At 44.0% G+C, this 72,089-nt stretch overlaps 1 protein-coding gene across 1 annotated transcript; it reads left to right on the top strand.

Annotated features, from left to right (window-relative positions):
* The first annotated feature begins 43,940 nt into the window (after positions 1 to 43,940).
* On the top strand, positions 43,941 to 70,451 carry ADNP2 (ADNP homeobox 2). Its single transcript, XM_065890290.1, has 5 exons — positions 43,941 to 44,050; positions 52,089 to 52,209; positions 62,722 to 62,811; positions 66,465 to 67,839; positions 67,873 to 70,451. Exons 2-5 carry the CDS (start codon positions 52,102 to 52,104, stop codon positions 69,738 to 69,740), a joined length of 3,441 nt encoding a protein of 1,146 aa, XP_065746362.1. The 5' UTR covers positions 43,941 to 44,050; positions 52,089 to 52,101; the 3' UTR covers positions 69,741 to 70,451.
* The last annotated feature ends 1,638 nt before the right edge of the window (positions 70,452 to 72,089 follow it).

Genomic DNA, 72,089 nt, shown 5'->3' with positions numbered 1-72,089 from the left:
ATGTGCCTAGAGCCCATGCTCCGCAACAAGAGAAGACACTGCAATGCGAAGCCTGTGCACTGCAACCAAGAGTAGCCCCCACTCGCCTCAACTAGAGAAAGCCCACATGCAGCAACGAAGACCCAATGCAGCCAAAAGTAAATAAATTTTAAAACTTTAAAAAACTAGCCTTAAAAAAAAATAAAAAAGGGTTATACACCATAACCAAGTGGGATATATTCCTGGAATGCAAAGTTCAACACAGGAAAGTCAATGTTACATGCCACATCAACGAAATGATAGGAAAAACCACATGATCATCTCAAATCATGCAGAAAGAAGCGAGACGAAATTCAACAGCCTTTCATGAAAAAACAACAAAACAGGAATAGGAGGAGACCTTAATATTTATAATATCTGTATACGAGAAACCCACAGCGAACATAATAATGGTGAAAGACTGAAAGCTTTTCCTCTAAGGTCAGGAACAAGACAAAGATGTGTGCCTGCTTTCACCATTTCTATTCAACATAGTACTGAAAGTTCCAGCCAGAGCAAGTAGGTAAGAAAAAGAAAAGGCCTCAAATTAGAAGGGAAAAAGTAAACTCATCTGTTTGCAGATGAATGGTCTTATGTGTAGAATATCGTAAAGATACCACATACAAAAAGCTGTTAGATCTAACAAATGAATTCTACAAGGTAGCAGGATTAGAAGTCAACACACAAAGCAGTTGCATTTCTATACATGAGGAATGAATGATCTGAAAACATTACAGAGAATTCCCTGGCAGTCTAGTGGTTAGGACTCAGCGCTTTCTCTGCCAGGGCCTGGGTTCAATCCCTGGTTGGGGAATGAAGCTCCCACAAGCTGTGTGGTGCAGCCAAAAGAACAACCCCCCCCCACCATATTACAATAATAATTACATTTACAATAGCACCAAAAAGAATAGAACACTTAGGAAATAACCAAGAAGGAGAAAGACTTGTACAATGAAAACTACAAGACATTCTGAACGAAACTAAAGAAGAGAAATAAGTGGAAACCTCCTGTGTTCACTAATTGGAAGACTTACTATTAAAACACCAATATTACCCAAAAGTGTTCTGCAGGTTCAGTGCAATCCCGATCAAAATCCTGATGATTTTTCCTCAGAAATTGTAAAACTTACACTAAATTTCCTAAGGAATCGCAAGGGATCCTGATAGTCAACACAATCCTGCAAAAGAACAAAACTGGATGATTTTCGGTTCCCAGTTTCAAAACTTACTGCAAAAACTAGTCAAAACAGGGTGCTACTGGCTTAAAGACAGACACATAGACCAATGGGATAGAATAGAGAGCCCAGAAGTGAGCCCTCACGTATGTGGCCAGATGACTTTTGTTTTTTAATATTTTCCTTTTTATTTATTTATGGCTGCATTGAGTCTTCGTTGCGGCACACAAGCTTCTCTCTAGTTGTGGCTCGTGGGCTCAGTAGTTGTGGTGCACGGGATTAGTTGCCCTGTGGCATGTGGGATCTTAGTTCCCTGATCAGGGATCGAACCCATGTCCCATGCATTGGAAGGTGGATTCTTAACCACCGGACCACCAGGAAAGTCCCTGGCGAGATGATTTTTGACAAAGGTGCCAAGATCATTCAATGGGGAAAGGAGAGTCTTCTCAGTAAATGATGCTGGGAAAATTAGATATCCACATGCAGAACTATGAAGTTGGGCCTTTACCTAACACCAAATACAAAAATTGACTTAAAATGTATCAAAGACCTAAATGTAAGACTTAACAGTATAGGGAGTAACCTGGCAGTCCAGTGGTTAGGACTCCATGCTCTCACTGCTGAGGGCATAGATTCGACCCCTGGTTGGGGAACTAAGATCCCAGAAGCCGTGCAATGCAGCAAAACAAACAAAACCCACTATAAAACTCTTAAAAGAAAACATAGGACTAAAGCTTCAGAACATTGAATTTGGCAATGATTTTTTGGACGTGTCACAAAACGCACAGGCAACAAAAGAAAAAATAGGAACTTCCCTGGTGGTCCAGTGGCAGGGGTTAAGACTCCATGCTTCCAGGCTTCCCTGGTGGCGCAGTGGTTAAGAATCTGCCTGCCAATGCAGGGGACACGGGTTCGAGCTCTGGTCCAGGAGGAAGATCCCACATGCCGCGGAGCAACCAAGCCCGTGCACCACAACTACTGAGCCCACGAGCCACAACTACTGAGCTCACACGCCTAGAGCCCATGCTCTGCAACAAGAGAAGCCAACGCATTGAGAAGCCTGCACACCACAATGAAGAGTAGCCCCCGCTTGCCACAACTGGAGAAAGCCCGTGCATAGCAACGAAGACCCAATGCAGCCAAATAATAATAATGAAAAGAAATTCATGAATCCTGATTGGTTCATAGATTTAAAAAAAAGAAAAGGACTCCACGCTTCCACTGCAGGGGGTGCGGGTTCAGTCCCTGGTCGGGGAACTAGGATCCTGCATGCTGCATGGTGTGGCCAAAAAGAAAAAGAAAAATTAGACAAATTGGACTTCATGAAAATCTTAAAATTTTGTGCAGAGCCAGTATCAGTAAAATAAAAAGGCAGTCCACAGAATGGGAGATAATATTTGCAAATCATATATCTGATAAGGAATTAATATCTAGAATATATTAAAAATGACTACAACTCAATGACAAGGACAACAAAACAATTCAAAAACAGACAAAGGACTTGAATAGAAATCTCTCCGGAGAAGATGTACAAGTGACCAAAAACCATATGAAAAGATGCTCAATATCACTAATCATTAGGGAAATGCAAATCAAAACTACAAGATACCAACTCACAACCATTAGGATGGCTACTATTTTAAAAAATAACAGAAAATTACAAGTGTTCTCGGGAATGTGGAGAAATTTGAACCCTTGTGCACTGTTGCTGGGAATGTAGAATGGTATAGCCACTGGAAAACATTATGGCTGTTCCTCAAAAAATTAAAAATGGAACTGCCAAATGATACGGCAATTCCGCTCTTGGGTATACACCCCAAAGAATGGGTAAACAAAATGTGGTATGTCCATACAATGGAATATCATTCAGCCTTAAAAAGGAAGGAAACTTTGCAATATGCTACAACATTGATGAGCCTTGAGGACATTATGCTAAGTGAAATAAGCCAGTGACAAAAACCCAAATTACTGTATGATTCCACTTATGTGCAGTACTTAGAGTGCTCAAAAATCATAGAGACAGGCGTAGAGTAGTGGTTGCCGGGAGCTGAGGGGAGAGGGGATAGGCAGTTAGTTTTTAATTCTTACAGAATTTCAGCTTTACAAGATGAAAAGAGTGACGGAGATGGATGGCGGTGATGGTTGCACCCCAGTATGGATACTTCATACCACTGAACTGTACACTTAAAAATAGTTAGGATGGTATATTTTGTTTCGTATATTTTACCACAATAAAAAGTTTGGGAAAATGTGTGCAAATAGCTGACATACAAAGATTCAAGAAAGACAAAATTTTGTCTTATTTATACTAGTAACACCTGTGAAAAGTATCCATAGGCCTGTGATCCCTTATCTGAAATCCTTACGGCCGGAGGCAGCACACTGTGTCAAAAACATTAGTATTTAGGCAGTTAGGCATTTAAGTCTCCACACTAAGTAGCTTAAGTAGAGGAAGGCCCTTGGGAGAAAGGAGGTAACGGTAGTCGTAGCAGCTGCCATTCGCCACACGCTGACCGAGGGCAGTCTCGGGTGTTCCTTAACAGCAACCCGAGGATGCAGGTGCTGGCAACCCCACGTGACAGAGGAAGCTCTTTAGCTCTGGGCGCTCCAGTAACTCGTAGCAGTAACTGCTAGTAACTGGCAGGTCTGGACTGTCCACCAGTTTGACCGAAGCCCCACTGTTCCTGGTGGGCTTCTTGGGGTCGAAGCATCACAGCATGTGGGGGTAATGGGGTCCCCCCTCCTCCTTGCTAACCAAAATCCTACTGGGGCAGCATGTGTTCCCTGCTCTTTGTGCCAGCACTGGGTTTAGAAATGGACACTCGGCCGATGAGAAGTGGGGGCCAGAGGAGACCGCCCCTTTTTCTGCCTCTGGACGCCGTGGCTGAGGTGTGCTGGGCAGACGTAACGCAGCACAGAGAACCATGGCCTGGGCATCTCTGCCCCTTTCTCTCGTTAGTGAGATGAGGAGTATCTGTGCTGTTAAAGCACATTCACTTGTCCTGTCAATTGCATCCAGACGTACCCTGACAGATGTAATCCCTGAGAATTCCCCAGCTGAAATCCAGATGCTGCACGGAGGGGGACAGGCTAACTCACTACTGGCCACGAACACCTCAGTGGTGATGAGTTTACCAGACACAACCTACCGCGTTTGAGAGCAGAAGCCTATGGTGCCAAGGAGAGTAACAATAGAGCGCTTTCGGCATCCGCGGAGGCAGACTCCATTATCGCCTTTATTTATAGATGAGGGCACTGAGGCAGAGGCTACATGACCAGCCCAAGGCCACAGAGCCAGAGGCAGCCTGCCGTCCTGACCTCCACTGCGCACCCTCATCTGTGGGCGGGGAGAGGGCGCTCTGATGCCACCTTTAGTAGGGGAAGCGTGCATCCCTGGACACACCTAAGATGGGCAGGCTATTTTCTTGCTACCAAAGATATTGTCGCCTTCGTTTTGTCTCTGGGGTCCTTTCCAGCGTGTGACAGGACTGGTGTGTCCCGGGGCGGTGAGGCCGGCACACTGGAGAAATCCAGGGACGGGAAAAGGCAAAGTGGGGGTCGGTGTGGAGAGCGGGACAGACAGGCGCGGGCTTGCAAGCTCAGTCCTCATCTTACAAACAGGGAAACAGGTCCAGGCAGAGGTGAAATGCTGCGCTGGAGGAGCTGACCAGTGTCTGGATCAGAGCCGGGCTCCTACTAGCGAGTGCTTAGTGTCTCCAAAAGGGCAGCAGTGGGCACGTCTCCGAGATACTGTCCTAGATCTTGCTGTTCGCAGTGAACCCAGTTAGAGATGCAGAACCTCGCTCCCTGTCCTGCGAGACGGTCCACACCTGGGGGTTTCCCGAGCCCCCCGGATGCCTCAGTCCACAGTAAGCACGAGAGGCTGGGAAGTGCTGATCTAGTGAAGTCCTCAAACTAGCTTTGTGAGCACATCCGTGAGCCCATTCTCTGCAAACACCTCTCGCTGCGAAATGGCTGCTGAAACGCGAAACGAGTCTACGCGTTTCAGTCTGAGAAACTATTGTATCAGCGCCTGTTATTTTGTTAGATGGGTCAGCGGTTCTCAAGCTTCAGTGTACACCCCTGGGGCGCTGGTAAGATCAGACGCAGGCCAACCCTAGCCCTCCGGATTCGCAGGCCTGAGGCCCGAGCACCTGAACTTCTGTCGAGCTCCCTGGAGATACGCATGCTGCCGGCCCAGGAAGTACACTCTGCAAACCACCGAGGCATGTCCAGGAGAACTTCTCCCAGGAGGTAGCACCACTCGCCGTTCCCCGCCGCACCACGGGGGCTGCGCGCGGACCGGCTGCACGCGTGGACCGGAGCTCTCATGGGCAACACTGGCCGTCTCGGGGCCGCCAGCGCAGCGCGGGCCGCCGCGGAGTGACCGAGACACACCTGCGTCCGGACCCAGGCTCAGGGCTTGGAGACCCGGGCGAGCCTCTTCCCCTTGCGAACCTCCGTCTCTCGTCTGGGTCGGGGGACAAGGCCCCCAGCCTCCGGCCAGCGATACCGGCCCGGCAGAGGTAGCGGGTAGGAGTTGGCGCCGCGTCCGCGCCGCCCTGAACCGCAGCCCCGGCTCAGGACGGCCCCCTGAGCGCGCACAGGTGTATTATCTTTGGGCCTCATCCCCGGCCCCTCCCGCCGCCCCGCCCCTCCCGCCGCCCCGCCCCCAGCCCCTCCCTACCGCCCAGCCCCTGGTTATAGTCCGGGCCCCACCCCCACCCCCCGACCGCTTCCCGCACTTTTCCGTCCTTGGCTCCTGCGCCGAGAGCAGGCCCCGCGCCCCGCCCGCCCAGGCTGCGCCCATGCACGTGCGTGGGGCTTGCGCACCGAGGCTGCCCGCCTAGCTGCCCCGGCTCCGTGGCTCCGGCTCCGCCCGGCTCTCAGGAGGGTGGTCTTCCATCGGCCCGGCAGCCGTCCACCTCTCCCGCGCCCCGGGCCGGGGTCGCCTGCAGCGGTGGAAGGAAGGGCGGGAACCCTGAAGCCTCGCCTGCTCCGAGGTCTGAGGAGGAAACTACTCGAGCCGCCGAGCCAAGTGGACGACCTTCGCTCCGGGCCCCTCGTCCCGGCCCTTTTCACCTGCAGGCGGACCTGGGAGCTCGCGCAGGTGCGGCGCGGGGTGGGTCCGGGACACGGCGCGTGCGGGGCTCAGTGGCAGTGGCAGGGCGCTGCGGGCCGGCGCAGCCTTCCCCCAGGCCGAGCGGGAGCAGCTGCCGGCCCCGCCCGATGCCCCGGACACGTGGCGCCGGCGACCCCGGGCTGTCCCCCTCCCCTGACCGCGGGCGGGCAACTCCGAGGGCGACGTGCTCTGGCCGCGCGGGTGCCGGCGGAGACGCGGGTCTCCAGCTGTTGCAAGTACCGCCCACCTCCTTTGAGCCGGGGAGCGGACCTTCTCTTTAGTCTGGATTGGGGCGGGGGACGGCGGGGCGAGGGGCGGGGTCGGGAAGAGGAGTCTCAGACCCTGGGCCGTGGGGCAGCCGGCGGGGAGCCTGCTCCCAGAGTTTGCTGCCCGCGAGGTCGCAGATCCCGCCCAGACCGGTCGGCTTCGGCGGCTCTAGGTGGGAGAACCGCTAAATGTTCTTCGCAGGCTTGTAAAGCAGAACGTGGAAGCAAGGTCGAGGGGAAAAGACGTTAGTCCCTTGTTTAAAAGAAAATCTAGCAGATGGTTTTCTCCTGTGTTTTGTGAAAGTCAGCAGGTAAAGGGGGCGGGGACCGGACCACCTGCTAGAAACCCCTCAAGTGTGAAGCCCGGTCTCTGGTGCTCTCGCCAGATTCCTGAGCGACTTTGAAGGGACTGGATCATTCGTCCTGGGAAGGAATGCGCCAAAGGACGGGGTAGTGTGGTCTTTTCTGAGCCGACGATTATAAGCAAAACATCCATTTGCGTTTTCTTGGTCTGAGAGCCAAAACCCAGGAGCCCTCTGCTCAGCTGTCCTTGTGAATCCCACGAAATGGATTGCTGGATCTTATGGTAGTTCTATTTTTAATTTTTAAAAGAACTTCCAGAGAGGCTGCACCAATTTACATTCCCACCAGCAGTGCATGGGGGTTCCCCTTTCTCCACACCCTCACCAACATTTGTTATTTGTTGTCTTTTTGATAATAGCCATTCTTCTAACAGGTGTGAGGTGACATCTCGTAGTTTTAGTTTGCATTCCCCTGATGATTAGATGTTGAGCATCTTTTCACGTGTCTGTTGGCCATCTGTATGTCTTCTTTGGAAAAATGTCTATTCAGGTCCTCTGCCCGTTTTTTAATTGGGTGGCTTGTTGTTTTGGTGGGGGGAGACCGGGGGGGGCCCTGCTGAGCGTCTGTCTTGGACTAGAAAGGGGCGCGGGAGGCCCAGGGACTCCTGTTGGCAGCGGCTGTGCCTCCCCGTTCTGAGTCTGAGGGACTTTGGGAGGCTGGGGCCCTGGAGGCCCCTCTAAAGGCTGGAAGCAGGCGCTGTCGCAGGACATCAAAACAGGACTGCACTGCCCTCTGGTCCTCACCCTCCCGCAGCTGCCGCTGGGGGCGCAGCTGTCCCCCAGGACGGCCAAGAGCTGGTGCAAACCCAGTCTGCAGGGCAGACGATGTAGGTTCCTCTCTATGATTTTTTTTTTTTTCCTCTCTATGATTTTTGAGCATTAGCAGTGTAGCAGGGCAAAGCCAGACGCAAATTTTACTTCTAATTTTATAATTGGAGTTAGATAAAGGACAGTAAAACCCCAAAGGAGAAGGATAGGAGAAGATCACTAAGGAAGAAAAAACAAGTGAATAGACGACACATATAAAAGTTACACTACAGTTGTAGTTGACCAGACCAGCTTCTGTGTGACGTGCGACGCTGGAAACGGCGGAGACTGCTTTTTTCTTAAAGCCTAACTTTTAAGCTTTGTGCCTGTTTGAAGAATGGTGAGCATTCTGCTTTTATAGGAAAGGGAGTAAAATTTATTAAAACATGACAATTATGATAAAGGAGAAATTCTGAATTAGGTATCGTACTGTTTTGTTTTCTATATAAAATATATAGTTTGAATTTTTGTAAATGTCTACTTTTAAAGCTTCCTTCACCGCATTCCATTTCATCTGCTACCTGCCAGGGTGCTCTGCAGAGTAGGTGTGACTGTATGTATGTTGCCTGCAGAGCCATCCTCTTAGCTGAGTGAGTTCTCAAAGTGAGCCTCACTGACATTTTATTTTAAAATGCAGTCATAAAATTTTCCTCCAAACAATTCAGAAATTATTTTCCCCATGGCTTTTTGAAAGAAAGTGTGTTCTGGTATGTAAATGAACAAGAATCACCTCCATTTCCAGCTGGTTGGGACCAACGCTTCATGAAAGAAAAGAAAGGCGGTGACAAAGGCGGGAGTGGAGAGGTGTGTCCGGCAGTAAAAGCTGTTTCGATCACAATGGGGAGAACGCGGAGGAATGACTTGGCAGACAAGTCCCAGTGTCATTAAGTGGTGTCTCTGAACTTGAACAAAACCTAGAAAGTGAACCTAAATTAGATATGGAGGGAGAAGATGACCCAAAACGAGGTTTAGAAGACCTCAGTGTTCGGGTAGTTCTCTGCCCGACTCCCGCGCCTCGTGGGGGGTTTGCACTCCACCTGCCGTGCGGGCTCCGTTCCGGTGTCGGAGGTGATTGTGACACCTGTGGCAGTCGTGCAGGAAAATGGGAAGGACCAGGAGCGTGCGGTCCGGTGGCCTGTCTCTGCGCACAGCTGGGGGCGTGAATTCAGTTACCTCCTTCGTCTCTCTGAGTTGCGGTTGCCTCACCTGTAAAATGGGACAATAACATCTCTGTGATTTTTGAGAATTAAGTATTAATTCTCCTTTCCCTTTGCTACCTTTTATGATAACTGTGTGTTTGTTTTTTAGTTTGGGAATAAGTGTGTGTAAACCAGTTTTTAAACGATGACTTTTTCCCCCTAAAAATACTTGCATTCCTCTTCTTTTTTTTTTTTTGCGGTACGCGGGCCTCTCACCGCTGTGGCCTCTCCCGTTGCGGAGCACAGGCTCCGGACGCGCAGGCTCAGCGGCCACGGCTCACGGGCCCAGCCGCTCCGCGGCACGTGGGATCCTCCCGGACCGGGGCATGAACCCGCGTCCCCTGCATCGGCAGGCGGACTCTCGACCACTGCGCCACCAGGGAAGCCCTCCTCTTCTTTTTTAAGATTTTTTTATTTGGCTGTGCTGGGTCTTCATTGTGACATGCGGGCTCTCTAGTTTTGGCGCTCGGGCTTAGTTGCCCCGCAGCATGTGGGATCTTAGGTCCCTGACCAGGGATCGAACCCACATGCCCTACGTTGGAAGGCGGATTCTTAACCACTGGACCACCAGGGAAGTCCCACTTGCATCCCTCTTCTAATAAAAACTTAAAAATACCAGTGGGAGGCCAGAAGTTCCCAATGTTTTGCTATTTCTCCATTATGGCGGGATGAATCTGATTAAAACAGCGCGTGAGACTTAATTCTGGGGAACCTGAGAAGCAGAAGGAAATGACTGGAGGAAAGACTGGAAACAGGAGAGGAAATGGTGAAGCGAGGAGGGGCTCGGGATGCAGCCACTCTGCTCTGTTAACAGTCTGCTCTGTGGTGGGACGTTGTTGGCTGTGTTCTCTTCCGTCAAAGGGGCAGAGGGTCGTGCTCTGCAGAGCACCACAGGGGCACATACAGTTGATTCTTATGATCTGAGGTCCTTACGCACAAAAAGCCACTGTGAACCTGAAGCCTGGCTCCTCGGGAATTACCCGGGCAGCTTCCCCCAGGCCTCTGGTCACAGCATTCCCCTCACCCGACCAACAGAACCTTGCTTTATGTGTGCTTTTGCTTAAAGATGCCCTTCTTCTACATATTGTTGATGCATTAACATTGACCTTGTGGCCAGCAGCGCCTGATTCAGCCAGAATGCAGCTCATCTAACACTGCGTTTTCTCCTCCTGGGCTCAGGAACCCTGAAAACACAAAGAAAAGGCACCAAAATGCAAAAAAAAGTGTCACTAAATGGACCACAAAAGAATATGTGTACCTGTGAGCTGAAACAGGAAGGCGGAGTGTGGCCTGTGCCGCGTCAGCTAAGTCAGGGTGTCCAGGGCACGCGGCGGATACTCAGAAGTCGGCCTTGTAGTCAGAGGCTGCGAGGCTCCTGGGAGGAACCAGAGAGGGTGCCGCTCTCGAGATGCTGGCTGGGTGGCCCAGGAAGGATGTGCACTTCATACCTCACTGGTAGAAAGCTTGCTTAGTAACAGCAAGTTTTTACTTTTTTTTTTTGGCCGCGTCACGCGGCTTGTGGGATCTTAGTTCCCCAACCAGGGATTGAACCTGGGCCCTGGCAGTGAAAGCGCTGAGGCCTAACCACTGGACCGCCAGGGAATTCCCCTTTACTTTCTATTTGAAAGCAGAATAAACCCAGCAAAGTAAGGCTTCGAGGAGCGAGAGTGACTGCGTTCTTCTCTAAATTCGCTTCTCTTGACCTTGAGCCTGCCCTAGGCTTTCTAGGGCCTCTGCCCCACACCCTCCAGCGTATTTCAGCTCTGGTCTGTGATGTACGTGTGAGCTGCGGCCTCCACACCTCTGTGCTGTGAAGGTCCCCACTTAGCTTCTCCTATCTAAGCCATCACTGCTGTTTTCCGAAACACCAGACGGTTTTGGAAACTTTCTCCTCCTCCTCTTCTCTGAATGACGCTGCACTTCCTCTTTTTTTTTTTTTTTTAAATTGGAATATAGTTGATTTACAATGTTGTGTTAGTTTCAGGTGTACTGCAAAGTGAATCAGTTATACATATATCCACTTTTTGGTTTGTTTTATGGAATCTTTTCCCACATAGGCCATTACGGAGTATTGAGTAGATTTCACTGTGCTCTACAGTAGGTCCTTATCAGTTATCTATTTTTTTTAAAAAAATTATTTATTTATTTATTTATTTAATTTTGGGCTGTGTTGGGTTTTCGTTGCTGCATACGGGCTTCTTCTAGTTGCGCAAGCGCGGGCCACTCCTCGCCGCGGTGTGCGGGCTTCTCACCATGGTGGACTCCCCACCGTTGCGGAGCACGGGCTCCAGGCTCGCGGGCTTCAGTAGTTGCGGCATTCGGGTGCAGCAGCTGTGGCTCGCGGGCTCTAGAGCTCAGGCTCAGTAGTTGTGGCGCATGGGCCCAGTTGCTCCACAGCATGTGGGATCCTCCCGGACCAGGGCTCGAACCCGTGTCCCTGCATTGGCAGGGAGATTCCCAACCACTGCCCCACCAGGGAAGTCCTAGTTATATATTTTATACATAGTAGTGTATATATGTCAATGCCAATCTCCCAATTTATCCCCCTTACCTTATCCCCTGGTAACCATAAGTTTGTTTTCTACCTTTGTGACTCTATTTATGTTTTGTAAATAAGTTTATTGGTACAGTTTTTTAGATTCCACATAGAAGCAATATCATATGATATTTGTCTTTCTCTGACTTACTTCACTCAGTATGACAATCTCTAGGTCCATCCATGTTGCTGGAAATGGCATTATTTCATTCTTTTTTATGGCTGAGTAATACTCCATTGTATATGTGTACCACGCCTTCTTTATCCACTCCTCTGTTGATGAACATTTAAGTTGCTTCCATGTCTTGGCTATTGTAAATAATGCTGCAGTGTAAACTGGGGTGCATGTATCTTTTCAAATTATGGTTTTCTCAAGATATATGCCCAGGAATGGGATTGCTGTGTCATATGGTAGTTCTATATTTAGTTTTTAAAGGAACCTCCATACTGTTCTCCATAATGGTTTACATTCCCACCAACACTGTGGGAGGGTTCCCTTTTCTCCACACCCTCACCAGCATTTATTGTTTGTAGATTTTTTGATGATGCCCATTCTGACTGGTGTGAGGTGATACCTCACTGTAGTTTTGATTTGCATTTCTCTAATAATTTGTGATGTTGAGCATTTTTCATGTGATTTTTGGCCACCTGTATGTCTTTTTTGTCTACTTAGATCTTCCACGCATTTTTTGATTGGGTTGTTTGTTTATTTGTTTTTTGATATTGAGCTGCATGAGCTGTTTGTGCACTTTGGAGATTAATCCCTTGTTGGTCACTTCATTTGCAAATATTTTCTCCCATTCTGAGGGTTGTCTCTTCTTTTTATTTATGGTTTCCTCTGCTGTGCAAAAGCTTTTAAGTTTCATTAGGTCCCATTTGTTTATTTTTGTTTTTATTTTCATTACTCTAGGAGATGGATCAAAAAAGATATTGCTGCAATTTATGTCAGAGAGTGTTCTGCCTATGGTTTCCTCTAAGAGTTTTATAGTATACGGCCTTACATTTAGGTCTTTAATCCATTTTGAGTTTTTTTATGTGTATGGTGTTAGAGAGTGTTCTAATTTCATTCTTTTACATGTAGCTGTCCAGTTTTCCCAGCACCACTTATTGAAGAGACTGTCTTTTCTCCATTGTATATTCTTGCCTCCTTTGTCATAGATTAGGTGACCATAGTTGCATGCGTTTATCTCTGGACTTTCTGTCCTGTTCCATTGATCTATATTTCTGTTTTAGTGCCAGTACCATACTGTCTTGATTACTGTAGCTTTGTAGTATAGTCTGAAGTTTGGGAGCCTGATTCCTCCAGCTCCGTTTTGCTTTCTCAAGATTGCTTTGGCTATTCGGGGTCTTTTGTGTTTCCATACAAATTGTAAACATGTTTTTTTCTAATTCTGTGAAAATGCCATTGGTAATTTGATAGGTATTGCATTGACTCTGTAGATTGCTTTGGGTAGTATAGTCATTTTGACAATATTGATTCTTCCAATCCAAGAACATGATATATCTCTCTGAATCTGTTTGTGTCCTCTTTGATTTCTTTCATCAGCATCTTATAGTTTTCTGAGTACAGGTCTTTTGCCTCCTTAGGTAGGTTTATTCCTAGGTATTTTATTCTTTTCGATGCAATGGTAAATGGGATTGTTTCTTTAATTTCTCTTTCTGATCTTTCATTGTCAGTGTATAGAAATGCAACAGATTTCTGTGTATTAATTTTGTATCCTGGAACTTTCCCAAGTTCATTGAAGAGCTCTAGTAGTTTTCTGGTAGCATCTTTAGAACTTTCTATGTATAGTATCATGTCATCTGTAAACAGTGACAGTTTTACTTCTTCGTTTCCAGTTTGGATTCCTTTTATTTGTTTTTCTTCTCTGATTGCCTTGGCTAGGACTTCCAAAACTATGTTGAATAAGAGTGGCAAGAGTGGAAATCCTTGTCTTGTTCCTGATTTTAGAGGAAATGCTTTCAGTTTTTCACCATTAAGATAGATGTTAGTTGAGGGTTTGTTGTATATGGTCTTTATTATCTGAGGTAGGTTCCCTCTATGCCCACTTTCTGGAGAGTTTTTATCATAAGTGGGTGTTGAATTTTGTCAAAAGCTTTTCTGCATTTATTGAGACGACCATATGGTTTTTATTCTTCAGTTTGCTAATGTAGTGTATTACATTGATTGATTTGCATATATTGAAGAATCCTTGCATCCCTGGGATAAATCCCACTTGGTCATGGTGTATGATTCTTTTAATGTGTTGTTGGATTCTGTTGGCTAGTATTTTGTTGAGGATTTTTGTGTCTATGTTCATCATAGATATTGGCCTGTAATTTTCTTTCTTTCTTTTTTTGTGTGGTATCTTTGCCTGGTTTTGGTATCAGGGTGATGGTGGCCTCATAGAATGAGCTTGGGAGTGTTCCTTCCTCTGCAATTTTTTGGAATGGTTTCAGAAGGATAGGTGTTAGCTCTTCTCTAAATGTTTGATAGAATTCACCTGTGAAGCCATCTGCTTCTGGACTTTTGTTTGTTGGAAGTTTTTAAATTACAGTTTCAATTTCATTACTTGTGATTGGTCTGTTCATATTTTCTATTTCTTCCTGGTTCAGTCTTGGAAGGTTGTACCTTTCTAAGAATTTCTCTATTTCTCTACTTCCTCTTAAAAGGAGTTTGTTCACACAGGGCCACTTCATTTTACTACCTTGACTCCTAAAATGGTCAGACCTTTATTCTGGCTTTTGAAAGCACTAAATCAAACAAAACATGAACTGACAGCATTAAAAAGGTGTGTGTGTGTGTGTGTGTGTGTGTGTGCGTGTGTGTGTGTGTTTTAATTATGGAGCTTCTCTGAGCTTCTAAGAGAAACTCATTACAAATCTCTAAGAGAAGCCCGTGAGGATCCCCTCAAGGGTGAGGGGCCTTCAGGGTTGTCTCAGATAACTCTCAGGCAGGGTGGAGACAGAAAACAGTAATGAGGACGTAAATGAGGTGAAGGATCCAGAGAGGAGAGCTCAGAGCAAGAAACTTTCTCAGAGTAATAAAAGCAGGGCTTGTGGAAAGGGGCTAAAAGGAAATCAGGGAATACTGTGCGGGAACTGAGGTCTTGGATGTACTGATGGGAAAGGGGCTTGATGGGCTGGGCAGGGACTTCCTGCACACAGAGTCCCAAGGACACCAGGTTGGTTATATTTTCCTAAGCTGTTCTCATTTAGAATCAAAAGCAGGTGGACTGGGCCCCAAGCTGTGAAAGAGCCCACTTCTCTGTGTTTGACCCAAATCTTATCCTTCAGGTTTCTGAAGAACAACACAAGATGACGTCACACCTCTCCAGGCATTTTACCAAAAGTTAGGGCATTGACTGGGGAAGAGAGGAGCCCTCAGCAGTGGAATAGGGATCTTTGGGTGGATTCTGATGAGTATGAGAAGCTTGAACCTCCAAGTTCCTCTGTACCTCCTTCACTGCTAGAGTCCAGTGTCCTTCTCCCATCCGAGGAGACCAACCTCCCCTTGTGAAGACTTTGTAATGTTCTCAGCGAGACAGTTAGCTTTCAAGAGAATGCCATTCTCAAGACCCACCCACCACAGTCAGATCCCTGTGCATGGGGGATGCATACCAAGTCTGGCCCGGGGAGAGAGGTGTGCAAAAGGCTTGTTCTAGTTGTTATCAACGGATATCTGAGCATAACGTTTGAAAATGGATTCTATTGATATTATACGAGGAGGAAAACAATGTTGGGTTGAACAGAATCTATTGATATGGGGTACTTAGCAGATATTCTGGACTCAGCGTTAGCCTCAGCAGCTGGGAGTTGTTCTCACAATTTTCTTAGTTGGTTGACTGACAGCCAGAGTAATTGGTGGCCACATTAAATGAATTTGAGATCCATACTTTCTTGATTTAATGTATACAAAGGAATCTCCTGGCTTAAGGAGTTAAAAAATAATGGAATGGGCATGTCAAGTAAGACCCACTTACACATTTCCTCCCTAGGTTCTGGTAGGAAGGCACTGAGACACTCTTACCAAAGCCTGGGGAAATATATTAATTAAGAGAACACTGATGTGACCCACTTCTGCTTGACAATGGGATGCTGCTGCACGCGCACAATTTGACGCCTCTCTTGCCGCAGCCTGTGGGTGCTCCTGGGGTGGGTGTCTCTTATCCGGAAGCAGAGCCAAGCCTCGTTATTGCTTTCTCCTTGGGTAGCAGGAGCTCTGGAGAAGGTGCTCATTTTAGGTGCGGTCATAGGGTGGTAAGAGAAAAATTAGACTGTTCTGTGATACAGGACGACTCCTCGTGCAGCAACTAAGATCCAACACATCCAAAAATAAATAAATAAAAATAAATTAATTTTTAAAAAAGAACACTGTTGATTCAAAATTTAATGACCAACGTGCACTTAAGAATGTGTATTCTGCTGCTGTTGAGTGGAGTTTTCTGTATATGTCTGTTAGGTTTAATTGGTTTTTAACGTTGTTCAAGCCCTCTGTTTCCTTATTGATCTCCTGTTTAGATGTTCTATCCATTATTGAAAGTAGAGAATTGAAATCTCCAACTGTTCCGGTAGAACTGTCTATCTTCCCCTCCAATTCTGTCAATATTTGCTTCATATGTTTTGAGACTCCACCTTTTTAGTGCATTATATAATTATAACTGTTATATCTTTTTAAAAAATTACTGAAGTATAGTTGATTTACAATGTGTTAGTTTCTGCTGTACAGCAAAGTGACTCAGTTTTATATATATATATATGCACTCATATATTTCTGTATATATATATATATTTTCATATCTTTTCCATTATGGTTTATCATAGGATATTAAATATAGTTCCCTGTGCTATACAGTAAAACCTTGCTGTTTATCCATCCTATATATAATAGTATGTATTTGCTAATCCCAAACTCCCAATCCTTCCATCCCCCCACCCTTGTAAACCACCAGTCTGTTCTCTATGTCTGTGACTCTGTTTCTGTTTTATAGATATGTTCATTTGCGTCATATTTTAGATTCCACGTGTAAATGATATCATGTGGTATTTTTCTTTCTTTCTGACTTACATCACTAAGTATGATAATCTCTAGGTCCGTCCATGTTGCTGCAAATGGCATTATTTCATTTTTTTAAAAACATCTTTATTAGACTATAATTGCTTTATAATAGTGTGTTAGTTTCTGCTGTATAACAAAGTAAATCAGCTATACGTATACATATATCCCCATATCCCCTCCCTCTTGCATCTCCCTGCCCCTGCCTCCCTATCCCTCCCCTCTAGGTCGTCACAAAGCACCGAGCTGATCTGCCTGTGCTATGCAGCTGCTTCCCATTAGCTCTCTATTTTACATTTGGTAGTGTATATATGTCCATGCCACTCTCTCCCTTCGTCCCAGCTTACCCTTCCCCCTCCCCATGTCCTCAAGTCCGTTCTCTACATCTGCATCTTTATTCCTGTCCTGCCACTAGGTTCTCCAGAACCATTTATTTATTTATTTATTTAGATTCCATATATATATGTGTTAGTGTATGGTATTTGTCTTTCTCTTTCTGACTTATTTCACTCTGTATGACAGACTCTAGGTCCATCCACCTCACTACAAATAACTCAGTTTCATTTCTTTTTATGGTTGAGTAATATTCCATTTTATATATGTGCCACATCTTCTTTATCCATCCATCTGTCGATGGACACTTAGGTTGATTCCATGTCCTGGCTATTGTAAATAGAGCTGCAATGAACATTGTGGTACATGACCCTTTTTTTTTTATAATTTTAAAAAACTTACTTATTTGTTTGTTTATTTATTTATTTGGCTGCATTGGGTCTTTGTTGCTGCTCATGGGCTTTCTCTAATTGCGGCGAGCGTGGGCTACTGTTTGTTGCGGTGTGCAGGCTTCTCACTGCAGTGGCTTCTCTTGTTGCGGAGCATGGGCTCTAGGTGCGTGGGCTTCAGTAGTTGTGGCACACAGGCTCAGGAGTTGTGGCTTGTGGGCTCTAGAGCACAGACTCAGTAGTTGTGGCACACGGGCTTAGTTACTCCGCGGCATGTGGGATCTTCCCAGACAAGGGCTCGAACCTGTGTCCCCTGCATTGGCAGGCGGATTCTTAACCCCTGTGCCACCAGGGAAGTCCCCGTGACTCTTTTTGAATTATGGTTTTCTCCAGGCATATGCCCTGTAGTGGGATTGCTGGGTTGTATGGTAGATCTATTTTCAGTTTTCTAAGGAACCTCCATACTGTTCTCTATAGTGGCGGTATCAATTTACATTCCCACCAACAGTGCATGAGGGTTCCCTTTTCTCCACACCCTCTCCAGCATTTGTTGTTTGTAGATTTTTTGATGATGGCCATTCTGACCAGTGTGAGGTGATACCTCATTGCAGTTTTGATCTGCATTTCTCTAATGATTAGTGATGTTGAGCATCCTTTAATGTGTTTGCTGGCAATCTGTATATCTTCTTTGGAGAAATGTCTATTTAGGTCTTCTGCCCATTTTTGGATGGGGTTGTTTGTTTTTTTGATATTGATGTGCATGAGCTGCTTGTATATTTTGGAGATTAATCCTTTGTCAGTTGCTTCGTTTGCAAATATTTTCTCCCATTCTGAGCGTTGTCTTTTCGTCTTAAGGTTTCTTTTGCTGTGCAAAAGCTTTTAAGTTTCATTAGGTCCCATTTGTTTATTTTATTTCCCTTTCTCTAGGAAGTGGGTCGAAAAGGATCTTGCTGTGATTTATGTCATAGAGTGTTCTGCCTATGGTTTCCTCTAATAGTTTTATAGTGTCTGGCCTTACATTTAGGTCTTTAATCCATTTTGAGTTTATTTTTGTGTATCATGTTAGGGAGTGTTCTAATTTCACTCTTTTACATGTAGCTGTCCAGTCTTTCCAGCACCACTTATTGAAGAGGCTGTCTTTTCTCCATTGTATATTCTTACCTCCTTTATCAAAGATAAGGTGACCATATGTATGTGGATTTATCTCTGTGCTTTCTATCCTATTCCATTGATCTGTATTTCTGTTTTTGTGCCAGTACCATACTGTCTTGATTACTGTAGCTTTGTAGTATAGTCTGAAGTCCCAGAGCCTGATTCCTCCAGCTCCATTTTTCTTTCTCAAGATTGCTTTGGCTATTCGGGGTCTTTGGTGTTTCCATACAAATTGTGAAATTTTTTGTTCTAGTTCTGTGAAAAATGCCATTGGTAGTTTGACAGGGATTGCACTGAATCTGTATATTGCTTTGGGTAGTATAGTCATAGTCATTTTCACAATGTTGATTCTCCCAATCCAAGAACATGGTATATCTCTCCATCTGTTTGTATCATCTTTAGTTTCTTTCATCAGTGTCTTATAGTTTTCTGCATACTGGTTTTTTGTCTCTTTAGGTAGGTTTATTCCTAGGTATTTTATTCTTTTTGTTGCAATGGTAAATGGGAGTGTTTCCTTAATTTCTCTTTCAGATTTTTCCTCGTCAGTGTATAGGATTGCAAGAGATTGCTGTGCATTAATTTTGTATCCTGCTACTTTACCAAATTCATTGATTAGCTCTAGTATTTTTCTGGTAGCATCTTTAGGATTCTCTGTGTATACTATCAAGTCATCTGCAAACAGTGACAGTTTTACTTCTTCTTTTCTGATTTGGATTCCCTTTATTTCTTTTTCTTCTCTGATTGCTGTGGCTAAAACTTCCATAACTGTGTTGAATAATAGAGGTGAAAGTGGGCAACCTTGTCTTCTTCCTGATCTTGGTGGAAATGCTTTCAGGTTTTCACCATTGAGAACGATATTGGCTGTGGGTTTGTCATATATGGCCTTAATTATGTTGAGGTAAGTTCCCTCTGTGCTTACTTTATGGAGGGGTTTTGTCATAAATGGATGTTGAATTTTGTCAAAAGCTTTTCCTGCATCTATTGAGATGATCATATGGTTTTTCTCCTTCTGTTTGTTAATATGGTTTATCACATTGATTGATTTGCATATATTGAAGAATCCTTGCATTCCTGGGATAAACCCCACCGATCATGGTGTATGATCCTTTTAATGTTCTGTTGGATTCTGTTTGCTAGTATTTTGTTGAGGATTTTTGCATCTATGTTCATCAGTGATATTGGCCTGTAGTTTTCTTTGTTTGTGACATCGTTGTCTGGTTTTGGTATCTGGGTGATGGTGGCCTTGAAGAATGAGTTTGGGAATGTTCTTCCTCCTGCTATATTTTGGAAGAGTTTGAGAAGGATAGGTGTTACCTCTTCTCTAAATGTTTGATAGAATTCACCTGTGAAGCCATCTGGTCCTAGGCTTTTGTTTGTTGGAAGATTTTTAATCACAGTTTCAATTTCAGTGCTTGTGATTGGTTTGTTTATATTTTCTGTTTCTTCCTGGTTCAGTTTGGGAAGGCTGTGCTTTTCTAAGAATTTGTCCTTTTCTTCCAGGTTGACTATTTTATTGGCATATTGTTGCTTGTAGTAATCTCTCATTATCCTTTGTATTTCTGCACTGTCAGTTGTTACTTCTCCTTTTTTCATTTCTAATTATATTGATTTGAGTCTTTTCCCTTTTTTCTTTATGAGTCTGGCTAATGGTTTGTCAATATTGTTTATCTTCTGAAAGAACCAGCTTTTAGTTTTATTGATATTTGCTGTTGTTTCCTTCATTTCTTTTTCATTCGTTTCTGATCTGATCTTTATGATTTCTTTCCTTCTGCTAACTTTGGTGTTTTTGTGTTCTTCTTTCTCTAATTGCTTTCTTATTTGAGATTTTTCTTGTTTCCTGAGTTAGGATTGTATTGCTATAAACTTTCCTCTTAGAACTGCTTTTGCTGCATCCCATAGGTTTTGGGTCATCGTGTTTTTATTGTTATTTCTTTCTAGGTATTTTTTGATTTCCTCTTTGATTTCTTCAATGATCTCTTGGTTATTTAGTAGTATATTGTTTAGCCTCCATGTATTTGTATTTTTTATAGTTTTTTTTTCCCTGTAATTGGTATCTAGTCTTATAGCGTTGTGGTCGGAAAAGATACTTGACACAATTTCAGTTTTCTTAAATTTACCAAGGCTTGATTTGTGACCCAAGATATGATCTATCCTGAAGAATGTTCCATGAGCACTTGAGAAGAAAGTATATTCTGTTGTTTTTGGATGGAATGTCCTATAAATATCAGTGAAGTCCATCTTGTTTAATGTGTCACTTAAAGCTTGTGTTTCCTTATTTATTTCATTTTGGATGATCTGTCCATTGGTGAAAGTGGGGTGTTAAAGTCCCCTACTATTATTGTGTTACTGTCGATTTCCCCTTTTATGGCTGTTAGCATTTGCCTTATGTATTGAGGTGCTCCTCTGTTGGGTGCATAAATATTTACAACTGTTATATCTTCTTTTTTGTGTGTGTGGTACACGGGCCTCTCACTGTTGTGGCCTCTCCCACTGTGGAGCACAGGCTCTGGACACACAGGCTCAGTGGTCATGGCTCACAGGCCCAGCCACTCCACAGCATGTGGGATCTTCCCGGACTGGGGCACGAACCTGTTTCCCCTGCATCGGCAGGCAGACTCTCAACCACTGAGCCACCAGGGAAGCCCTGCTATCTTCTTCTTGGATTGGTCCCTTGATCATTATGTAGTGTCCTTGTTTGTCTCTTGTAATAGTCTTTATTTTAAAGTCCATTTTGTCTGATATAAGAATTGCTACTCCAGCTTTCTTCTGATTTCCATTTGCATGGAATATCTTTTTCCATCCCCTCACTTTCAGTCTGTATGTGTCCCTAGGTCTGAAATGGGTGTCTTGTAGACAGCATATATATGGATCTTGTTTGTGTATCCATTCAGCCAGTCTGTGTCTTTTGGTTGGAGCATTTAATCCATTTACATTTAAGGTAATTATCGATATGTATGTTCCTATTACCATTTTTTAAATTGTTTTGAGTTTGTTATTGTAGGTCTTTTCCTTCTCTTGTCTTTCCTGCCTAGAGAAGTTCCTTTAGCATTTGTTGTAAAGCTGGTTTGGTGGTGCTGAATTCTCTTTTGCTTGTCTGTAAGGGTTTTAATTTCTCCGTCAAATCTGAATGAGATCCTTGCTGGGTAGAGTGATCTTGGTTGTAGGTTTTTCCCTTTCATCACTTTAAATATTTCTTGCCACATCCTTCTGGCTTGCAGAGTTTCTGCTGAAAGATCAGCTGTTAACCTTATGGGGATTCCTTTTATGTTTTTTGTTGCTTTTCCCTTGTCGCTTTTAATATTTTTTCTTTGTATTTAATTTTTGATAGTTTGATTAGCCTGTATCTTGGCATGTTTCTCCTTGGATTTATCCTGTATGGGACTCTCTGTGCTTCCTGGACTTGATTGACTATTTCCTTTCCCATAGTAGGGAAGTTTTCAACTATAATCTCTTCAAATATTTTCTCAGTCCCTTTCTTTTTCTCTTCTTCTTCTGGGACCCCTATAATTCGAATGTTGGTGTGTTTAATGTTGTCCCAGAGGTCTCTGAGACTGTCCTCAATTCTTTTCATTCTTTTTTCTTTATTCTGCTCTGTGGTAGTTATTTCCACTATTTTGTCTTCCAGGTCACTTATCTGTTCTTCTGCCTCAGTTATTCTGGTATTGATTCCTTCTAAAGAATTCGTAATTTCATTTATTGTGTTGTTCATCATTGTTTGTTTGCTCTGTTAAGCGTTTCTTGTATTTTCTCCATTCTATTTCCAAGATTTTGGATCATCTTTACTGTCATTACTCTGAATTCTTTTTCAGGTAGACTGCCTATTTCCTCTTCATTTGTTTGGTCTGGTGGGTTTTTACCTGCTCTTTCATCTGCTGTGTGTTTCTCTGTCTTCTCATTTTGCTTAACTTACTGTGTTTGGGGTCTCCTTTTTGCAGGCTGCATGTTCGTAGTTCCCATTGTTTTTGGTGTCTGCCCCCAATGGGCAAGGTTGGTTCAATGGGTTATGTAGGCTTCCTGGTGGAGGGGACTGGTGCCTGTGTTCTGGCGGATGAGGCTGGATCTTGTCTTTCTGGTGGGCAGGATTGCATCTGTTGATGTGTTTGGGGGTGTTTGTGAACTTATTATGATTTTCGGCACCCTCTGTGCTAATGAGTGGGGTTGTGTTCCTGTCTTGCTAGTTGTTTGGCATGGGGTATCCAGCACTGTAGCTTGCTGGTCGTTGAGTGGAGCTGGGTACTAGTGTTGAGATGGAGATCTCTGGGAGACCTCTTGCTGATTGATATTATGAGGGAATGGGAAGTCTCTGGTGGATCAATGTCCTGAACTCAGCTCTCCCACCTCAAAGTCTCAGGCCTGACAACCGGCCAGAGCACCAAGACCCTGTAAGCCACGTGGCTCTCGGCCCTGGTTCTTGCGCTTTCCATCACTCTGCCAGCTCCTGCCTCTGTGCTTCCCTCACTTTCGGTTTGATATTTACTTCCCACGCCAGGTGGGGGGCAGAGGGCAGTGCAGAGAATGCCAGCAGGCAGCTGCCCCACCGCATCCTCGTCCGCACCACACACCAGGCTTGCCAGGTCCCTCCCAGTCATGGGGCAGTGTCCGCAAAGACAGCCTGACCGCTGACAGATCCACAGACCTGGCGAGGAGGGAGGGATTGGAGCAGGCATGGCCTACATGTCACCCACCGGCAGCAGCGCCAACCTATTTCATTCTCTTTAATGGCTGAATAGTATTCCGTTTTATATCTATATATATACCATATCTTCTATATCCATTCATCTGTCAATGGACATTTAGGTTGCTTCCATGTCTTGGCTATTGTAAATATTACTCTTATATCTTCTTGATGAATTGACTGTTTTATCAATACGTAATGCCCTTCTTTTTCTCTTGTAATAATTTTTGACTTAAATCTACTGTCTCATGTTAGTATAACCAGCCACCCTGGCTCTTTTGGTAACTATTTGTATAGAATATCTTTTCCCATCATTTCACTTTCAGCCTATTTTTCTCTTTGCATCTAAAGTGAGTCTCCTGTAGGCAGCACATAGTTGGATCATGTTTTAAAATCCATTCTGCCAATATCTGCCTTTTAATTGATGAGTTTAATCTATTTACATTTAAAGTGATTACTTACAATGATGGATTTACTTCTGCCAATTTGCTATTTGTTTTCTATATTTGTTATTATTTTTGTTCTTTAATTCCTCTGATACTGCCACCTTTTTTGGGGACTGATTTTGGTTCCCTTTTTTTTTCTGTATAATTTTTAGGTTTTTTCTTAGTGGTTACTATGGGGATTAGAGTGAAATTCTAAATTTCCATGACTCTAGACTGAATAAACACAGACTTAGCTTCAACAGCATATGTTGACTCTGCTCCAATCCAGCATCATCTCCCCTTTGTGTTTCTGTCATCACTAATTGCATCTATATATGTTGTGTACCCATTAACATAGATGTAGAATAATTGTTTTATGCATGTGTCTCCTAAATCATATAGGAAAAAAAGAAGAGGAGTTATAACCCAACAACACAATAATACTAACTTTTATATTTATGTATATATTTACCTTTCCCAGAGCTCTTTATTTCTTTGTATGACTTTGTGTTACCATCTAGGTTCCTTTAATTTCACCCTGAATTTCCTTTAGAATTTCTTGTAGGGGAGGTCTACCCATGATGAATTCTCTTAGCTTTAGTTTCTCTGAGAATTTCTTAATTTCTCCTTCTTGAAGGATAATTTTGCTGGACATAAAATTCTTAGTTGACAGTCTTTTTTCCCCCAGTAATTTAAATATATTTTCCCATTACCTACTGGCTTCAATGATTTCTGAAGAGAAATTGACTTATTGGCTTATTGAAGAGTGCTTGTACAAGTTGCTTCTCTCTTGCTGCTTTCAGGATTTTCTCTTTGTCTTTGTCTTTTGACAGTTTGATTGTAACATGTTTCAGTGATATCTCTTAGAGTTTATCCTGCTTGGAGTTCATGGAACTTGAGTGTGTAGATTCAAATTTGGGAAATTTCTGGCCATTATTTCTTCAAATATTTTCTGCTTCCTTTCTATCCTACTTCTTCTTCTGGGACTCCATAATGTGGATATTGATACACTTGATGTCTTGTAGGTCTTTTTTTCTTTCTGCTCCTCGGACTGGGTAATTTCAGTTGCCCTGTATTCAAGTTTGCTAATCCTTTCTTCTGCCTGCTCAAATCTGCTGCTAGATCTCTCTAGTGGATTTTTTTTTTTGATGTGGACCATTTTTAAAGTCTTTATTGAATTTGTTACAATATTGTTTCTATTTTATGTTTCTTTTTGGGCCACGAGGCATGTGGGATCTTAGCTCCCCAACCAGGGATCAAACCCGCACCCCCGTGCATTGGAAGGCAAAGTCTTAACCACTGGACCACCAGGGAAGTACCTCTAGTGAATTTTTAATTTCAGCTATTGTACTTTTCAGCTCCAGAATTTCCATTTGGTTCCTTTTTTATAATTTCTATCTCTTTATTGATATTTCCTACTGTTTATGCATTGTTCCCCTGATTGCCCTTAGTTCCTTGTGCATGTTTTTTTTCTGCTTCCTGAGTACATTTAAGACAGCTAAAGTCTTCATCTAGTAAATCCAGTGTCTTGGTTTCTTCAGAGATGTTTATGGCCAGTTGCTTTTTTCCCCCTGTGAATACACCATATTTTTCTGTTGCTTTGTATGCCATGTAACTTTTTTGTTGAGAACTGGATATTTTGAACATTGCTATGTGGTAATTCTGAAAATCAGCTTCTTCCCCTTCCACAGGGATTGGTGATGTTGCTTGTTGAGGGGTTCAGTCATCTGTACAGTGACTTTTCCAAGGATAGATCATATGTAAGGCATATAACAATTCTCAATAAATTTTAAAAGGTTGAAATCATACAAAGTATCTCTTCTGACTACAGTAGAATGAAGCTAGATATCAATAACAAAGGAACACTGGAAAATTCAAAACTATATGGAAATTAAACAACATACTCCTAAACAACCAATGGACCAAAGAAGAAATAGCTAAGCAAATTAGAAAATAATGTGAGATGAGTGAAACCAAAACCACAATATACCAAAACTCATGGCCTGCAGTGAAAATAGTGCTCACAGAGAAATTTATAGCTACAAATGCTTACATTATTAAAAAAAGAAAGATATCAACAGTCTAACTTATACACCTTAGGAATGAGGAAAAAGAGAGCAAGCCAAACCCAAAGCCAGCAGAAGGAAGAAAATAATGAAGATTAGAGCAGATTTAAATGAAACAGAGAATATAAACATGATAAAGTCAATGAAACCAAAAGTTGGTTCTTTGAAAAAACAAAACTGACAAACGTTTGCTAGATCAACAAAGGAAAAAACAGAGAAGATGCATATAACTAAAATTACAAATGAAGGGAGGTCATTATTACCTAACTTATAGAAATAAGAAGGATTAGAAGAGAATACTATGAAAAACTGTATGCCAACACATTAGATAATCTGGGGGAATTTGACAAATTCTTGGAAACAGACAAATTACCAATACTGACTCAAGAAGAAATAGAATATTTCAACAGACCTATAACAAGTAAAGATTGAATCAATAAACAAAAATCTCTCCCCAAAAGAAAAGCCCAGGGCTTCCCTGGTGGCACAGTGGTTATGAATTCGCCTGCCAACACAGGGGACAGGGGTTCAAGCCCTGGTCTGGGAAGATCCCACATGCCATAGAGCAACCAAGCCCGTGCACTACAACTACTGATCCTGTACTGTAGAGCCCATGAGCCACAACTACTGAACCCACACGCAACAACTACTGAAGCCCACGTGCCTAGAGCCCATGCTCCACAACAAGAGAAGTCACCGCAATGAGAAGCCCGCGCACCGCAACGAAGAGTAGCCCCCAGTTACCACAACTAGAGAACACCCACGTGCAGCAATGAAGACCCAACACAGCCAAAACTAAATTAATTAATTAATTAATTAGTTAGTTAGTTAAAAAAAAAAAGCCCAGAACCAGATGGCTTCACTGATGAATTGTACCAAACATTTAAATAAGACTTAAACACCAATCATACTTAAACTTTTCCAAAAAACAGAAGAGGGAACACTTCTTAACACATTTTCTGAGGCTACTATTACCTTGATTCCAAAGCCAGATGAATATACCACAAGAAATGAAAACTACAGACCAATGTCTCTTACGAATATAGTGTATTAGTTTCCTAGGGCTTCCATAACAAAGTACCACAACCTAAGTAGCTTAATACAACACAAATCATTGTCTCAAAGTTTGGGAAACTAGAAATCCAAAGTCAGTGTCAGCAGGGCCATGCTCCCTCCAAAACCTGTAGAGGAATCCTTCCTTCCTCTTCCTAGCCTCTTGTGGTTTGTCAGAAATCTTTGGTGTTCTTTGGTTTGCACTGCATAACTTCAGTCTCTGTCTTCATCTTTACATAGCATTCTCCCTCTGTGTCTCTGTCTTCACATGGCTGTGTTCTTATAAGGGCATCTGGGACATTGAATTAGAGGTTCATTCAACTCTAGTATGACCTCATTTTAACTAATTTCATCTGCAGTGAGCTCATTTCCAAATAAGGTCACATTCATAGGTATCTGGGATTAGTACTTCAACATACCTTTTCTTAAGGGGAACAGAATTCAATTCATAACCTAAAAATTGAGCAAATTGAGTCCAAGAGCACATTAAAGAATTATACCCCAAGACCAAGTGGGATTTATTCTAGGCATGTGAGGGTGGCTCAACATAAGAAAATCAATCAATGTAACCCACCATATTAATAGAATGAAGGAACCCCCCTCCCATATGATCACCTCAATAGATGCAGAGAAAACACTTGACAAAATTCAACACTCTTTCACGATCAAAATGCTCAGCAAACTAGAAATAGAAACTTCCTTGACATGATAGAGGACATTTATGAAAAATCCACAGCTACTAAAAACCAACATCCTACTCAATGATAAAGACTTTCTCCCAAAGATAAGAAACAAAACAAGGATAATCCCTTTCACTACTGCTATTCAACATTGTGCTGTATGTCCTAGCCAGAGCAATTACGCAAGAAAAATAAATAAAAGACATCCAAATTGGAAAGAAAGAAGTAAAACTATCTCGAATTGCAGCTGATTCTACATATAGAAAATCCCAAAGAATAATTTTAAAAAAGTAGAGCTAATAAATAAATTTAGCAAAATTGCTTGTAGATTAACATACAAAGAGCAGTTGTGTTTCTCTGCATCAACAATGAACAGTCTAAAAGAAAATTAAGAAACAATTCTATTTACAATAGCATCACTCCAAAATACCCAGGATCTGATTTACCCAAGGAGGTAAAAGACTTGTTTATTGAAAACTACAAAACATTAATGAAAGAAAGTAAAGAAGACCTAAATAAGTGGGAAAATATGCCATATTCTTGAATTGGAAGACAATACCGTTAAGATGACAATACTCCAGAAGCAAACTACATATTCAATGCAACCCCTATAAAAATTCCAATGGCTTTTTTTTTTTGCAGAAATGGAAAAGCCACTACTCAAATTCATTAGAATTCAAAAGAATTACGAGGGTTCCCAAATAACCAACAACAAATATAAAAAGAAAAACAAATTTGGGAGACTCATACTTCTGGTTTTAAACCTGATCACAAAGCTGCAGTAATCAAAACAGTATTGGTACTAGCATAGGGATAGACACATGTACTAATGGAATAGAAGAGTCCAGTAATAAACCTATATATTCATGGCCAATTGACAAGGGTGCTAAGATCCTTCAGTATGAGAAAGAAGAGTCTCTTCAATGAATAGTGATGCAGCAACTGGATGTGCACACAGGAAATAATAGAGTTGGATTCCTACCTCACTCCGTATACAAAAATTAACTCAAAATCAACAGCCAAAGTGTGAAAGCTAAAACCATACAACTCTTTGTAAAAAATATAGGGGTAAATCTCTTTGTCCTTGGATTTGGCAAAGGCATTCTTAGGTTTGACACCAAAACATGGGCAACATAAGAAATAATAACTGAACTTCATCAAAATTAAAACTTTTGTATATCAAAGGACATCATCAAACAAATAAAAAGTACAGAGTAGAGAAGATATTTGCAAATCATGTGTTGATAAGTTTAGTATTCATAACACATAAAGAATTCTAACAACTCAACAACAAAAGGCAAACAACCCAGTTTAAAAATGGGTAAAGACAGGCTTCCCTGGTCGTGCAGTGGTTAAGTATCCACCTGCCAATGCAGGGGGCACGGGTTCGAGCCCTGGTCCGGGAAGATCCCACATGCCGTGGAGCAACTAAGCCCGTGCGCCACAACTACTGAACCTGCGCTCTAGAGCCTGTGAGCCACAACTACTGAGCCTGAGTGCTACAACTACTGAAGCCCGTGCGCCTAGAGCCCATGCTCCACAACAAGAGAAGCCACTGCAAGGGAAAGCCTGCACACCACGACGAAGAGTAGCCCCTGCTTGCCACAACTAGAGAAAGCCTGTGCACAGCAACGGAGACCAAACACAGCCAAAAATAAATAAATAACATTTTAAAAAATGGGTCAAGAATCTTAGTAGACATTTCTCCAAAGAAGTATATAAATGGCCAACATGTACATGAAAAGATGTTCAACATCACTGGTCATTAATGAAATGCAAATCAAAACCATAATGAGATACAGCTTCACATCCATGAGGATGGTAACAACAACAAAAACAGCAACAGCAACGATAACAGCAATGAAAAATAGCAGGTATTGGCAGCATGTGAATAAATTGGAGCTTTCCTAAATTGTTGTAAAATGGTGAAACCACTATAGAAAAAGTGTTTGACAGTTCCTCAAAAAGGTAAACACAGAATTACCACGTGATCCAGCAATTTCACTCCTGTATTTATAACCAAAAGATATAAAAACATATATCCTCATAAAAACTTGCACATGAATGTTTATAACAGCATTACTCCTAATGGCCCAACATGGAAATACCTCTAACGTTCATCAGTGGATGAATGGATTGAAAGTGTGCATACATACAGTGGAATATTATTCAGCCATTAAAGGGAATGAATTACGATAGATGCTATAATTCGGACGAACCTCAAGAACATTATTCTAAACGTAAGTAGCCAGTTACAAAAGATCACATGTTGTCTGATTCCTTTTATGTGAGTGTCCAGAATAGCCAAATCCATAGACAGAAGAGACCAGTGGTTGTCAGGGGCTGGGGGTGGGGGAGGGGGAGTGACTACTTCATGGATACGAATGTGATCCTGGGGGGATGAACATGTTTTTAAACAAGAAAGAGGTAGTGGCTGCATGGCACTCTGAATGCACTAAGTGCTCCTGAATTGTGCCCTTTAAAATGATTCAGTGTACATTGTATAAATTTCACCACAGTGAAAGCAAACGTTAGTGATCCGTGGATCACCCTCTGCCTTCCTCTCATCATCTTCACTCAAAAATGACAATTTCTCTTAGATTTTTGACCCTACGTAAACACTGCCGTGACATATTGCTATGTATTAAAGCCCGCCCCCCCCATTCTCCCTTCTCCATCTACATAATCTTGTAAAATCAGGTAATAAAGTAAATTATTGGGACTCTTTTGCCATCTTCCAATCAGTAATGGACAATTACAACTTATCTTTGATGCTACCATTCTCTACAAGTAAGGCTGATAGCACTCAACGGACACAGATACACGTCTGCAAGCAGAGACAGGCCACCAGAGTGCTGGCTGGTTTCAGGCCCTGTGCCCAGATACTTAGACACGACATCTCATTCCACCTTCACACAAAATCCTGAGATAAATCTGATCGCCAACTCATAAATGTGGCGGTGGCAGTGGGGTCCTGCTGCGGTCACTGCCCAGAAGGGCGTCCAAGGTGGGGGACTGGACGCCCAGGGTGAGGCTGCCCATCCCCGGGCTGTTATTGCGCGGCTGCAGAGGGGCCTGGACGGCCCTAGGGGTCAGGAGGAACAGACCCTTTCTCAGGTGAGCAGGTCCCGACAGCCACCAGTCCACCGTCACAACTTCACTCCCTGCATCTTAAGGACTTTCTGGGGTTGAATCATAGACGCCTCAGGGGAGGCCAGGTTCCCCTGACTTACGCCCCTTTGTCTGCGCACAGGTCAGGTGAGCGCAAAGACCCCGAGCTTCAGCCCCGGCTCCAGGGCCTGAGAGAGGAGGTGGGACGTGGCCAGTGATGCAGCCTCCTGGTCTCTCACCCTGCTTCCAGCTCAGAGAAGGCCAAGCCTGAGACACGGGATGCCCTGCTTCAAGGAGCCACCTGCAGTGCCCTGGTCCCGGAGCCTCCTTGCAACACACAGAGGCTTCCCTTTGACCCACTCCGAGGCTCTCCCATGCCCCGCCAGCCTGTGACGGGGGCGGCTGACCCCTGGTCACAGCAGCTCTGATACCCAGCCTGTGCTTGCTCTCATTTCCAGTCTGTCCTGCCTGTCACCGCGGACCCCTGCCTCTGACCAGCTGTGGTCCCCACAGAAACCCTTGCGGGAGGTCCCACTCTCTTTGATGTGAGTTCCTAAGCGTTTACTGCGCTTGGTGCCCAGGTCTTGTTATTGGTTCCCATCTGTGCGGCATCCTTGCTGGAATCAGACCATTCCTTTCTATCCTTTTTTGCTGTCTTGGCGTTGCTGTTTTGCGCTGTGCTGACTAAAAGTAGTTTGGTTATAATTATAATCACAGAGTAGAACCTGGCATAGGTCCCATGAGCCTGTGGCTGGAGCTGGCCTCCCAGACCAGCGGTTTGTGATTCCTGTGGACCAGCGTCCTCTTGGGCAAACTCTGCTTGGGGTCGGCAGTGACATAGGATGAGATTGTTCTTTCATCTCAAGCTTGTGTCCTGAGAGCCTGGCTTTGGTCCAGAGACAGCGGTTCTCTCTGGTTTCCACCTGCTGGGGCCAACGGTCAGGGGGGAGCTAAAGGCACCATGTTCAAGAGCATCACATTCCTTCCGACCGTCAGCAGCTCTTGTGGCTCATCCAAGTCTACATCCCCCGCCCCACCCCGCTTCCAGGACAACCCCTGCTTCTTATATGTTCTCTCATCGTAACCCCAGTTCTTGCACCTGTCATTCTCAATGACATCACTTCACCAAGGACAACTTGGGCCTTCAGTGGCCCCTCTGGGGAACATCTGGCTTGAAAAGAAGTCCATTTGAGAGGTATGTAGAAGAGAAAGGGAGCCAGATTTCTCAGGCTCAAATGGCGCTGAGAAATCTCAGCACTGTTTGATTAGTAGAGGCCTCCCAATTAAATTCTGAATCCAAATTCTTTCGCTGGAAGTGTATTTGGCCAAAGCTAATGAACAACTTGACAAACTTCAGCTCCCACCATCTACTCACCTCCCTAGGAAGCCCCGTCCCGAGGGGTCTCCTGCACCCAGGTCTCCCTCCCCCACTCCTATCACTTCCCTTCCGCACCTGCATCCACTCTCCCTGCCTCTTCCCCCGTCCAGGCCCCCTGCCTTTCCCCAAAACTCTCCTAAAACCCCAAATTGGCAGGTACCTTTCATAAGCCAAATATGTAGGCAGCTGTAGAATGTAAACCATGGACTCAAGCCAAATTAAAAACTATAATTAAGGATTTCCCTGAACCCAGATAAAACCAGCAACTATTCATAGGATTTAAGTTCTTTCAGATTCAGGGGCCCCCCGGTGGCCCCGTGGTCCTTCTCCCAGTGCGGGGGGCCCGGGTTCATCCCTGGTCAGGGCACTGGATTCCGCATGTCGCAGCTAAATAAATAAATAAGTAAATATTTTAAAAATAAATAAATTCTTTTGGATTCATATGAGCCAGGGTTGCCTGACCTATATCAATAGAACCTCAGATTCTAAATCCTGGATGGCAAAAGCTGACTGGACTGACTTGGAGAGCGATCTACAGAATAAACCTGAGGGTGCAAAGAAGGCCAGATAAGTAGGTCAGAGTTTCCTAAAAGCCATACAGGAAACATTTGCTGTAAAAATTTACTGGACGAAATTCATCATGCAAACAAAGAAAGGTGAAACTATAGGAGATTTTGAGGACATTCTGGAGTTAAAGAAGATGCTGATGAAATAGCAGCTCTTTTGTCTCATCTGGTCTATGGAGTTAGACCTGAGATTGGAGGCCTAATTCAAGAACAGAAATCAGAACGGGAAATAGGCCTTCACCTGAACGACAGCACCTGGCTTTAGAACAAAAATGAGGCAGGAAAAAAAAAAAAAAAAAAAAAAATGAGGCAGGACCCAGAATAAACCTGGGACCCTGCAGATCAAAGAGCCAGCTGGCCCATCCCCCCAACCAACCATCTCCTGACGGAACGTGTGTAGGTACTGTACACAGAGGGACACTCGAACAAAGATCATCCCTTCTTGCAAAAGAAAGACCAAGACCAAGACAAAGCCTCGACTCAGATCACTGAGGGTGCTCCAGGGAGGGAGCAGTGCCCTGAAACACTCAAGGTGAAGTAACTCAGTTAAGATCACTGAGGTTATGGTCAACTTCATCAGTTCCTGGTCCATACGGGTGCTACCCTTCCTACATTAAACTCTGCTACCTTTTAGTCAACACATCACGACAGGTGGGAGGTATTTCTGATGACCCCCAGATTTTCCAGATCTCTCAGCCCTTAATTGTAATGTCTGAGCCATTGGCTGAGAAGCATTCCTTCCTGCTCTGTGGTACCACTCCAGCAAATGCAATAGGGAACGACTTATTCTGCTAATGGAATTGTAAGATGAAATGCACACCACAGGGACTATTTCTCGAGTCCCAGAAGACTCCTGTATTCATAATCAAGTTGTGTCTTCCCTGGATATACCTTTGCCTCCCCCATGATATTTATGCAGACCCCAGATAAAGGTCTTGATGCAGTACTTGACAAGGATAAACATACTTGGACCAGACCTGTAATAGTTCAACTAGATCCTACAAAACCATTCCTAAGCTTCCCCCATATTCCTTGAAGCAAGAAGCAAAGGAAGAGATCAAACCTCTGTGGAAGGCCTTACATCCACAGGCTTCTCATATCCTGCGCTAGCCTTCGCAACACTCTGTCCTGCAAGCAAAGGAACCAAATGAGTGAGGCTACTGCTTTGTTCAAGGGCCATCAGCAAACTTGTGATTTCTCATTTCCCAGTAGAGCCCAGATACCATCCCACGTCCAATTCCTCTGGAAGCCACTTGGCCACTGTGGTGAACCTCTGCCCCTTTCAGGCTGCCCCCCGGATCCTGAATCAAGACTTAAAGGATCTAAAGTTCTCTCATGATTTAGTTCTGGCACAACATGTACATGATTTCCTACTTTTCTCAGAGAACAAAGCCTGTGAAAAGGACTCCATTCACTTTCTCTCAGCTTTGGAAGAAAAGGGACTTAAGGTTCTGAAAGATAAGTTATCAAATTTTACCAAAACACAGTCCATTATTTAGGGTATGACCTATCTAAAGAGGAAGGCTCACTCCTGGTAGACTAAAGACGAGCCACACTTATCCCAGACCCCTCACCAGATGACACTGGGGAGGATTTCTAGGCTTAACTGGATGTTGCAGACAATGGGGGCCAAATTTTTCTAAGATTGTATCGTGTCTTTACGAAGTAAGTCCTCAGTGAGGGTCCTTTTCCTCTTGGAGCCAAACATCAACAGGCATTCAGAACCTGAAGAAAGCTCTTCACCAGCCTCCTTCCCTGCACATCCTGGCTACAAACTCCCCATTGTCTGTTTGTGGAGAAGCAGTCTGGACGAGCCCTTGGAATTTTAACTCGGCGTCCTGGGAACCAGCAAACCCATCACTCACTAGAGACCTGGGCAGAATTGCTCCACTGTAGAGGTCATCAGCTCACTCTGAATGTCTTTTCTGAATGGGCTGCTTCTAAGGAATCCCTGGATTTTGAGGTCCCTTTTGAAATAGTCTTCCAACTAGATGGAATTCTGGACTGCTTCTTTAGTTGTGAGTCACGAACCGAGTTGTGAAATGTGACTGGAGTTTAACTGCTGGGTTTTGTTGTTAACAGTAGATGGTAAGGGGCCTTTCAGTGAAACTTAGGAGCAGTTTTCTCAGATGTCTCTTCCAACAGACAAGACCCCTGAGCTGAAGACCATGAGGAGACTGTTCAGGATGATGTTGTGGGGAGGCGGCCTCAGCCGCTGATGATGGGACTGGCTGTAGTAGATGAGTCCTTTGCAATGTTTCGCCACGATCTGTGTGCAGGAAGGCAGAGTCTAGTGTTGGAGGCGAAACCCCTAAATGCATCGGCCTTCCCTGTTATCAGATCATAGGGTAACTGATGTATCCCTGGAGGAGTCAACCATATGCCCATAGGGCTATTGGAGCGCTCTTGGTCCAAGGAGCTCAGGGTTTCTGAAAACAGCTAACTTTTTGTTTTTTTATTTTAGTTTTTTTTTGCGGTACGCGGGCCTCTCACTGTTGTGGCCTCTCCCGTTGCGGAGCACAGGCTCCGGACGCGCAGGCTCAGCGGCCATGGCTCACGGGCCCAGCCGCTCCGCGGCATGTGGGATCTTCCCGGACCGGGGCACGAACCCGCGTCCCCTACATCGGCAGGCGGACTCTCAACCACTGCGCCACCAGGGAAGCCCTGTAACAATCTATTGATCAGATTCTAGGTAATTATAAATTTGAATTTAACAACCTTCATAGAGCAATGGGCCAAACACTTGCCACCTGAAAGAGACCAAAGCATATAACCAGCTGAGGTAAGGCCTTGTGTCCCAGGCAACTTCTCTTTAACTGGATCTCCATGGGCCCCTACTGGGTACTAGTTTTGGGGGACCAGGACCTTTGGTGCTGCTTGCCTCAGACCAACTCCTCATGAACTTTAGGAAGAGTATTCTCAGACTTGTCTATACACAGAGGCCCTAAATCTAGAAGTCACTAAGGCCAGAAATTCTAACTGAGACATGAACTCTGAAATGAGGCCACCTTGATTACTCAGGTGCTTTTCCTGGAGGAATCAGACTCGTTGTGATGCCAGCAACCAGAGCAGTGCTACCACATGTGGGGCCATACAAAGAGAAGGCTCTAAGAGAGTTACCAAGAACTCTGGGGAAGCTAGGACCCCCCACCCCCCCCCCCCCCGGGAGCTGCAGACTGCCAGGGCAGAGAGAGGTTACCACAGTGCTCTAGATTTCGGGTTGGCCAGTCATGTGTCACTGCTAATACTTGCTGTGCTTGGATCAATGCAACAGGCCAAGCAGAACACGCGATAAAGAAAAAGCGATTTGTCTCTTTAGGGTTAATCCTCATGGTCTACGGGACTTTCCTCTCGCCCTAGGTTGGGCAGTTAGTATTCCTAGTTCAAAGCAACCTACGGGGACTGCTGATGGCTCTTGTTTGGTTGTGGCCATGACATTCTATCCAGCCTCACAGGCTTCTGTGCAGCTGCTCCCTCATCAGCTCAGATGATTGCAATGACGGTACAACTAAAAGAAAAAAAAATCTCGCGATATGATTGTTGATGGAGACAGCTAGAGAATCCCCAAGCTGTGAAGACCTGGATCCCTCACCTTCCCCGAACTGATCAGCTTCCCACAGGTGAGACAGAGACCCAAGTGGGAAGGGGACCGGGAGACTAAATACACAAACGGACAAGGGTCAGACCATTTATGACAGTCTCTGACTCACAGCCTCTGCAGCGATCAGCCCGGAACGATCAGGACGTCGTCAGTGACTGCCAGCTTCCTTATTATTATTATTATTAATTTTTGCTTCCACTTCCAACTCAGGACCAGCCAGAAAAAGCCAAATGTGCTCCCTAGCCCGGTCTGCTCCACAAACATAAGGGGTCCCAACTCTAATTAGCCGCCTGCAGCTCCCCAGGGCACCTGCCTGAAGCCTTGCCTTTTCACTCCAAAGGTTTCTCACTCATCTGCCTGCCTCTGAGTCTCTACAAAACACAGGTGATGGCGGCTGACACGCTCGCTACAGCAAGACCCAGATAAATAGCCTCTGTTTGTTCTCATTTGGGGGATCTTCATTTATTTCCACGTGACAAACTGGACTTACGTAGATTGTGAAACTGTCTGAAAAAGAAGGATGCTAACAACTGAACCTGGAGTGACCTTTCCAAAGCCTGTGCTTATTTAGATCCCCGCCCCCGCCCTGCTTTAGAGCCTTTACTGGCTCCCCTGCCGCTGCTCTTCTAAGCTATCTTGGTTGGCTTCCAGCCTCTCTCCCTTACACTGGTAACCAAACTGACGTTTTATTTTCTGGAACGTGCCTTGCTTTCTTTTCCTTCCTGGCTTTGGGACAGGCAGCTTCTTCTACCTGGATTTCTCCCCTATTTCTCTCTTCAACTGGATGCATCCTCACTACCCCTCAGGTGTGTGCACGGACATCACTTTGGCCAGCTCGCCTCCGTGCCGGCCTGTGTTAATTGCTCCTCCTCCTGTTACCATAACAGACCATTTTCCCACCGATTATTTGGTTGTGTTCACCCTTCAACTCTAAGCTAAATTGTAGTGGTCGTATACCACGCCAAGCCTAATCCCATCAGCCCTCACGGTAGTTTTGCAATTCCTTATCTAGATAATCTGAATGAACATATCTGAAACGTTTCCCCTGAAGAAATTATTTCTAGAATTATTTTCTATCAGTATGGGATCTAATGCTTTGCTGATTACATAGTACCACCAACTGACTGTACAGTTCAACTTTTCCGTTATCTTATTTGTCATAGCTAACCTAGGAAGGCAGTTGTCTACAAAGTGTTTTGTATTTTAACTTTATTATTATATTAAAGTCATAGAATCTCAGGGTAGAAGTGACTTCAAGAACCAGTCCCATCTAGTACATTCCTTTGTGTTGGTTCACTCTTTACTCTCTCTCACCCATGTTCATGGCTTTGTAACTGAGCAGGACCCTATGGGGTCTTCTCGGGACAGACCCCTCCCCACATGCTCTGCTGTAGCTCCTCTCTGAAGTACCTGGATAATAGTATCTGATGCACGCTTCCTGAGTCGTTCTACAGATGCTAAAACCAACACCAAGTGGAAGAAATTAACTACCTGATGACCATGAGCATATAGCCCCCAGACCTCCTGGAGCCTAAGGGTTGAGCCTAAGGTGAACCCCTGTGACACCACCTTGGTACCCCATCACCAACCAGTCAGAGAGCTGTGCACGAGCTGATCACATACCCTGCGACCCCCACTCCCTCCCTCACCCGGCCTTTAAAAATGCTTTGCTGAAACCCTTCAGGGAGTTCGGGTTTTTTGAGCACTAGCCGGCCTGGACTCCTTGTACGGTGCCTGCGATAAACGCTGCCCTTTCCTTCACCGCAGCCCAGTGTCAGTGGATCGGCTTTGCTGTGCGTAGGCTGGCTGACCCAAGTTTGGTTCAGTAACAGCTTCAATTATTATCTGTATTATGGTGACTTTATATTTCTAACCCAGACCTGCATTCTTAGATCCAGACCTGTATTTCCAACTATTTGATTTTAGCATCTAGAGGTCTCAAGAGCATTCTTCAACATTGTCAAGACCAAACTTGTGATCCCTTCATGCTCTTTCCAGTGTTTCCACTATCTGTCCTCACTGCCCTCATTCTTGACACTTCACTCACAGCCCCGTCCACACTGTCAGGTCTGGTTCACTTCACTTCCTAAATACCTCTTGGAACTACCTGCTCTCCATCTCCAGGGCTACCCGCCAAATCCCGGTTCCAAATGGCCATCGTCTTCCCCCTGCACGTCTCCGGCACTCCCCTCTGATTCCCACACCTGCTCTCCTCCACACTAGAGCCAGATGTGCTCTCCAAAAGCAAATCGCATGCTGTCATCCCACTCACTGAAAACACTTCACTGGCTTCTCACTGGTCTTAAAAAAGACCCAAATGGTTTACTGATCTGGCTCCTAGCTTCCCCTCATAATGTACTTTCTTCCTGTGACCTGACCTGTAATTCAGTCCTTCTGGTTTCCTTGGTCAGCCTGTGCCACACCTGCCCCAAGCACCGGGCTTTGCGGGGCTGTTCCCACTGCCCGGAGTCATCTCCCCTCACCACCTCTCTCTGCCTTGATCAACTCATGCCTCCTTGCCCTTCTGACCTCAGGTTGCCACTGCATCAGGATTGCTCAGCCGGATCAGGTCTCTGGGCTATAGATACCTGGAGAGCCTACCTTCTTCAGGAGCGTTTACTCAGTTGGTAATTAAACTTTCACTGTGTACTTATTTCACTAATGACAATCTCCCTCACTGTTCTCTAAGCTCTGTGAAAGCAGGGATTGAGCTTCTTTTGTTTTCTGCTCATCGCCGTCTCCTTGGCGTCTAGTAGACACACAAATAAACGTGAAACCAAGGTGAGAAAGGGAAGATCCCATGTCGGGTTCACAAGGAATATCATCTCCCCTTCTATAGACATTTCAGCGGTTTTGGATTAAGCGTAGCAATTAATTTTATTGTAGGTGAGCACGTGGACAGTTGTCTCTGTGTGTTGCCAGATGCAGTTGCAGAGGGTTGCTAGCCCAGCTCTGCCCAGAGGAAGGGACACTCCTTTCTCTTTCTTTCTTTGTCTGGAAGCTGGGTGGGGCCCTCAGGGCAGCACACGCCCAAGGGCTCCCTCTGTGGGCCAACGTGTCAGGCTCTGGGGCCAGTTTAAGATTTCTCTCGGTTCTGTGGTCACCCAGATTTTGCTCTTTTTACGGTGGACAGTGAGTTTTGCAAAAGCTGATGCTGATTTTATAGAAGGAACCAGATGAGAGAGTAGGAAAAGCCCAGCACATCTGTAGACTCAACTGAAGCTAAAATCAAAGCATCTGTACTCGCACTGACACCAAGTAGGTTGAGAAGAAGCAGAACAAACTTGTTTGTGCTACGACGTGCCCAGCATATAAGTCCTCAGGTCTAACTTCTGATTTTGAATGATTTGATGGCTGAGTCCCTCTGGGTCATATTGCCCATTCCTCTGTCATGGGGAGGGACAGTCCTTTCAACATCAAAGCCGTTGCTTGTAGTTTTAAATGTCATTTGTTACCTATCCATGCATACTCAAGTGTTTAGCGACATAGTAGACCAATGTCTGGAATTTCCTTTGAATGCATCCAAAAAACAACAAAAAAAGATGGAACAAGAGATGAATAGTTGATTCACATCAGCCAAAACATGGAAACAACCTAAATGTCCATCAACAGATGAATGGATAAAGAAGATGTGGTATATATATACAGTGGAATATTACTCAGCTATTAAAAAGGGTGAAATAATGCCATTTGCAGCAACATGGATGGACCTAGAGATCATCACACTAAGTGAAGTAAGTCAGAAAGAGAAAGACAAATACCATATGATATCACTTATATGTGGAATCTGAAATATACCACAAATGAACCTATCTATGAAACAGAAACACACTCACAGACATGGAGAACAGACTCGGGGTTGCCAAGGGGGAGGGAGGTGAGGGAGGGAAGGACTGGGAATTTGGGATTAGCAGATGCAAACTGTTGTATACAGGTTGGGTAAACAACAAGGTCCTCCTGTAGAGCACAGGAAACTATATTCAATACCCTGTGATAAACCATCATGGAAAAGTATATAAAAAAAGAACGTCTGTGTGTGTAGAACTGAGTCACTTTGCTGTACAGCAGAGATTGGCACAGCATTGTAAATCAACTGTACTTCAATAAAAAAAAGAATTGAAAGAGATGAATAGTTAGATAGCTGGGTGATAAAGCAAATAGAGTAAAATTGTTCATTATAAGATCCAGGTGATGATGGGCTTCCCTGATGGCGCAGTGGATAAGAATCCGCCTGCCAATGCAGGGCACACGGGTTCGAGCCCTGGTCCAGGAAGATCCCACACGCCGCAGAGCAACTAAGCCCGTGTGCCACAGCTCAAGCTCTGAGCCCAGGCTCTGGAGCCCATTGAGCGACAACTAATGAGCCTGTGTGCCACAACTACTGAAGCCCACGCACCTAGAGCCCGTGCTCCACAACAAGAGAAGCCACCGCGCTGAGAAGCCCGCGCGCTGCAACAAAGAGTAGCCCCCGCTCGCTGCAACTAGAGAAAGCCCACGCACAGCAACGAAGACCCAACACAGGCAAAAAATAAATTAATTAATTGAAAAAAGAAAAGAATACTGGATACTCTTAAAAATAATTGTTAAAAAAAGGATCTAGGTGATGGTGTTCACTGTGCATTTATTTCAACGTTTCAGTATGTTCAAAGTTTTGCATAAGATGTTGGGAGAAAATTCAACATTTATTAAAACCTTGTGATATTTATTAAAATATTTATAAATATAAATTTTATTAAAGTAACCTAGGCATCAGGGATACAGTGACGATCAGAAGGCATGGCTCCTGTTGGTACAGCACTCCCTGAGAGAGACAGACACGTTAGCAGGTGATGATCAAACAGCATGGTGAGTGAAGTGATAGATACACACAGACTTCTCTGGGCGTGTCAAGAAGAACCCACCACATTTCGCCATGTGTATTTGTGCGGTGGTGGTGGTCAGGGAGATCTTCCTGGAAGAGAAGCCACCAGAACTCAGCCTCGAATGGCAATGGGATAGAGATCAGGTCAGGTAGTAGGGAAGGAAGGAATTCCATGAACAAACCCTGTATAGTGTTTGCAGCAGCGGGAGATGGGCTGGACTGGTCAGCTCTGGGGAGCTTGTGTTCCAAGCTGGCCAGCTGGGCTTGCTCCTTGGTGGGGGGGGGGGGGAGGTGGAATGGCTGAAGGTGAGAATGGAAACGGCAGGGTCAGATTCGCTTTTTGCTGCGTCTCTACCTAGCTGACTGCAGAGCATCCCTGAGACACCAAAGCTGGAGGTCACGTCGGTGCCTGACTGTGCAGGTGTTCCTGTCAGGAGATGCACACATGGTAAGAGGGTTGTAGGTGGGGGAACAGATTTGAGGAGCATTAGGATGTAAAATTAGAAAACTGGAAATGGGAAAGATGAAGGGTGGTAAGCAGCATGCTTACGGTTAGAGGGGCTGTTGAGGAGGGATGATGGGCTCAGTCTTGAACTGAGAGGGGCACCTCTCAGTTAGAGGGGCACCCAAGTGGAGCTGCCAAGTTGGCAGCCAGAAAACAAAGCTGAAACTTAGGGAAGAGGTGGATACACTTCATTACTGGACAAAGCTGAAACTTAGGGAAAGGTGGATACACTTCATTACTGGAATCGAAATAATGAAGTTTGAATCTGCAGTTGAGACTAACAAGGGAGAGTATGGAGAGTGATAAATGAAAGGGATGGGGTTTCCAATACCTGGAACAGTGCCTGGCACATACGACGTGGTGATGAATATGAACAAAAGTGGGAAGAATTCTGGAACAAACATTCAAGGATGGGCTGAGAAAGGGAAGCTGGTAAAGGTGTAAGGACCGATCAAAGAGGGTGGAGAAGATTAAAGGTCATGTTTGGGAAGGAAGTGTTTCAGGACAGGGAGGAGGTTACAAATAAAAGATGAGGCTAAAATCTGTTCATGGGTGTAACAGTCGGGAGGTCACTGGTAGCCAAGGGATATCTGCAGAGTGCAGAGGGTGGGGACAAGAGAGCACAGGGTGAGGAGTGGAAGCAGCTGAGGCATCGGGAGAAATGTGACACAATTCCTCCATACTGGAGCGCCGTGGTCTAGATCAAGGGTGACTGGAAGGCTTTAACTTTTCATCACACCCATAATTACTTGAAAAAAGATATCTAGGGACGTCATACCCATTTACTGCTGTGATTTATTATCAAATAAAATCATGATTCATATATAACTATAAAGAGCAAATTCTCCTTCAATTATGGCCTGTATTCCTGTAGGAAAAAAGCAAATTGTGGCTAAGTAACATCATCAGCCCAGCATTCAACACACTTTTTAAAAATAAATTTTATGTATGTATGTATTTATTTTTGGCTGCTTTGGGTCTTCGTTGCTGCACGCGGGCTTTTCTCTAGTTGTGGCGAGCGGGGGCTACTCTTCTTTGCAGTGAGTGGGCTTCTCATTGCTGTGGCTTCTCTTGTTGCGGAGCACGGGCTCTAGGTGTGTGGGCTTCAGCAGTTGTGGCTCGCGGGCTCTAGAGCACAGGCTCGGTAGTTGTGGCGCACAGGCTCAGTTGCATGGGGGATGTGGGATGTGGGATCCCGCGGCATGTGGGATCTTACCGGACCAGGGCTCAAACCCGTGTCCCCTGCATTGGCAGGCGGATTCTTAACCACTGCGCCACCAGGGAAGCCCTCAACACCATTTTTAAATTAACTCAGACATTTATTTAGTGCCTGTCATGTTTTTAGTCACTGGGCTAAACTGAACAGAAGTTACCAGTAGAAAGAGAGAAGCTGGAATTACGGGAGAGGGAGGGCTGGACAATGAGGTGCTGGGCAGGGCAAACAGGCCAGGGGTGAAGGTGCTGGCCATGGGCGTGAGCAGACGCAGCCTCTGATCAGGACAGTTGCTCAGGAAACAGGCCTGTGCGTGGGGCCAGGAGCGGGTTCCAGGGAGACCAGGTCTGATGGTCTTGGTGTTCTGGAAGAAGGAGGAGACATGGTCTTCTGCTGAAAAGGAAGCTGAGGATTATCCCGGCAGCTTCAATGAAGTGAGAAAGGTCTGGAATAGTTATTGAGGAACGATAAATTAAAGTAGCTGTGTGCACACACACTAGGCCTCTCGTTAAACTGCAAGCTCTCTGAGGGCGATGTGGCCCTTTTCTTCCCCCTTGGGCGCTTGACTCCACGAAGGAAGAGACCCATAGGCATTTTGAAAGCCTCCTACTCCATGATTTCATTCATTTTGAAAAATAATTATTGCCTCACAATTTTTTAAAGAGTTGGGCATAAGTGAACTTCTAGGACGTTTAAGAGATTTAACAAATGTATGCAATTAACTTTTTTCCTACACAACATGTAGTAGCTCTAACTTAAAAATCAGAATTCTCAAGAAAAAAATGTGACATTAATTTTCTTAGAAAATAATTACTAAGTCAGGAGACCCTATCCAGTCAGTTCACCAAGATGTGTCAATCAAGGGCATACTTGTCAAAGTTCTGATAGTCCAAGTTCTATCCTCCAATGGCAGGGCAGGCTTCTCCTCACATCTGGTTTCCCATTGGCTCTGAGGTGTGGGCGGGGCCACCCATTCCTGCTGCTGCCACTAGCTCCACCCCACCCCATGCAAATGAAATCAAAGCTCTGGTGAACCCACGTGATTGGTCACGTGGTACGACACACTCGCCCCACCCCCTCAATTGACATCATCACCCTCTCAAACTCTCACGAGAGTTTGCACAGATGCTGGTGAGAGGCTGGCAGGCCAGTCCACTGTGGCAGGAGGGGGGTCAGGGGAGGGAGCTTCAATACAGACCCCCATTCCCACTGCTGAGTCTCCAGTCCAGCTTAAGACAGGGGCCCCTAGGGGCCTGTGGGGCAGTACCCAGGGGTCCCATGCAGACTCTTCCCCCATTGGCTGGCTGCTCCGGCATGCAAATGAGGGCGCGCGTCACTTCCGGAGGCCAATCGAGCGCCATTTTCTCTTTCTGGCCGAGCTGGGAGGAGGGGACGGGGTCGCGCGGGGTGGGCGCGCGCCGAGCCGGGGTCCCGCCGCGCGGGGCTGAGGCGGGCGGGCGCGGGGCCCCAGCGGGCGCGGCGAGAGCGGCGGGGGACGCGGCGGCGCTGCGGTCGCCCAGCGGTAGGTAACCCCGGCCCGCGCCGACGCCCCTGGCCCGGCCCGGCCCGCGAAGTCCCGGCGGCGGCCCCGCCCCATCCCGCCCACACCCCGCGGCCCGGGGCCGCCTCACGAATCCCGCGACGCTCTCCAGGCGCGGGGCTAGCCGCCAGAAGGGCGCCCGTCGTTCCTCCGCGTCACGTGGGGGGCCGGGGGTGGGGAGGGGGCGGGGATGGGGGTTCGGAGGGCGGGGCGGGGGGACGGGACCGGGGTGAGGGGGACGCGGGGACTGGGCGGCGGCAGGGGAGGGCCGGGCGTGCGGAGGGCGGCGGGACGGGGACCCGGGGAGCCGCCCGGAGCGAGTGCGGACGCGGGCCGAGCGGATGCGAGCTCACCCGGCCTGCGCTGTGGCGGCTGTCTCTCAGGAGGAGAGAACAGCCGGTAGCAAAGCCCAGTTCCTTCATCCCTGAGCGTTTGGTGTGAATATTGACCACATGCAGTTGTTGACATGAACGTTTTAACTTTTCATATGTCGTCGCTTCCTGCGTTGACGTACAGTCTGGGTGCAGAATTTCTCCTCTCACTTGGCTTTGGAACGTCCAAACCTGTAGCCACCAGTTCACCCTGTACACAGTTGCAAAATGATAAGTAGTTAAATATTTAAAGTATTTTCTTTGAATTTGAATGGGAGGCTTACCTGAATTCTCTTAAAACTCGTTCTAATTGAATGGAATGGGTAATGGCAGCCTCTTGAGACCTGAAGGACTCTTGTGTGTGGTGATTTACAATGCAGATGGGCAAGTGCGGGCAGACAGCGGCGGGTACCCGGGTCTCGCCAGATACGTGGGGCGGGGAGTCAAGGTTGTGGGGAGCGTCTTGGGGAGAGGACCGCGTGAAAAGTGCGGCTTGTGGGAAGTGCGTGTTCATCTTTGGAAGTGAAGTAATGCGTGCGTGACTTATTTAGAGCTGAACGAACTTTGATACTCCGGTTGGAGATGCAGCTGTGTTGAGCCAATGGTCTTCAGGCGTGGAAGTGACAGACCTGTGTGCAGGAAGGGAACTGGTGCTGGCCTGGAGGGTGGACCGGAGTGGGGCGGAGATGCTCACCCGTCCATCTGAGCAGTGGTGAGGACGTGAGAGCTGGATTTAGGGTTAGGAATTGAAGGTCGGTGACGGGAGGTGAAGGTGGAGTTGTTAAAAGATTTTTAGCTGCAGAGATCTGGGACCCCTTTTTAACTTGAACCCAGGTTTGCGATGTGCTTTTGGTGAATTTGTGGTTGAAGTCCCTTTGAGGGGTCACGCCCCAGCTTTCTGCCGTGGCCGCCACTCTGGATGTCACACACCTGTTAGGGCAGTGTTTGACAAGTGCGGAGACTGACTGAAAGATGATGACTTGCTGAAGGCCACAAGTCTGAGAAGGGGTATTCCTGTGTTTGAACCCAGACCTTTGAATCTTGCTTTCATGCATTGTACAAATACTGGTTTTTTTTTTTTTTAAATTAATTAATTAATTTATGGCTGCGTTGGGTCTTCGTTGCTGCGCGCGGGCTTTCTCTAGTTGCGGCGAGCCGGGGCTTCTCTTCCTTGCGGTGTGTGGGCTGCTTCTTGCAGTGGCTTCTCTTGTTGTGGGTCACGGGCTCTAGGCGTGCGGGCTTCAGTAGTTGTGTCTCCCGGGCTTCAGTAGTTGTGGCACACAGGCTTAGTTGCTCCGCGGCATGTGGGATCTTCCCGGACCAGGGCTCGAACCCGTGTCCCCTGCATTGGCAGGCGGATTCTTATCCACTGCGCCACCAGGGAAATCCCTGAATATTATGTGTTTTTAAAGTTACTTAAAAACAAAAAAACAACAAACCTGTATTCCAATAGTTGGGACATTTCATGTAGATTTTTTGGAGTTAGATAATGGCAACTCACAGCCTTATGTTCTAAGTGCTTTTCTTGTATGAAACTGTTCTTTCTCAGAAGTGCTTCTCAGAGTAGGCTGTGCAGAAGGAACTGAGGCCCCAGGATTCAGTGACTTGTCGACGACCACAGCCGGTCAGCTGTGGAGCTGATTTGAGCCCAGGCAGTGCAGCTCCAGAAGCTTTTGCTCGTGAGATGACTGTGTGGGGTTGCTTCTGAAGTGAAATCTTTTTAGAACTTAGATTTCACAGGAACTGAAAAGAAAGTTCTGTGGCTTTAAAAAGTCTTATATTACCTGAATGATTTTTTTTGCAGTGTATTTTTTCAATAATGGGATATTCTTAAATAATCACGATACTAAAAAGCAACAAAAGAAACCCTTTAAGTGCCTCTTTGGGAAGTAATATTTTCTTGTGCACATCAGCGCAATTTTTGGTAATTCCGTGTCTGCCACACGCTGTGGAATTAAAGGTAATTTACTATGAACAGAGGTGGATAGATTAGTGCAGCTGCATTAGCCTGCTGTTTTCTAATGGTGAAGGTACAGATTTAACTGAGTACTAAGAATGTAGAGAGAACAGCATCAATAAAGGATCTATAGGTATGGAAGCACTGAACAACTTCTTTCCTAGTTAATTAATCCACTGGGTCCTCTTTATGAAATCTTGCATCTCTGAGAATGGAGAAATAATGGTAAAAGTCACCTTCTGTTCCCCAAAGTGATTGGCAACAGTAGACCAAGGATTTTGAAAGAATTGTTTTAAGGTTATGAAACTTCTATGATTTACCTACGTTTTATTTTTTATTATCTTTACTTGGTTTCCCTAAAACAGCAAACTGCTGAAAAGAGGAAACTTTTTTTTTTTAATTAAGAATGGATCTGTGTACTTGTTTTGGGAGTGGGCGGGGAACCACAATAGCCATGATGAGGGAATGGGGGCACTTACAGTTGAGAATAAAAAGCTCCGATTCTCCAAATTGAAGAAGACAGACTTCCTTGACCCTCCTCCCAAGCCTTGAACAAGTAACTGCCGAGCCCTTTAAAACTTGCCCAGTCACTGGAAGTCTCTTTTCAGTGCCTTCCTCCTGAGGGTCGGCCTGTCAGTAGCAGCCTTGGGAACCATCCTGTGAAAATTGGCCAACCCCTAAACTGCTTCTGAGAGTGTACCAATCCCTGTACTCCTTGCTTCTCAAAACTGTGATAAGATCAGCACTTGCTTTGTAAGGCCAGATTTCTTTGCAAGCAAAAAATTTAGCTTTTTTGTTTTGGATATCTGTGGATGGTGGTCTTAACCTTGGACAATTCTGTTTACCCGCTTTGGGGAAAGAAGAACCCCAAAGGATAGAGAGGATAGTGGGACTTTAAGGAGGAAATAACGGCAAGTCTGATAAAGTGAGTGGGAAGCATAAAGAAGGATTTTTGAGGCATGCTCTGGCCAAGGAATCCAGTCTGGGCTTGAAAGTGACCTTGTGCTTAATATTTAGGAATGCCACCACGAGGGTCTTGACAGCTCCTCTGTTAAATTATGCTTTTGAAGGCTAGAACCCAATTCAGTGAATTTTATTGTTAATAATTTTATTATTAGGTTTTTTTTTTTTTTGCTGTACGCGGGCCTCTCACTGCTGTGGCCTCTCCCGTTGCGGAGCGCAGGCTCTGGACGCGCAGGCTCAGCGGCCATGGCTCACGGGCCCAGCCGCTCTGCGGCATGTGGGATCCTCCCGGACCAGGGCACGAACCCGTGTCCCCTGCATCGGCAGGCAGACTCTCAACCACTGCGCCACCAGGGAAGCCCTAATTTTATTATTTTTAACTTTACTTCCTATGATTTTTATTTCTCCCAGTTCTAAAATGCTAAATGATCCTTCAAGCTCACTTTCTGCTGAGCCTGAGATATACTTTTCACATAGATAACTTGTCTGAAAAGTGTGTCCATTCCAAATCAGCTTCTCAAACACTTCATGTTTCTTTATTACCCACGAAAAGGTTCTCCCACTGTTAACCCTCCCTGCCCCGCTCATCTCTCGTTTTATTCCAGTCTACCTTTTTGGTTTTACTTACCTTTTGCCCAGTATATTCAGACTTTTACTACCTTACTTCAGTCATTTTCTGATGCTGATCTATTCACTTGGAATATCTTGGACTCCAAGTTACCAGCCCTCCATAGCCTTTCCATTTTGAACCTCAGTGATAGGCCCAGATGTGCAAAGAAAACATGATTCCTGCCCTGAAGAAGTTCAGTCCAATAGGGAAAATAGGTGTAGAAGTAGATAATTACAACGTAGTGAGGTGAGTGCAAAGAAATAAGTATAAACTGGCCACTCTGGGAATTCCTCGGAGGGGCACCAAGCTTATCCTTGAGGGAGGAGGGGTTTGGTTATAAGAGGGTATAGAAGCGGAATTGCGGGCTTACAGAAATTGTTATTTAAGATCTTGGGAGGTACTGCCAGTTGTCCTGTAAACATGCAGAAAGTACAGTTTTTCTACTTATACTCATTACCAGTGGATATTATCAATCTTTAAGTTACTGTTTTGATAATAAAAAATTGGCATTCATTTTTTTACCTGGCATTTCTTTAACTCGAGTTTAACTGATTTTGTTTTATAGCTTGCACATTAAAACTTTTTTTGAAATAGTTTCGGATTTATAGAAAGTTGCAAGTACAGTACAAAGAACTTCTTCCCCTGAATCATTTGAAACTAAGTTGACAAAAATGATGCCACATTACCCCCAATATTGTCTGTTTCCTACAATAAGAACATTCTCATATATATGCAGAACACAACCATCAAAATCAGGAGATCAGTTTATTACCATCTAATCCTCAGACTCCATTGAAGTTTTGCCAGTTGTTCCAATATCATTTATAGTAAAGAATCTAGTTAGAATTGCGCATTGAATTTAGTTATCTTTAGTCTCTCTCAATCTGGAACAGTTCTTAGTTTTTCCTTCCATGATCTTTTTCTAAGTGTATAATTAGTTGATTTTTAGTAAATTTATAGAGTTGTGCAACCAACAACATAATCTAATATTAGAACATTTCCAGCACTCTCCCCAAAAACCTATCCATGTGCAGTTACTACCCGTTCCCACCTGCAGCTGACTGCTAATCTACCTTCTATCTCTGTAGATTTGTCTTTTCTGAACATTTCATGTAAATGGAATCAGACTTTTGCGTCTGGCTTCTTTCACTTAGAGTCATGTTTTCGAGATTCATTCATGTTGTAGCGTGCATCAGTACCTAGTTACTTTTATTGCCAGATACTATTTTGTGGTATGGGTATGCCATATTTTGTTCATCCAGTCAACATTTGGTGGACACTTGGGTTGTTTCCACATTTTGGCTATTAGGAATAGTGCGCCCTTGTATCATCTGGACACGTTTGAAGATTGCAGGTTAGGTATTTTGTACAGTGTCTCTTAACTGAATGTCTGCCAGACTTCTGTGAATTACACTTTCCCCTTTGGTTATGAACAAGTATTTTGTGGGGAGATGCTTGGAAACCATGTAAAATATCCCATTCCTGACTAAACTTTCAATTTATTAAATTGTTTATGTTACCATGGACTTAAGTTTATATTCTAGTGGGTTTTCTTTTGGTTACTATTTCTGAATACCAAACCACCCCAAAACTTTGTAGAATGAAACATTTTATTTAAAAAACTCAGTAATTCTTTGGGTCAGAAGTTCAGGTGGGAGCAGAAAAGATGGCTTGTTTATATTCCACAATGTCTGGGGCCTCATCTGGAAAGACTCAAAGGCTCAGGGTCACTGGACAGCTGCAGGCTCTAGAGCATCTTCACTCTTGTGTCTGCTAGTTGATGTGGAGCCTCTCCATGTGGGCTAGTTGAACTTCTTACAATAAGGAGTCTAGATTCCAAGAGTAATGGTACCCAGAGGGCAGGCAAAAGCATGTGGCATTTTTATGGTCTACCTTTGGAATTCACATGGCATTACTTCTGCCACACTTTATTGGTTGAGGTTGCCACAAAGTTCTGCCCAGGTTCAAAGGGTGGGAGCATAGATGCCCCTACTTTTTGGGAGGAGTGTCAAGGACATATTTTAAGGAAAGCATGTGGGATGGGAGATCCTGTTACGCTATCTTTGGAAAATTCAGTGCCACAGATTAATCTGTTATTGTCATTACTTATTTGGTACCCACATTGTCCCACATTTGGCTTGTGGGAACTTCTTCAAGCGCTTGACTTCTTTTGAGTCCTTTTGACATGTCTCACCATTCTTTGAGCAACTTCGTTATTTTCTGGCATAAGACATTCTAGGCTCATCTTGTCTTTTATGTGCTCCAGCCCTAGAATCAGCCGTTTTTTCCAAGGAGCCCTGTTTCCTTTTAATGGAAAGTGGTATTTAGAAAGTAAGATTTGAGGGACTTCGCAGGTGGCACAGTGGTTAAGAATCTGCCTGCCAATGCAGGGGACACGGGTTCAAGCCCTGGTCTGGGAAGATCCCACATGCTGTGGAGCAACTAAGCCCATGAGCCACAACTACTGAGCCTGCGCTCTAGAGCCTGTGAGCCACAACAACTGAGCCCGTGTGCCACAACTACTGAGCCCATGCCCTGCAACAAGAGCAGCTGCTGCAATGAGAAGCCCCCGTACTGCAATGAAGACTAGCCTCTTCTGTCCGCAACTAGAGAAAGCCTGGGCGCAGCAACAAAGACCCCATGCAGCCAAAAATAAGTAAATAAATAAATAAAATTAAAAAAAAAAAAGAAAAGTAAGATTTGGGCCCAAGGAGTGCTCGCTGCTACTGGGGTGTGTAACTGCTTCCAGGCTCTTGCAGTGGACAGAGCTATACAATATACACAGACAGATTAACAAATGTATTTATTTTTAATCTATGTATGTGTTAAAAATAATGAGGTCACAGCTATACCTCTTATCATGGTTAAGTACCACAGGATTTATTTTAATTTTATGCTTTTTCAGGTATTTTAAAAACAGCTTTATGGAGATGTAATTTACATACCATGCACTTCACCTTTTTAAAAAACAATTATTTATTTATTTGGCTCTGCCGGGTCTTAGTTGCGGCACGTGGGATCTTCATTGAGGCACATGGGATCTTTAGTTGCGGCATGCAGGATCTAGTTCCCTGACCAGGGATCCAGCCCAGGCTCCCGGGAGCGTGGGGCCTTAACCGCTGGACCACCAGGGAGGTCCCCAGCTCACCTATTTAAAGTGCACTTACTAAGTGGCTTTTAGTGCGTTCACAGAGTTGTGCATACATCGCCACAGTCGAGTTTAGAGTGCTGTCATTATTCCAAAAGGAAACCCTGTTCCGCATAGCCATCACCTTCCAGTCCACCTCAGCCTTAAGCAACCAGTATTCTCCTTTCTGTCTCTGTAGATTTGCCTGTTCTGGATACTTCATACACATTGAATCGTATAATATGTGGTCCTTGGTGTCTGGCTCCTTTCACATAGCATAATGTTCCCTCACACAGGATCTTCGTTGAGGCATGTGGGAGCTTTCGTTGAGGCACGAGGCTTCTCTTTAGTTGTGGCTCATGGGCTCAGTAGTTGTGGCCCACGAGCTTAGTTGCTCCGCGGCTTATGGGATCTTCCCAGACCAGGGATTGAACCCATGTCTGCTGCATTGGCAGGCAGATTGTTAACCACTGCGCCACCAGGGAAGTCCCCTTAGCCTATTTTTAAGTTGGGTTTTTATTTGCCTTTTAATTATTGTTATGTATTTTGGATATAAGTTTCTTATCAGAAGTAAGATTTACAAATATTTTCTCCCATTTTGTGGATTCTCTTTGCTTTTTTGATGGTTTCCTTCAAAGCAGGTAGGTCTTTAATTTTGATGAAGTCCAACTTATCTATTTTTTCTTTTGTTAGTGCTTTTTGGTGTCATATCTAAGAATCCATTGCCAAATCCAAGGTCATGAAGATTTATGCCTATGTTTTCTTCTGAGAGTTTTAAAATTTCACCTTGTGCGTGTGCATGTATGATCCATTTTGAGTTAATTTTTGTATATGGTATAAGGGAAGAGTCCGACTTCATTCTTTTGTATGTGGAAATCTAATTGTCCCAGAATAAAATTACTCTGCTTTACCAGCCCTGTTTTAAAAAATTTTATGTGTGTGTGTGTATGGGTATATGTACTTATTACAGTTTTGTTTTCTTCCCTTTTAAGGAAAATTTCAAAAATGTTTCAAATTCCCGTGGAGAATCTTGACAACATCAGGAAGGTACGGAAAAAGGTGAAAAGCATTCTTATGGATATTGGGCTTGACAGCTGCAAGGAGTTGCTGAAGGTAAGAAGGCATTAGTAACAGATTAAGAGAAGACAGTAATATTGGAGATACTGGGGGTGGTGAGATTCGAACTGGGAGGTTTTGGAGAATGGGTAAGATGCCTCAAGATGGAAATTGCCAACTCTTGAAATGAGGTGTGGGAATAGCATTCGTTTCTATTCATGTCTTTGACTTAAAGTGGGCTACTTTAGGCTCTTCCAGTTTTTAACGTTACTTTTAGGAGGGACTGTTCATAGTCATTAGTTGCAACATATTTTTGTTTTTGATCTTTGAGGGGAGTGTCTTGAATTACATAAATTATTTTATCAGAAGAAAACTAACTCAATTTTGTCAGAGTGATCGTCAAATGGGGATGCATGCTTGTATGATAGGGTTGTTTGTTTTCTTTTGTTTTTTTCTGATTTGTGAGTTTAATACATTCAGTCTTACAAAAGTTTAAAAATTAAGGTCACAGTCACACACTTTATTGATAAGTTATGTTCTCATATAATTTTATCTTTTCTTATAACTGGAGAATATATGGCCGGCATAAAGAAATAAAAATTGTTAAATAAAGCTTGCTCTGTAGCTTTATAGCCACTTATAATTCTATGCATGTTTAATTCATAGCTATTGAAATAGGGACCGTGTCTGCTTTGAATTTTTCAGACTTGTGAAGAATTCGATTCAAGGTGTTACTGGCCTGGGAAGAGTTCAGTTTCTTAATTTTCAAATCTCAGACTTTGAACCAGATTGACTTTTATTTATAAAAAGGTGTTCAGGTGTTCTGATGCTGAAAGACCAATACTTAACCAGGATTCTCATTAATGGTCAGAATTGATTTTTGCTCTAAAGTAAAATCTCTCAAAGGTAGACCTCAAATAGTTGTCTTCAAACATTACCACCCCAGAGAGATCTTCCCCCTAAAATGCTGCCCTTTTCACTTTGTTATCTTACCTGTTCTTTCTTCAGAGCTCCTGCAATACCTGATGTTATTTGTTTATCTGTATCCCTCACTTGAATGTAAGAAGGCATGCACCACATTGTTTGGTTATCCACTCTATTACCTGTACATGCTTAACATATATATATTTTTTAACAAATATTTTTCAAGTGAATGAATGAAAGTAAAACCCAAGTAGAGAAGTACTTTCAATAACAGACTGTGCCTGAAAGTTTATTTGGAAATAAAAGGTTGGAGGAGATACTGAATTGGAAGCTCTTAGACACTGTTGTTCAAGAACAGTCTTAAAGTGAGAGCACTGTCATTGTTCCTGCAGCTCTGTCTGTAAGTCATATTTTATGCATGAGGAAGAAAGCAGGATAATCTTTTGGAGACAGGTTTGAGAAGGTAGGTAGTGGACACATAGTCCATTAATAATAGATAAGTATGTGAGTTTAAGTAATATTTGCAGAGAATATAAAAATAACAGGCTAAGAGCACAATATATATAGACTGAGGAAATTTCAAATGATAATGTATGAGAAAATTTTTGGAATGGTGCCTGGCCTGCGGTAGATGCTCAAAAAATGTGCCCTGAAGGTATAGCAGTGCCTTCAGTAACAGACTGAAACTCTCTTTGGAATATTTGGGGGATGAAGGTGTGGCTTTCACTTTAGTCCTGGCTAGCAGCTAGTGGTGTGGCCTTGGGCACATCTGTGACTCTTTGGGCCTCAGTGTCCTTGTTCCAAGGAATGTAGAGAATTAGTCAGGATACTTACCCTTGAAGGGGGTTGACAGTCTAGCAGGAGCTGAGACAAACTTGAAACAGTCATAGTGAGAAACAGACGGATCACTTCTAGCTGAGGAGGCTAGAACAGCCTTTATGGAGGAGATGAGATTTGAACTGTTTTTTGTTTGTTTTTATTTGTGTATTTATTTATTTATTTTTGGCCGTGCCGCATGGCATGAGGGATATTAGTTCCCCAGCCAGGGATAGAACCTGTGCCCCCTGCGATAGAAGCACAGAGTCTTAACCACTGGACCGCCAGGGAAGTCCCCATGTTTTTAAAGATAGGGTAGGATTCTCCAGTGGAATTAGAAAGAATATTTCAGGAACATGGAATTTAGAATGACAACCCAGTTGATTAACCCCCATCACACTAGGCTAAGTGAATTCAGTTTTTTAAAAAACTGTTCTATTTGGAAATAATAATTCAAACTTACAGAATAGTTACAAGAATAAAAATAGTACAGGGAACACTCATTACCCTTTACCCAGACTTACCAGTTGTTAACATTTTCTCCCATTTGCTTTAATATTTGCACACTTTTGCCTGTGCTGTGTGTGTGTAGTATTTTTCCCTGAGCCACTTAAGTAGGTTGCTTATCTCATGACCCTTATTACCTAAATACTTAAAGTGTGTGTTTTCTAAGAATAAGATTAGTCTCTTATATTGCCACAGGATGGTTATGAACTTAGGTAAATTTAACATGGATATGACATTTTTGTCTAATCATTTATAGCATTATTCCCCCTGTCAGTGGTGGACCCAATTTAGGGTCAGGTATTGCCTTTGGTTGTCATCTCTCTTTAGTCTCCTTTAATGTGAATTTACTTTTTAAATGGAATTTTTACAGAATTAGTTTTATTTTTAGGTAGAATGCCAGAAACAACTAAAATTTTTCATCCTGGAGTCCTTTGTTTTTGACATGGCGTAAAACTGGACATTCCTCACTAACTTGCTTCCTCAGTCAGCCTAAGAATTGTTTACTCATCTGAATTTGTTCAGGACTGTTTACTTTTTCTTTCCAAGACTATAGTGACACAGAAACATACATACCTTACAAGAGAAAAGTAAGAGATTTGAATGGCATACCAGAATTGTTAATTAACTATTGGGTTAAATTTTACTATTTCTTTTGGGGGAAAACTTTTGTTTTATTAATTTGTAGTTGGTCCTATATTTTGCAAAATTTTTGAAAATTCAAGCAATGTAGAAGTTCATTATAGAAAAATTAGAAAATATACACAGACTTAGAGGAAAACTATGACTCAACTGTAAACCGTTACCCCAGAATCCCCATGGTAAACACTGTTATATCTTTCCAGATTTTTAGAAACAGGACATGATCTATCTATAAAATACTACACTAGTAGCTTTGTTCTTACTTTTCTCTGAATCTCATATGAAGAACTTCTTTCCACGTCAAATGCATTTATTCTTAATCCATTGTATTATTTAGAGTCTCTTGGTCTCAAGCAACGAAAACCAGTACTGACCAAGTTAAGTTAAGCGAGAAGCAATTTATCTGAAGTCTGTGGGTGCTTACAGAGAGTCAGCCCTGGGAACACCTGTCCATGTGGTCCTTTGCGTTTCCTTAGCCAGCGTTTCAGATTTCATAGTGAGAAATCACTCTGCCTTCTCTGATTTCCAAGGTATATACGACTCCACTTATCCTAAGAGTTAGGCCCTCAAGTCGTAGGCTGTACAGTTCTTGTCAAAAGCCTGGCTGAGAAAAGTGAATCTTAGGGGAAATAGGCTCTTCCAAGAACCTTATCTCCTTTTCTAAAAATAGATCTAAACCCTGCTACTCCTTAGAGTATCTTGAGGAGTTTTTTAAAAAGTTAACATTTGGGGGCTTCCCTGGTGGCCCAGTGGTTAAGAATCCGCCTGCCAAAGCAGGGGACATGGGTTCGAGCCCTGGTCCAGGAAGATCCCACATGCTGCGGAGCAACTTAACTTGTGCGCCACAACTCCTGAGCCTGCGCTCTAGAGCCCGTGAACCACAACTAACTGAGCCCTCGTGCCACAAGCCCGCATGCTAGACCCCGTGCTCCACCACAAGAGAAGCCACTGCAATGAGAAGCCTGCCCACCACAACGAAGAGTAGCCCCTGCTCACTGCAACTAGAGAAAGCCCACGCGCAGCAATGAAGACCCAATGCAGCCAAAAATAAATAAATAAAATAAAAATTTAAAAAATAAAATAGGGCTTCCCTGGTAGCGCAGTGGTTGAGAGTCCGCCTGCTGATGCAGGGGCCGCGGGTTCGTGCCCCGGTCCGGGAGGATCCCACATGCCGCAGAGCGGCTGGGCCCGTGAGCCGTGGCTGCTGAGCCTGCACGTCCGGAGCCTGTGCTCCGCAATGGGAGAGGCCACAGCAGTGAGAGGCCCGCGTACCGCAAAAAAAAAATAAATAAATAAAATAAAATAAATTAGATCAAGATATTAAAAAAAAAGTTAACATTTGATCAGTTAAATTAAAGGCTACCTACATAATTTGGAGGGCACTGTGCAAAATGAAAATGCAGGGCCATAGGCGCACTGTCCCAACCCACAGCAGATGGGTGACTCCCAAGAGATTGCAGCTTCTGTGCCAGGATGCTTCTGTTGCCTGGATCCAGGGTGGGCTCAAGGCCCCAAGTTATCTACCAAACACCTTGGTGCTGCCAGTCCAGGGCTGGGCTGGTTACCACCTTCCTCCTCCTCTCCCTGGGTCTGCCTGGCTCCCACCAGGGCGACTGGGGAATATGGACCTCTTGACAACTTGGTTATTGCCCCAGGTGGTGGACAAGAGTCTAGGAGTGGTTGCAGGGTGAGGGGAGTTTGGAGGGTTGTGGAGACTGAGAGCAGGGACAGAATCTGTCCCGGGACAGTGGAGGTAGGACCATGCGTGAGCTGACGCTTCAGGCCCCTGACACATGCTCCACGGTCCTATCAGACTTCACTTTATAAAACAAATTCAAAGATGAAATTATTAACACTTTCAAAATGCTGACAACAGGGATTACACCCCAGCACTGGCCTGTCTGAGCACAGGGCTCTGTGCAACTGTATTGGTCGTTTTGAAAACTTAACGATTTTTTAAATTTAGTTAAAAAAAAATTTAGTTATTTAACCTCATGTTGAAAATATTATTTCAGTATGTAGTCAGTATAAAATAATGAAATATTTTAACCTCTTTTTTCTCTTAAATCCTCCAAGTGTATTTATAGAATTTTTTTATTATGGTAAGATATATATAACATAAAATTTGCCATTTTAGCCTTTTTTTTGGGCCATGCTGCACGGCTTGTGGGATGTTAGTTCCCTGACCAGGGATCGAACCTGGGCCCCAGCAGTGAAAGCGCCGAGTCCTAACCACTGGACCACCAAGGACTTCTGCATTTTAGCTATTTTTAAGTGTACAATTCAGTAGCATTAATGATATTAACACTGTTTTGCAACTAGATTTTCATCATCTCAAAACAAACTCAGTAACCTTGAAGTAGTAACTCCCCATGCCCCACCCCAGCCTCTGATAAACTCTAATCTACTTTATGTCTCTATAGATTTGCCTATTAAAAATATTTCATGTGAGTGGAATCATGCAGTATTGGTCCTTTTGTGACTAGTTTATTTCACTAGCTTAATGTTTTCAAAGTTCATCTATGTGTGGCATGTGTCAAAATCTTAACTCCTTTTTATGGCTAAGTAATATTCCATTATGTAGACATATACCACATTTTATCAGGTCATCTGTGGATACACACAGGTTGATTCCATCTTTTGGCAGTTGTGAATAATGCTGCAGTGAACTTTGCCTCACAGGTATCTGTTTGAGTCCCTGTTTCAGTTTTAGGGTATATACCTCAGAGAAATGCTGGGTCATGTAATAATTGTTTAGCTTTTTGAGGAACCACCTAACTGTTTCCACAGTGGCTGCACCTTTTTCAGTTGCCACCAGCCATGCATGAGGGGTCCAGTATACCCACAGCCTTGTTAACATTTGTTCTCTCTTTCAGTCTCTCCCTCTTTCTCTCCCTTCCTCGCCATTGTGGCCACTAATGATGTTGAGCATCTTTTCATGTGCCTATTGTAGTTTTTTGCCCATTTTTAAATTGGATTGTTTGTCTTTTTGTTGTTGAGTTGTAGTTTTTTATGTATTCTGGATATTAAACCGTTATTAGATATGTTTTGTAGATATTTTCTCCCATTCTTTTTACTTTCTTGATAATACCTTGATGCACAAAAGTTTTAAATTTTGATGAGGCCCAATTTATTTGTTTATTTATTTATTTATTGTGGTACCTGGGCCTCTCACTGTTGCCTCTCCCATCGCGGAGCACAGGCTCCGGACGCGCAGGCTCAGCGTCCATGGCTCACGGGCCCAGCCGCTCCGCGGCATGTGGGATCTTCCCAGACCGGGGCACGAACCCGTGTCCCCTGCATCGGCAGGCGGACTCTCAACCACCGCGCCACCAGGGAAGCCCGGTCCAATTTATTTTTGTGTTTGCAATGCTTTCTATGTAGTATCTAAGAATCCATTGCCAAATTCAAGTCAAGAAGATTTTCTCCTTTGTTTTTTTCTAAGAGTTTTATGGTTGTAGTTCTTTTTGTTTAGGTTTTGATCCGTTTTGAATTAATTTTGTATATGGTGTGATATAGGGGTCTAACTTTATTCTTTTGCATGTGGAAATCCAGTTGTCCCAGTGCCATTTATTTGACTAATTTTTCCCACATTGAATGGACTTGGCGGCCTTGTAGAAAATGATTTGGCCATAGGTGCATGGATTTATTTCTGAACTCTCAATTCTAGTCCATTAATCTTTATGTCTATCCTTATGTTAGTATTACACTTTTGATTACCCTAGTTTTGTGATAAGTTTTGAAATTGGGAAGTGTGACCTCTCCAACTCTGTTCTTTTTTTTTTTTTTTAACATCTTTATTGGAGTATACTTGCTTTACAATGGTGTGTTAGTTTCTTCTGCACTTGCCTTTAGTGTGTTTTCGATTACCTTCATTATTTTACACAGGTTTCCCCATGTAAAACCCTAAAAGAAGTTTTTTTTCAGAACTCACGCTAGGAGAGTATGTGGCATGTCTTGAGTGTGCTGGACCCACATCAGGGATCGGTCCTGACCATCCTTTTCATTGCTTGGTCAGCCTCGTTAGGCAGGCCCATCCCTTGAAGCTCATTAAAGTGTAGAGGAAACTAGTACTGGGTTGCTTGATTTAAAAAAACAAAAAAACAAAAAAACACATGTAATCAGTGGGAAAGTGGAAGAGACATTGGATGTTCTTTCTGTGTATGATGTGTGTGTTGCTTAGAGGAGAGATTTCTAGTGTATGATGTGGACCCTTGAGGAATCATGAAGTTATTAGGGATACAATTTCTCTGGTGGCTGCAAATTCAAATGAAGCATTGTCTGAGAATTGAAAGTAATCTCTCCCATTAAATTACTGTTATATATCAAATGTTCATAGATACTGAGGTGATTAATATTATCCAAATTTATTTAAAAGTATTACTCTTCCTATCAGCTTTTGTCATCCTCTGTTTTCTCAATTAACAGCTATCAAAGATACAAATACTGTCTGATGGAGGCCAGGAACCTTTGAAGAAGCGGTAGGGAAAAAGGGGATTAAAAAAAGAAGGTCCCTACGTTAGAGTTTCAAAGTATCTATCAGATTTATTGAGGGAGTTTGAGATAGAAGGAATTAATGTTGACTGTCTAGTAGAAGTTTGGATCCATGATCATTTTCGCCTTTTTGTCACCTTGTGGGTTATTACCTTGTAAGCCTTTTTTTCCTACCAGTCTTGCCTTTGGTGCAAAAGCTTGACTACTCTAGCTCTTGCTTCTCACTGCACTGCACCACGTTCCTTTCTGTGCTGTTCTGCTCAGAGCTGCCATTTCTGAGGCAACTAGTGCACTTCTTTGCATCAAGTTACAGATTAGATGAGAACATTTCAACCAATGTTTACAAATTTGGGGTTGCTGCATCTAAATTAGGGAAGCTTAAACAAAAAGAGTGCACTGAACCCACCCCATGTCAATCTTCTGAGACCTATATATGTATAAACAGATTTTTAAAAATGTGTTAACCTATGTTTCTACATCTTATGTACAAAAATATATTGAAATATTCTTAATCCATTTATTTCCTAATAATTGTGGTTTTTTTCTTACTAGCTCTTTTTTTCCTGCATCTGACAATGGAAAGCACTCTTTCCTTTAAACCCTTCTCATCGCCTGTGATAGAACATTACTGCTTCCCTCTTCCTTTTCCAGTATTTTCTTATGAAAAATTTAAGCCTACAGAGATACTGAAAGGCTTGTACTGTGAAAACCCATGTACCTGCCATGTAAAGTCTACAAAATTAACATGAATATATATCTACACTCATCATTTTATCTTATTTTTTGATGCATTTCAAAGAACGTTGCAGGCATTGATAAATTTGCTGTTTTTGTATTTGAAGTGAGACTTTCGTAGACAGCATATAATTGGATTGTGGTTTTTAACCCAATCTGACATTCTCTACCTCTTATTTGAGTGTTTAGACCAGAGGTAGGCAAACTATGGCTCATGGGCCAAATCTGGCTTGCTGCCCATTTTGTAAATAAACTTTCTTGGAATACAGCCATGCTTATTAGTGTTTACATATTGTCTATGGCTGCTTTTGTGCACAATGGTGGGATTGAGTAGTTGTATCAAACAGAGACTGCATGGCTGTCAAAGCCTTAAATATTTATCATCTGACTCTTTACAGAAACAGTTTACCAGCCCCTGTTATTTAATGTGATTGTTGACATGATTGGGTTTAAATCTCCCATCTCACTGTTTGTTTTTACCTATCTCATCTGTTCTTTGTTCTTTTTATTCTTTTTCTGCTTTCGTTTGGATGAATATTTTTATGATTACATATTATCTCCATTTCTGGCTTATTAGCTATACTTTGTGGGTACCTTCCTCATATAATACTGCTTCACATATAGTATACAGCAGCATGCTTTCATTTCCCCTTCCAGCCTTTGTGCTATTGTTGTCATATATTTTACCTCTATATATGTTACAAACCTCACAATAAAAGCAGTGTTCTATCCAATTTTTTTTTTTTTTTTTTTTTTTTATTTATTTATTTACTTTTGGCTGTGTTGGGTCTTCGTTTCTGTGCAAGGGCTTTCTCTAGTTGCGGCGAGCGGGGGCCACTCTTCATCGCGGTGCGCGGGCCTCTCACTGTCGTGGCCTCTCCTGTTGCGGGGCACAGGCTCCAGACGCGCAGGCTCAGTAGTTGTGCCTCACGGGCCCAGTTGCTCTGCGGCATGTGGGATCCTCCCAGACCAGGGCTCGAACCCGTGTCCCCTGCATTGGCAGGCAGACTCTCAACCACTGCGCCACCAGGGAAGCCCCAATTTTTTTTTATTTTATTTTTTTTTTCGGTACGCGGGCCTCTCACCATTGTGGCCCCTCCCGTCGCGGAGCACAGGCTCCGGACACGCAGGCTCAGCGGCCATGGCTCACGGGCCCAGCTGCTCCACGGCATGTGGGATCTTCCCGGACTGGGGCACGAACCCGTGTCCCCTGCATTGGCAGGCGGACTCTCAACCACTGCGCCACCAGGGAAGCCCCATATCCAATTTAAGTCCTTGTAATAATTTGCACTTTTCTCTAGTTCTGAATTGACATGGTAGCAATGTATTAGCCTAGGTATAGTCCAAGGCAGATGTGATATTAATTGTCATTCTCTGGCTTAACTAGTTCTTTATTTTATATTAAAATAGTCTTTAATTATTAAAAAACCCCAGTAATATATACTGTGAAAGTTAGAAAGTACAGGTTATCATTTCTTTAGAAAATAGAAATATTAAATGCCACGTACCTACCATTCAGAGATTTAGCTTTCTCTTTATGTGTGTAAACATATAAATGTGTGTAGTATTTACCACAGTGAGCTCGTAGCAGTCACTCTTTTTTATTGCATGCTTTTTCAGTTACCTTCATCTTTCTGTGTCATTAAATGTTCATCCTATCTAATACCCAGTCCATACTCAGATTTCTCCAGTTGCCCCCAGATAGTTTTCACACTCTGTCTCTTTGAAGCGGAATTCAGTCTGAACCCTGCTGCATCTGGCTTTAGGGTCTCAGAGTCGCGTCCCTTTCCGTCCTGCCGTCCCTGTGGTGTTAGCCACACACTGAGCCCCTATGTCACTCCCCACCCTGACACTCTTCTCCGTGGTGCTCGCGCTGATGGAAGACAGTGTCTGCTCATGCAGTTTCTGTCTTTCAAAACTTACTTGTGGAAACCTCATCTGTTTATTTCTTATAAAACTGTAACTTTAAAAAAATATATATATATTTATATATATATTTGAATTTACGAAAGACTAAATACATGGAAAAAAATCCAGCACCCTAACAAGTACGGCCAGGAAGGAAATCAACTCTGTAATAGGATGGTTTAATGAACTGCAATCAAGAAAGGATGGGAAAGGAAGAAAAAAATGTGCATTGAATTTAAGACACTGTAAAAACTCAGAAGACATATTCACTTATTATTCAAGTGTAAACTCAGTAAGTACTCGGTATAAATTAAAAGGCCGCTGCTGAGGTACAAAAACTGTAATATTAACTTGGATTATTTCAGCATTTTCCCCAGGTCTCCAGCTTGATGGGAACTCTGTCACAACTTGCCATGGGCTGCATTTTCATTTCACTCTTCCCAAGTAGATTTCTTAGGTGCCAAGTAATCCCATCAGGTTCTAATTAAATATTTCTTTATCTTCTGAAATTATGTAATAATCTCTCTTTTTCTCCCTTTTTAAAAGGACCTTAAAGGCTTTGATCCAGGAGAGAAGTACTTTTATAACACATCATGGGGAGATATTTCTCTCTGGGAACCTTCTGGAAAGAAAGTGGTATGTATTTTTATTTTTGATTTTCATGTTTCCTAAGAACTTGGGGGTAAGTGTCAATTTAGTTCATATGTTTTGGGGTTGCAGGTGAATGAATGGGAGGAGGAGGAGGTGTAGTGTAAATATTCAGGGAAGTAGAAAGAAAAACAAAGTTAAACGTTTTGTGATACAGGATTATTGATGCTTTGAGAGTTTTCCGCCTATCAAGTTGGTAAAGTGATGTAGTGAAACTATTATTTGTCCTTGATTATTATATGTCCCTGATGTAAGAAGGGCTTCTGATTTATATAACTATTCTCAGTAAAAAGAAATGTCATGACTTTATATGTAATGAAGGTATATCCTGGTTTTAAAAATTAAAATAAGAATATGGAGTTTGAATCGAGGAATACAGTTTATAATAATTTGAAGCCTCACACTTAGGCAGATTCGAGCTAAAATATGTGACATACCGCTGAATTCTCCTTCTTAAAGTGTTTTCTTCTGGAAAACCCTTCCTGCCCCCCAGCCACTGGACTATAGCACCTTCATCAGTGTCAAACCAGCACGTCCCAGATATGACGTCACTGCCTCCCCTCACCGCTCCCCCACCCCATTTGGCCAGACCGTGTTGACCTTGTTGGGAATTCTGGCTTTAACAACAAATTCCTGTAGCCAGTGAGTCATTTCTCTGTCAGAATTTTACTTAAAAAAATTTCCGTTGTCACCTTGTCCTCCTGAGTCCTGCTTTCTGCCCTGTTTTGTGTCTCTTATCCTCCTTAACCCGGAACTCCCCTCTCTACCCACAGATACAGGGTTCCTTGAAACTGCTTTGATTTGGTTATTCTGCTCAGAACAGCTCATAGCTATTCAAATATGCCTTGTTTTGAAGACCTTGGCTTTGTGAATATTTTCTTGGGCCTCCCTGATTTTTCTCATCTGAATTCTTAAAAGATTCTGTAACATAACATGCAATATAATTTATAATTATATGCTTTTCATCAAGAAACATATTTTGAATTCCTGTTACAAACTAGGTAAAACTTTGAGTGCTTGATACAAAGAGGTGAAAGTTAGGGTTCTTTTCCTCAGGGAGTTTATGTTTTTGTTCGGGTAAATAGGGCCTGGCATAAAAAGTTAAATAACAATATGAAAGAGTGGAGATTGAATTTGTTAAGTAGATACCATATTGAGAAAAAAAACCAATAAACCACTGTTGCCTGGCATGGTGGAGGCTGTGTTGTCTGCTCGTTTTAGTACCTTACCCCTCTCTGTGCTGTAGGTAGCTTCTTGCTTTAATTTGTCTCTGGGTAATAGGATATGTGAACAGAGACAGTTCCGGGCACCACAGCAGAAAAGTGTGACCCTGCTGGATTATGTGGCTCATGCTGCACAGAAATGAGATGTGTTGGACTTTTGGGTTTGGGACTGAGACGCTCAGGTTATATCAGGTGATGGAGCCCAGCTGTTGTGGGACCTGAGGACGAGGCCTTAGGCTGACGGAGAGACAGGGACTATCACGGGGACAGGATTTCCACCAGCACCCAGAACACCTGACTCCACTTCTTTTCTGCTTCTCTCCTGGGTTATTTTTTCTAACTCTGTTACAGTGAACCAAGGTCTCACGCTCAAATTGTTTCTGATTGGTCACTGTCCTAGAACTTTCACATACAAGTTTTTCTCTGAACATTTTGTCAGGGATTTTGTGCTTATGGACTTACTGTTTATTTTCCATTTTAATAGGTTTGTAGTGGTATCTGCTCTGGTGTTAGTTTGCATTTCCCTAGTGACTGATGATGTTGAGCATCTTTTCGTGTGTTTGGCATCTGGATACCCTCTTTACTTTAAAGTATTTGATGCTTAAAATGTTTTGCCAGTTTTCTAAAAATTGGGTTATATGTTTTCTTACTGAGATTTGAACATGTCCACAAAAATGATTCTGGACACAAGTCCTTTATTAGATATGTGGTTTGCAAATATTGTCTCCTAGCCTGTGGTTTGTCTTTTTATCTTTTAAACAGTGTCTTTCAAAGAGCAGATTTCTTACTTTGATGAAGTCTTGTTTATCATTGTTTTCTATTATGGATCATACTTATGGTGTCATATTTAAGAAATCTTTTCTTAACCCAGAGATCTGTTCAATACTAACAGATAGTAACAAGTTGTTAGTAAGTGCTATTGACTCTTTAATTGGGTGTAATTTTCATTAAGTATCTGGTTTTTCAGTACGGCATTTTGTGGAGTATAAGATGCACCATTTTAAAATGAACCACTAATGAAACTAAAGTAATAACTTCACACTTAAGCTGTGTTGCAGCATTGAACTGTCAGTTGTAAGGTGTTTTCAGATTTCAGAGATATTAAAATATGGGGGGAAGAGTGTGTCAGAATTAGTGAAAAATGGTTTTTTTTACTTTTTGATCTGTGGTTGGCTGTTGCCCTAGGTTTATTATAGATCCTCCTTGAAGTGCCAGAACCTGGGATTTCTAATTGCTGGGAAGGCAGTAGTAACATGTTGTTGAATGAGTTTGGGTGATTTCTCTGACCAGTGACCCAAGAGGAAAACTGTATGACTAGGAGAGAAGGTGACGAAACCCACAGGAGAGGAGTACGTGTATGTGTGTATGAGAGAGAGCGGTCACGAGAGCACAGATCTGGGAAGGAGCGGGGTGGCCTGTGGCCACTGCAGTAGCTGGAAAAAGGGTTGCAGAATGGGAAGGCCTCTGCCCCAGCGTTTAACCTGTCCGCACCTTAACCTTCCTCCTTTGTGAAACTAGGGCCCGTGTTTCCTGGGGCACCAGCTCTGGGGTCCGGAGGCTGTCATACTGCTCCAGGTTGTCAGACCAGCAAGGTTTCCTGGATGCTAGAACAGACTGTGCTCCTCAGTTGGCCAGCTGCTGTACAAATGTCTGTTCTTGTGCCCCAAGCTTGTTGAATTTCCCGTATTTGCCTTACAGAGAAATACCGTACTGTCAGAGTTACAGTCTGTGGCCTGAACTCACCTCAGGATTATTCACAGTGAGTTAGGCACAGTCCCTCTTTCTTCAGTGCTTGTCGCATGGTTTATTGGCTACTTGCTTGTGCCATGCGCTGTCTTTGTGTCTCCTGCCTTCTCCAGGAATCTGGGAAATGGAAGACAGTGATGATGGAGTTAACAATTTGCAAGTTTGGTTATATTAGGTAAATTCCAGAAGTTTTAGAATTTGGAGTAAAAACAACATTGGAACTAAGAGAAGTGGGATGAGAAGCGGAGACAATAACTTTTTCGTGCAGAAAATTGAGTTTATTTTAATTAATTCAGTTAGGACTGCATCAATTCAAAGTATAGGACTAAGTAATGAGATTTGTGGTTTAATGGCTGGCTTGGAAACAGGGTTCAGCTAGCTGTGATTTTGGGGCCAAACTGTGTTTGTATGGCCTACATGCTGAGAATAGTTGTTACATTTTTACATGTTTGAGAAGGAAAGAAATTGAAAAGAATACTGTTTTGTGACATGTGAAAATTTGAATTAGGGTCTCTAGTGTTATTTACATGTTGTCTGTGGGTACTTTTCCCTTACAACACAGCACTAGATCTAGCCAGTTAGAAGGAAAAGAATCATATACTTGTCAACTGTAGAAGGTGTAGCATCTGATAGTTTTATTAAACTATGCTTGACTTTCTTTTCTTTTAACAGAGATATCGAACAAAACCATACTGTTGTAGCCTCTGTAAATACTCCACAAAAGTGCTTACTTCATTCAAAAATCATTTACATCGTTACCATGAAGATGAAATTGACCAAGAGCTGGTGATCCCTTGTCCAAACTGTGTGTTTTCCTCTCAACCCAGAGTTGTGGGAAGGCACTTCAGAATGTTTCATGCACCTGCTCGGAAAGTCCAGAACTACACTGTGAATATTTTAGGTGAAACTAAATCATCTAGGAGTGATGTGATAAGTTTTACATGTTTAAAGTGTAACTTTTCAAACACTCTGTACTACAGCATGAAGAAGCATGTGCTGGTAGCCCATTTTCACTACTTAATTAATTCCTACTTTGGCCTGAGAACTGAGGAGATGGGTGAGCAACCAAGAGCCGACGACCCCCGTTCTACAGAGAAGTTGCCCCCATCCGACAGGTATTACTGTAAAAAGTGCAGCGCCAACGCCAGCAGCCAGGATGCTTTAATGTACCACATCTTGACGTCGGATATACACAGGGATTTGGAGAATAAGCTTAGGTCTGTGATCTCAGAACATATTAAGAAGACTGGACTTTTGAAGCAAATGCATATTGCTCCAAAACCAGCTGCACGTGTGGCTGTACCACCCAACAGCAGTGCTCCGGGCATCCCAGCCACATCTCCTTGCTTCCATCTGGCCTTGCCACAGAACAGTCAGAGCCAAACTGTGGTACAGCCAGTTCAGGGTGCGCCCCCCCCAGTGACTGTGGCCTCGGGCGCTTCTGGAAGCCTCACCCACTCCCCGCCTGCCGTTGCCCAGTCTCATGTGACTCTGGTCTCCAGTCCTCTGCCAGTGGGCCAGAGCAACCTCACTCTGCCGCCCTCAACACCTCAGCCTGTCTTTCTCTCTCACGGAGTTCCACTTAATCAGGCAGCAAACCCTCCTGCGTTGCCCTTGAGTCAGCCAGTGGGACCTGTAAATAAGTCGGTCGGAACCGGCGTCCTCCCCATAAAGCAGACCATCCGCCCGGGGGTTTTGCCCCTCAGCCAGCCTGTTGGGCCCATAAGCAGACCAGTTGGGCCTGGAGTTCTTTCGGTAAATAGACCTGTTGCGTCCGGTGTCCTTCCTGTCAATCCCTCTGTCACCCCTGGAGTTCTTCAGGCGGTCTCGCCAGGGGTGATTTCTGTGAGTCGGACCGTCCCGTCAGGGGTCCTTCCTGCGGGACAGATGACCCCTGCTGGGGTTATCCCTTCAGGACAGACAGCAACTTCTGGGGTTCTCCCTGCTGGCCAGGTGGTTCAGTCAGGGGTTCTCCCCATTGGCCAGACAGCGCCATCGGGGGTGCTCCCCACTGGGCTGACAGTCCCGCCGCGGGTCCTCCCTCCTGGCCAGACGGTCCCACTGAGGGTTCTCCCTGCAGGCCAGGTAGTCCCACCTGGGCTTCTTCCTCCCAACCAGACCGTCTCGTCAGGTGTTCTCCCTGTGAACCAGGGTGTTAACTCTGGTGTTCTTCAGCTCGGTCAGCCTGTCGTGTCAGGCGTCCTTCCTGTGGGCCAGCCAGTGAGGCCGGGGGTCCTGCAGCTTAATCAGTCTGTGAGTACCAGCGTCCTGCCTGCTCATCAGCCCGTCAGACCCGGGGCTTCGCCAAACACCGCTTTCCTAACATCAGGCTCTATTCTCAGACAGCTGATACCCACAGGGAAACAAGTGAATGGGATTCCCACATACACGCTTGCCCCAGTATCTGTCACTTTGCCTGTGCCCCCTGGAAGTGTCGCCACTGTTGCCCCCCCCCAGATGCCCATCCAGCTCCTGCAGTCGGGCACGGCTGCACAGATGGCCAGCTCCATGGCCAGCCTGCCCTCCCCACCAGTGGTGGTAAATGCCACTCAGAATATGTTCGTTCAGCCTTCTTCGTCGGTGGCAGAGGCAAATCAGGTGCTCAAACAGGCAAAGCAGTGGAAAACCTGTCCAGTTTGCAACGAGCTCTTCCCTTCCAATGTCTACCAGGTCCACATGGAAGTGGCACATAAGCACAGCGAATCCAAATCTGCTGAAACACTGGAGCCGGAAAAGCTGGCGGCATGTGCACCGTTTCTAAAGTGGATGAGAGAGAAAACAGTTCGGTGTTTGTCCTGTAAGTGCTTAGTCTCAGAGGAGGAGCTTATCCGCCACTTGTTGGTGCACGGCCTGGGGTGCTTGTTCTGCCCGTGCACTTTCCATGATATTAAAGGCCTCTCAGAGCATAGTAGGGCTATGCACCTAGGGAAGAGGAGACTGCCCGTGGACTATAGCGACAAAGGATTTCAGCTGGATGTCGATGCCAATGGCAGCCTGCTGTTTCCCCACCTCGACTTCATCACCATCTTGCCCAGGGAGGAGCTGGGTGAGCGGGAGGTCTACTTGGCCGTGCTGGCTGGGATACACTCCAAGTCACTGGTGCCCGTGTACATCAAAGTGAGGCCGCAGACCGAGGGTGCGCCCGGGAGGCCTGGCAACCAGGCGCTGACCTGCCCTTTTTGCTTTGGCACCTTCGTGACGGCTGAGGCGTACGAGCTGCATCTGAAGGAGCGGCACCACATCATGCCAACGGTGCACACGATTTTGAAATCCCCGGCTTTCAAGTGCATCCACTGCTGTGGGGTTTACACGGGCAACATGACTCTGGCAGCCATTGCCATACATCTGCTGCGCTGTCGGAGTGCTCCAAAGGACAGCAGCTCAGGCCTGCAGGTCCAGCCTAATTTTATTGAGAACAGTGAACTGCTTTTAGTCAATGGTGAGGTGATACACGACTCCAGTTTTTCCGTAAAGAGAAAGATGCCTGACGGCCAGTTTGGGGCTGAGGAGCAGAGGGAGGGCGAGGAGCGGCCTGTCACCACGAGCGCTGACACAGAGCCGTCCCTGGAGAAGGCGACGAGCGCTGTGCCTTCTAAAAGACAGAGGAGCGAAAGCAGGACGGAGGCGCCCCTTGTTCACGACGACGCTCTCCAGGTTTTAGCGTTAAATCCTAAAAGATACGAAGACCGTTCTTACGAAGAAAAAAAGCAGTTTCTTAGAGATTATTTCCACAAGAGACCATATCCCAGTAAAAAGGAAATAGAACTGTTATCCTCACTCTTATGGGTGTGGAAAATTGACGTGGCTTCATTTTTTGGAAAAAGAAGGTATATTTGCATGAAAGCAATAAAAAATCACAAGCCTTCTGTACTTTTAGGCTTTGATATGTCTGAACTTAAAAATGTTAAACACAGATTGAACTTTGACTATGAACCACAAAACTTGTAAAAAAAAATTAGGAAATCTAAAGTACTAGATACTTAGTAGTCTTTTTCAATTGAGATTTTTAAAAATGTTATTTTCTTCACTGTATGTTGAACTAATCAATTTCAGTGGTCTTTATGCTGCTCTTTAGATTTATTTCAGGTGCTCAGAAAGACTTCTATATAAAGAACTGAATAGTTCTTTCAAATTTATTGTTTCCTGCAGCTTGATTTTGTAACAGTTGTTTTTCATTTTTTCCTCTGTCATGTAAATTAAATCTTTTGATATTTCATGCATGCCTTGTTTTCCCAGTAGTGTCAGTATCGTATGATAAAAACTGAAATCTATATATGTTTGTTTTTCATTTAAGGAAATTTCAGCTTGTTTCAGAATACTTGATTAACTGCGAATTAAAACTGCTCTCCCTCAGCTTCACAAGTAGCAGCAGATGATACAGTAAATGTTTAGAGAAGTGAGTAGAAGCCCCTGTGACATGTCTGGTTCCTTAAGGATGCACTGCATTAACTTATGCTGATTTCTTCTTGTAAGGTATTTGCTTATTAGATTATACTTTTGATTTACGTTTTTTCAGGTTTGTCCTAACAGCTGTTTTTGATTGTAACTCAGAAAACCAAATGTTTTCATTTGTTAAAAATATACTGAACCTGAAGTCTGGTATTAAAGCTCATAAGTCAAGAGTTATTTTACAAATAAAGTAATTCTGTAGGTACAAAAATACTTCTCAGTGTAGACTTTTCCCCTCTTTTTGATACGCTGATAAGTCTTTTCTCCATTCAAAGATATGACAATAAATCTTTAGTGCCTTTAGAACAAACACTGAAAACACACACACAAGCTCTCCTCCTAACCTAACTGTTCATAAACCAGTGAAAGGGAAGGACCGTGTGACTCAGGAATAAAATGTTGACCCCTGGGTGTGGCTGCTAACTGAAATATAAACACAGGTTTGCGGGGGACGAGGTGAAATGAGTAGACCGGAGCTAGTCTCCTGGTTGGTGTATTAAATCTCTATTCACTTTGGGGAAGTGGGCTTTCCCATAGCCTAGTTGTCCAGGTTCATGGGATGGGGTATTGCTAAGGAGCTCGTGTATTACTCTCCTTCGGACAGCTAAGCCTCGGTTTTTTCACACAATATAAAATAACATAAAGCACCAGAAGCAGTAATGGAGGCCATCCTGTTTAGCCCTTAAGTCATAGTGCTGGTGATACACAGCAGGGGCACCTGCGCAACATACTCGGCAGATAAGACAGTCTCCAGGAAATGAGATGATGTCACCGTCCGCATTTTAAAATGCAGCTGCATGTCGCTGTAATGTGCGTTTTTGAGGCAGTCGTGAAACTGGTGTGTGCTTGTTGGTGTGCTCTGTTGTAAATTCAAGGAGCTTGTTCAAGTTTATTTTTTTTTTACCTGTTGTTTTCAGAGTGTCTATTTTGAATTAAAACTTGTTACACCACTGCAAGTAGAACTGTTTAATTCTTTCAACTGTTAAAACATCACGGTGACTCAGGAACAATCTAAACGTAGAAGTAGATACCATATTTGTTTTCTAAAAAACATTACTTGTCATTGTGAAAATAAGCACAACCCAAAAGGGCTAACTAATTACAGGGTCACAAAATGGATGTGGCTAGAGATCCTTGCCGTGTCTGGCAGTGGCTGGGAGTCGGCCTTTCTCCAGGTTGTGCTCTGTGCTGGACGGCGCAGCTTGCTGTCTGCATGGTTTGACCCTCCCTTCTTCAGTTGTGCACGTTAGGGGTTCTGTTGGCACTGGGGCCTGATCATTCTTTGCTCGGGTGACTGTCCTGTCCACTGCAGGATCGGGGCAGCATCCCTGGTCTCTACCCTCCAAGTCAGTAGCGCCTCCACCCACCCCCCCGCCCTGGGTTGGCAGATGTGTCCCTGCCAGGTGTCCCTGTGGGGCAGCATCAGCCCTTGAGGAGAACCACTGTGATGAAGGAATTCCGATTTCTAATTGTATTTCAGCTTTCGATGTGGAGTCTTTTTATACTACACTAGTTACTGGTTATTAAATAATGTTTTAGGCTTATGGATCAAAATTTGATATAAGCTGAGCTTCAAAAAGTACATGGGAGTTCTTGCAAATGTAAAAAATGAGTAAATTTATTACTGTTTTTGCCTCTGCCGTGCGGCATGCGGGATCTTAGTTCCCTGACCAGGGATCAAACCCGTGCCCCCTGCAGTGGAAGCGTGGAGTCCTAACCACTGGACTGCCAGGGAAGTCCCTAAATGTATAATTTGAAAATGAAAAACTAAACTATAGATTAATAGTGGTGGAGGTTTTTTAAACTACTCCATTAAAAGATTAGAAATTGAGAAGGAAAGGGGACAAT

Source organism: Phocoena phocoena, chromosome 13 (genome assembly GCF_963924675.1).
Source record: "Phocoena phocoena chromosome 13, mPhoPho1.1, whole genome shotgun sequence".
Taxonomy (NCBI): domain Eukaryota; kingdom Metazoa; phylum Chordata; class Mammalia; order Artiodactyla; family Phocoenidae; genus Phocoena; species Phocoena phocoena.
This window is presented reverse-complemented; position numbering and strand designations above follow the sequence as displayed.

Bases quoted from the DNA above. Each gene is read 5' to 3' on its own strand.
- ADNP2 (XM_065890290.1), top strand. From the start codon at position 52,102: ATGTTTCAAATTCCCGTGGAGAATCTTGACAACATCAGGAAGGTACGG. The intron at 52,210-62,721 runs GTAAGAAGGCAT...CCTTTTTAAAAG, and splicing joins GCTGCAAGGAGTTGCTGAAG to GACCTTAAAGGCTTTGATCC. The intron at 62,812-66,464 runs GTATGTATTTTT...TTCTTTTAACAG, and splicing joins AACCTTCTGGAAAGAAAGTG to AGATATCGAACAAAACCATA.